The sequence below is a fragment of the Lagopus leucura genome, unplaced genomic scaffold (genome assembly GCF_019238085.1).
Source record: "Lagopus leucura isolate 7727_CA_CO unplaced genomic scaffold, USGS_WTPT01 Super-Scaffold_100019, whole genome shotgun sequence".
In the NCBI taxonomy this organism is placed as follows: domain Eukaryota; kingdom Metazoa; phylum Chordata; class Aves; order Galliformes; family Phasianidae; genus Lagopus; species Lagopus leucura.
This window is the reverse complement of record NW_024962273.1, coordinates 7,928,956-8,001,044: the sequence shown is the minus strand read 5'-3', so window position 1 is coordinate 8,001,044 and position 72,089 is coordinate 7,928,956. Positions and strand designations below refer to the sequence as shown.

The window sequence follows — 72,089 nt, the reverse complement described above, 5'->3', positions numbered from 1 at the left end:
GCTGCCTGTCTGCTCCCAGTGAAAAAGCACCCTCAGGAGAATTTTATCCCTCCCACTTCTGCAGCAAAATCACCTGAGCAACCTCAGACAAATGAAAATCAACTTTAGGCCCTTCTCAGAAAGGCTCTAGTAGCTCAGGTGAGAAAACTGTACACAGGTGGCCTGAATTCCAGTGGACTCAGGTGGATTGAGTATTTGTGTACAAAACACAGGTGCTCTGGAGAGTACAGAAATACAGAGCACTCCAATCATCTTAGCTGCTTAGAGAAGATTTCATTGTGTTACCTCACTCTTTGATGCCCTCAAAAACTAGGCTACAAGTAAAATTTTAACAAGAGCTCCCCATGTAATTTTTCAAAAGTAAACAGAGTTCTGAGCATCCATGTGTGGAGGGATGTTACATTTAGGCATGTACGCAAATACTTGCTGGATTCGGGCCTTCTAAAATTGGGCAAACGGTTTTAGAAGTTGTGAGTGAAGCACAAACCTGTTAGTGATAGGATCATCTCTCAAATAAACTCTGTCCAAGTCTTTTTCATATAGTACAAAGCAGGAGGTCACGTTCAGATTTTTAAGATAATTTTAATCTTTAGGATGGTCATCTTGACGGGATATCTAAGCTAGTGAAATAAGTTCATGGCCTTGGTCTATGATTTCATTTCAGTCTGGGAAACGATGACCATATGTATCTTAAGGCTATTGTTTTGTGGCCTTAGCAATGCAGCACAACAAAAACACAGGACAAGTTTTGTTTCAGAACAGTTTGCTGCTTGTTTATCTGAATCTCCACAACTTGTATTTCTTTCTCCCCTAGAAATATTGCAAACTTGCTTAGGGATGGGATAGTTTAAGGTCTGGTAATGGGATTTTTAGCCTTTCACATGCAGCTCATTTATCTGAACACCAGGAGGTCTCCAGGTCTGTGAGTTGTTACCCATTGACTCTTATCTAGTGGCCTCTGATAAACAAATGAGCAGCTTGCACACAGTTGACAGTTCTCTGTACCTAAAAGTTATCTGCCAAAAGGGGACAGTAACAGAAGGAAAAATGTAACTAAGCATTGGTAGAGACAAAATTTCTTTATGAGCACAAAAAAGTTTTTTCCCCTGACATTCCTACGTTATTCTGGTAAGGAGATATGAAGGCACCAACACCATCCGGCCCATCTCTTCTGGGGAGAAATATATTTTACTGACCCTGAACCGAGTCAGATTTCTGCTGGGCTTGCTCAGTAGAGCTAGCAACAGATTTGGGAGAATATAGGAATTCTCATCTTGAAGAAAAATTCCAGTGTTACAAATTAAAAAGTAAGAAATATCAATAAAATCCAATATTGTGTTTAAGCAGCACCTTTTTTTTTTTTTAAATAATTCTGAACATTAAAAAAAAAAAACCATAAACTATATACACACACAAATAGCTGAAAATCATCTTAGTGTGTGTGTGTGTGGAGGGGTGGAGGGGGGGGGGAAGGGGGAATTAGGAGGAGCAATAAAACCACAGGAATACAAAAGATAGAAAACAGCTCAGGCAAGATATTCCCTTTTGCTTAAATTACTCTCTCCCCCCAGCTGAAAAAGTTCTGAGAAGCTCTACCAGGTCCCTGAAAAGTGAAATACTAACAAATTTAAAACTGAGAGAAGACTACAAGAGCCAAACCAGCTCATATTTTAACTACAAATTTTACCTTTTTCTTCTCCCCATTTTCAGCATCCTACCAAAGAAAAATAAATACATAAATAGAATGCAGAAACACAATTTATCCCCTATGTAGAGTCTACTATCTCCAGTATTTATCAGACCAAGTATTAAACCCTATCCTAATAAATAAATACATCTGTTACACTTAAACTGCAGCTGAAAACAATCCTCCTGTTAGCAGCTTGTTAAAGAGTTGACTCCACACCTGCTCCTCTGAAGTAACAGAGTTGGGCTCACAGAATTGCTGAAGAGCAGAAGCATTCAAAAATGATGTAAAAATCCTCACTTCTTCTTGATTCCCTCATTTCTGTTGTAAAAAGCAGCATGCAAATACGTACAAAAGATAAACTCAGATACTAAGATTCATAATGCGAAAGTATATGTAGGAATTACAGCCTCACCAGAGAGGTTGCTTTTATGGTGTCTTATCCTTTCCCTCATTTATCTGTTCCCACTAAGCCTAATTGTTCCACAGGTGTGAATTAGATCATCTCTAGTGATCTCACTGATTAACATACTGAAGTTACCTGTTATCACCTTTAGCTGAGGTTTGATGTTTTTGTTTCAGATCTCAGAAAGTTCTTGTATGACACAAAACATGTCCCCTTTCTCCCACAGATCTATAAGCAAGATTACAAAAACACATCTGTAGGACACCGTGTATTAATGCCAATGAAAACAAAAATGGCAAATTATATTTTATATGTTCAATCATTTTTCATGGAACCATAGTATCATAAAATCATTAAGGTTAGAACAGACCACTAAGTTTACCGAGTCCAACAACCCACCCCCACCATGCCCACTAACCATGTCCCTCAGGGCCATATCCACCCTTTTCTTGAACACCTCCATGGATGGTGACTCCACCACCTCCCTGGGCAGCTTGTGCCACTGCCTCACCATTCTTCCTGAGAAGAAAAGTTTCCTAATATCCAACCTGAGCCTCCCCTGCTGCAACTTGAGGCCATTCCTTCTCATCCTACGGCTGTTACCTGGGATTAGCAGAAATCAGATGCAAGCCCAATTGGTAATTGCATCTACAAACTTGTCTGAGTGGGTGGTATTGGTACACAGACCAAAAAATGATGCCTCTTGTAAGTATAACAACTTTTAATAAGATTTACTGGGTATCACATTGCCATGTCTGAAGAATGTTGCACTGTGCTACTTATTTGATGTATACAGACAATTTTCTTTGGGATTCACTAGAACTTGTAGAATCACCACATGTGGTTCTATCACAAGTGAATGCACTAGCTAGGAGGGAATTCTGGGTGTCACCCAGTCCAACCCTTTTTATCTGTATAACTGCAGCATGTGTGCATGCAGATGTTGCAGGTTCATGGATGATGCACGACGTGCAAATCCAGTCCTTACAGTGTTAAAATAAATAAAGACAATTGCAATTAAAAATATATATATTTTCTAGCCACAGAAATTTTCTCATTCCTGAAAGCACAGGCTAAAGGCATGTTTGAAATGAGGTTGTCCCTAGAAACACCTGACAGTTTAAGATTCACATATTGTTCTACTCTACATGCCCAAATGTGTGTGCTTTGGAAACTTCTGTTTATTTGTTTAGGTTAAACCAACTCTTAGAGCATTCAGCCAAACTGAAATAATCTCAATTTTAATTTAAAAAACATATTCAGGTTGAGACATGACATTAGTTCCACAGGTTGGAAATGATATTTTGAGCCAATCCAATAAAGTTTTCTTGTGTAATGATAAGAAAACTATCTGTCTGATATCTGGCTCATACACAGGGCATTTCACATCTCAGAGGTAAAGGCCTCGGACCAATGATGTGCAGGAGCTGAGGCATCTCTCCTGTAAATCAGGCAATTAATTTCCTTCTAACAAGCCTTGGGCAAAGCTCCGTAAATCATCCACTGATGCTGTCTGACACAGCTAGGGATTGGAACAGAGAATGCAGATCCAGAGGCACCAAGGACTGCCTGCATGGCAGCATACAGGTGCAGGGTAGTGACCTTGCCAGCAGTGCTGGTCTCTCCTGGCACCCTTTCATGCTCTGCATTTTAAGAACAGCCCACCAGATGAGCAATATGTATTTAGTACTGCATTTAGTATTAAATGTCTGTTAGGCCAAAGCATGATTCCAGATATGCTGTGGCAGAGGGCCAACTTCACCCTGAAAGCAGCAAAAAAACAAAAAATCCCCCAGCATCCATGAACAGCCACAGACGAAACTGCCAAAGTGTGCAGAGCCTCTTTTAAGGAGAAACTGCCCTTGCTACAGATCATCACTTTAGGTTGAAACTGGATGTTTTCATCTGCCCTGAACAGCCCTCTGCCGAAATCACAGTGCCACTGTGGTCAGAGAGGAGCACCCGAATGGGAGTACTGCAGCACATCTAGTGTCTGCAGCAATCAGATCACAGTTCTGTGGGCCTAAGGTGAGAGAAAAGCCAATTTAACAGTATTTCAGTGATGAAACATCTGAGCAAGTCATGCTCTGGGTGGGGAAAGCATGTGGGTGGGGATGAGAAAGAAAAGGTCTTTGTTAGTGATCACGCCAGGGCTCCAGATCAAAACATTCTTCAGCCTTGGAGGGGAATCACCATCCAAACCTAGATGAAACCTGAATCTCATCTCTGCTCCTCTCAGCGAGTGAGCTAAATCAAATTCCCATGCACGAGACAGAAACACAAATCCGAATCATATAGCTTGGCCCCATCTCTGATTTGTTATATTATCAGTGATAAGATTTCCAAGAAAAAGTGAAGGGGCATCACAAATCTGTCACCCCAAACATAAAATATGCTGGACCAAATTCTTACATTTACATTTCACTCTCGAAGCCTACAGAGAAATGTTGATTTAAGCAGTAGGGGATCTGTGTCTATGTCTCCATGTAGATACAGTGTTCTCTCAGTACCAAAGCCAGAAATAGGCTTAGGGTTACTGAGGCAGAGGAAGCTATCGAGCTCAAGAGAAAGTGGAAGAAGCTTGAATCCCGGTGTTTTTACCGGGACTGGTTTCATACTAACAAATCTTTTGCATTGATGCTTTTTCATACAAACGGGTGGCCAGGCGGGACGCACAAGTGAGCTTGCATGTGTGCAAAGGAGAGGAGCAGAGATGAATGTGTGCAGCTTTACACTAAAATTAAACCAGGCCTTTCTGTAAAACAGATGTTACGGTTCCCTTTAAAAAAAAAAAAAAAATTAAATTATCAGCAAACAGAAATGTTCAGGAGAAGGAATTTGGAGCTGAGATTTTGGCATTAGTAATTCCCTATACTTAATCCATAAAAGTTTTCTTTCATGTTTACAGAAGGGGGTTAAAAAAAGAAGCAAGGCTGTTACTAAAGGATTTTAAGATACAGTGGAGATGTGAAAGGCACAGAAGATTTTCATTTCCTGTGTTATAGGGTGCAAATAATATCAGTATGAAAAACCTGGCAGGAAGATTTAAGATAGCAGTTTTTACATTGATAAGTATTTGTTCATTTCCTGACAACAAAAAATATAAATCTCTTCAGAAATTAAATACCCTGGCTTGTTGAAGCACTTTTGTGACGTTCTGTGGTAGACTGGCTTCCTTTCATTGGAAATCCACAGCTAGAATAATAATCACAGCATCAGTTATTATACTTGTATCAGTTCTGTGCGGCAAGAGGCTAATACAGTGTATGGCCGAATTCTCCTACTTTTGTGTCACTTATTTTCTCTGTGGGCCAGATTTGCATTTTAATGGAAGTAGTTTATAGACTTCTTTGCTGCCTTCATAGTGCCACAAGTGGCATCATTAAGTGAGTTAAGCCGGATTAATGCTGATAGTAAAGTCAGATAATACAATAACAGAGGCCTTCATTTCCATTTGGATTAGGTGAAGAGAGCAGGCCTGTCTGGTGCAGGGTGATAATTTGTAAGCGCGATATGTTGTACTTGAGAGGATAAGATTAAATTTAGTGGGTTTAACTGTCATCCCAGTAAGTCAATTACTTCATCTTTTCAGGCTTTGAATTTCTTTTATAAATAAAATAAATGGAATATTGAGCTGCTCCACAGCCATTTCGAGCTTCCATGAAGAAGAATTACACATGCTGGGCCAAAAGAAAAAAAAAAAAAACAACAACAAAAAAAAAAACAACAGAGAGAGAGGGGAAAGGGTTTCTGATTCGGCTCCATAAACAAAATACAAGCTGCTTTCAAGTGCCAGCATGGCAACAGCTCAGGAATACTGTCCATCTCTCATATCACAAGCATGACAGATTCCACTGTGACTTTAGTTTATCCATAATAGGAAATATTTATGTTGTGCCTGGCCTCTTCTATTTCTATCAGGAGATCATAGAAGGAATACACTAAAATACTGATCCCTGCTATCATTTAAAGTCTTACGTTTTTCCTCTGTTTGCTATCGCTTCTGTATTTAATGCTTATACCTTGCTGCTGAGAGAGTCACAAATGAAAATAAATAAAGGAGATCTGTTTGATTTGGATCCATATCAGGTCAAACCTGGTTTAATTCTCCCGACTTCTCTCCCCGCCTCCCCCCTATTTGGACACCAAATCCCTGCAATGCCATTTCTCGGGCACGAAGAGCTTTGACAACAAGCTTTCTGTAAATTAGATTGAGATAGATAAAGCACCAACATCTTCATTTCTAGGCACAGACCCAGAATGAAGACAGGTAATGTCAACAAGGGAGTGTTTATCCTTAGCAGGAGATCATTTCAGGAGTGCCACAACTCAAGATCTTTTCATAAAATCATTTATAAGTACTTAGCTCTCTCCTGTGACTCCTGCTGTGGGGCATTATCACAAACAGGGAGAAAGAAACCTCTGCTATTCTCTCTAAAGCTCTTGTTAAAGCTCCACACTAAGACTGAGCCTTGCAAGGTGCTAGCACTTGCCCACTGATGCTGATAAAGAGCTGGCACTAATCTCCTGGGAGGCAGGAGGGACATAGCTAAAGGCTAAGGCAGGTGCTCTGCGTTCCCACAAGGATGCTTGGTAGCATGTACTATTAGCTAATTGAGCCACAGCCTGTCATTAAAGGACACTTCATAGAAGACGCTCAGCTGTCTGCAGGACTAGATCCAGATGAACACAAATGCCTCAAAAAGGCAGAGCACTTGAAGAGACAAGCCAGAGTGATGGGCAGATTTAGACAGATCTGCCTTGGTTGTGTCACTACATGGTGAAAGACAGCCTTCTGGGTCATTGTGGAAAGGACAACTATGTGTTTTGACACTTATTCTGAGCCAAGGAAGAAAACATTTTCCACACAAATTAGCTGACACAAATCATAAATGACTATTTGCAATGAGCACTTTTAATATGTTTCTCTTCTTTATGCAGATATATATCGCCCATAGCTCCCCAAGAATAAGGGGAATCACATAATTCCAAATATGTAAGGCAAAGAGCTGGCTCCTTTTTGATGCAAAGCTATAGGAAATAAAATGGGATGGATCAAAGCACAGAATCTGTGTCTTAGATTGAAGGTACTGTTTAACATACAAAGGTTCCTCTGTAGGTAAGAGATCTTTAGCAAAGAAAGCTGTGTTCTGAAGAGAGTTAAGTAATTTTGATTTCATAATTTCACGCCACAGTTTGATGGTCAATTTGACTTACAGGTATCTTAAAATCAACTTACCTCTTTTAAATCGTTCTTAATAGCTGACATTTACATCTTCCCATCTCTCGTTTTTGGATTATTTCCATAATTACTTACATAAAGATACTAAATTACTAACATTCATAGGTTTCATTTACTGATATAGGGACTCCATAAATAAAATCCCAACCCTGAGTGTTCTTACAAAGATCAGTCTTCCATTTTTTCTCAAATTAGCAATGTCACGCAAGCTTTGTGAAGCTGTAATTACAGCCTCAGTAGAGCAAAAAAGCCCAAGCAGCCAACCAGCCTTGTTCCACCCAAAAATGAGTCTTCCCTGATCTTTAACACTGGGCAGCTCTTCCTTTTTGCACATCTGAGTGCTGTGTTTGTCTTTCAAATTCTGCCTTTTCTTGGACCCAGCAATGCCACGGGTTTTTTGCTCAAAGAACAGCGTGGCAGGATTTGACCAGCTCAACTCTAATCTGCCCTGATTTGTCACACAGCGTTGCCAATTGAGTCCCTTAGATGGTATGGAAAATTGGTGCTGCTTCTCTCCAGAAAGCTTGTTCACACACTAGCACAGTGTATGGACAGTCCTGTATGCTGCAAACAAAGAGCACAAAAGCTGTTTTGTTGCTGGTTTGCCACAACCAGCTGGGCTGCCAGGCCCTAACTGCTAGGTTAGTTCTTGCTATTTTGTGGAAATTAGACAGAATGTCAAAACTGGATACCTTGATGCCTCCCTTTGTCATGCTATCTGAGCATCTCACTAATGCTGTGGGTAGTTTCAGAGCAAACGTGTGAGGTGAGGCAGTGTTAACATCCATTCTATAGGAATTGAGCCACTGAAAGAGACAAGGGCAGATACTCAAGATGACTCAAAATGCAGAGAAGTTAGTAATAAGTTAATAAGCCATCTCTGCTAACTTTTTTTCCCCTTTGTCTTCTCAGGACTCAACTGACTTGGCTGTAGATATCCCAGGAGACTCCTACTTTATGTCTGTTTTTATCTGAATGTTTTTACGCCTGTATGTTTCTAAGGGATCTCAGTGAGCAGTTGCCCTCATTCCCAGTGAAGCAGACACAGACACGTGGATTAGGCTAAGTTAGACCTGTGAAGAGGTATTTCTGCACAGATCAACAAGCCAAAAACCCTTGGAATATTTGGTGATCAGCTCAGCCCAAAACTTGGTTAAGCTTCAGCTTATTCAAAAAGGAGAAACGTGGAAACTCACACAGCAGCTCCAAGAGGCTGGCACTGTCAGGGTGTCCTCAATGAACTCTGAAAGAAAATTTGATGTGATTGCACCAGTGCACACGAGATCCATACAATCAGCTGCTACACCCACCTTCACATGGGTTCTATGGAGGTTACACTTCTCTGAAGCTGAGCCGCGTACGTGAAAGTACCTGAGTTTTCTGCCTGTAAATACCACATGGGGCTGGCTGCGTTACTACCCAGACAGAACATAAAGATGTACAAAGTTCTCCAAGTGCCACTAATGACTACTGCTGGACAAAGAACAGCTTCTCATTTACTGGCATCAGGAGCAGAAACGTGCATTTGCCGTCCATCAAAGGTCTTAGAACACATGTGTGTTTTAAAGGGAGACAAGAAGCACAGGCAGAGACGGATCCAAACAAGCTGCAGCATTATCTCAATTTGTTTTCAAGTAACTCTATATGGGTAAATGTTGAACTGTGTGAGAGCGAAGGCCCTATACCAGACAAGCTTTACCCAGAACCAGGCCTCCCCTCACCATGTTTCTGTCTGCAAAGAGCTTTGCTAAATTTGCAGCAGACAGCTCTGACCAACAGGCAGTTGTTCAATTATGTCTTAAGCCTCCTTGACACATGATAAAGAAACATGTATATTAAAATGCCATGTAAAAACCAGGCTTCTCAGGGACTGTAAACTGAGATCTGTGCCAGCAAGTTTCAAAATGAGGATTTTGACCCATGAGATCATGTTATCCCATTCACAACACAGAGCAGAAGGAAAGTTTGGGGATTCAAATCCTTTTGAATGTGATACTGTAGCTGTGAGAAGAGCCAGGGATTTATAGATTTGTAGAGCAGTCGATACACACATGTATTTACTAAAGCATCAGATCTTGTACAGTTCTCCACCACAGAGCGGTCTGTTGGTATCACTCAGTTAGTAAAATGCAGCATAAAATCCACATTAGCCATCCTGGAGCAGATAACTTCACACTAACAGAAGCTCCCAGACATCAGGTACTTCCAAACTGCAATCATCTTTGCTCCAAGGCTGAAGAGAAGCAGGAATGGCTGAAAGGGAAAAGTCACTGTTTGAGTACGGAGGTGAGCCCAGCTGTGATGTGTCTCCTCTGAAGCTGCTAGTGATCAAGGAAATATTCAGTAAATATTTGCTTTAATATGCAGTATGTACAAGTTTATGAGAAAGAAGACAAATTCTTTCAAAGAAAGAGGAACAAATATGCATGAGCTGGGTAATCCAGTCTGATTTACATGTCCAGAAGGTGGACAGGAGGGTCACCCAGAGGTGTGGACAGCTACATTAGTTCTGCAGTCAAGGAACTCAGTATCAAAACTGCATCTAAGCAAAACCTGCCTGGCAGAAGGAAAAATGCTCAGTACGGTGCAGCTGCACACTGAGAGCTAATGAAGCATTCCAGGGATGAAAAAGAAAGCAGCAGGCCCAGGTCAATAAAGATGGGCTGAACACTAGAAATGAAATTAGTGTAAGAATACAATGAGAGGAAGAGATATTATACAATAATCCATTTGTGCAGATTTGGATGCAGAAAGTAAGTAATATTATGATGTTCCAAGAGCGTGTGGTCATTCCCCCAGTGACTGCATTATAATACATATGTACAATGTTAGTTTTAATGATGAACATGCTGTCTTATCCTTTGTGTTTTCTGGTTTTTGATGATTTTTCTGACTCAGCTTTGCCTGAGGAATTTTTAAGCCCTCTATTGTATTTCCATGCACATGGAAGAAAGTCCTCATGTAGCTCATGACACTTCCACATGCCTCACTGCATATAATAGATACTCTTTCAGAAGCTGCTGTTACTTTAAGGATTGACTTGTCATATGTAAAATTATATCTGTCAGGTTGCTTAGATTTAGAGAGACCTCTTGGACTGGAAATGCAACTTACATGTAAGTTTAGAAGATTTTATCACACGGTCTACGTGCCTGGTGTCCATTTAACCAATTCTCACATTTTTCTAATCCATTTTTTTAATCCGTTTTCTTTCTTCATAAAGAAAGTTAAGGTAATTTACTCCCAATGTTTATTATATATGAAGTTGTTGAAATAATGAGGGCAATAAAATTGAATTTAGCATTGTCTTTATTGGTACGAAGGTTAAATTCATAAGTTCAGTTTGTTTTAATAGGTTTATTGTACAGTCTTAGGCATATGCTATTACGCAGCGATGGATATGCTTTGAATATTTTTGTAATTGTGGGTAGTATAAAAGTCATTTTCTGTTAGATTGCACAAATCCATTACATTAGTAGAAAGATACATTATTGTAACAGGATTAATGTGCAACACATAAACATGATCAGTAATATTCTTCGTGATAAATTATCTCATTTTAATCACTTGGAATGTAGAGAGATTTCAGGATAGTTCCATCTTTGATTTGCATAATTGTATTACAGACAGACAAATTGCATTATATTCTTCATTAACAATAGATGGCTTGTATAACTATTGTATTTTTGAAGGCACTGCTCTTATGTTCATCCTGTAATTTGTCATTTTATGACACCAGTATTTAGCTTAGTTTGGAGAGAATAGAAACTAAAAGATAATTTGATTTTAGCAGAGTACAAATAATATCTCTGCATTCAGCTGTAATGTGGTAAGCTATTGTTTGTTTTAACAAATTATAATCCAACAGCCAAAGTTAGTTAAAAAAAAAATCTTATTATTTGTGGCCAATCCCACGTTCATGGCTTTTCACAGCAAAGCTTCAGTGCATGTAAAGTAAACTCAACATGAAAACACAACATAAAATTAAATTAGATCCATCAGAATGTTTTCTATTTCTGCTTGGGCTCTCCCTCACCTGTTCATATTTTACTTCCTTATGTATGCACACACACCAACACATGCTCTGTTCTAGCTTTTGCCGCGTTCTTTAGGGATCTCTAATTCCATAGGGTAAATAAAAACTGAATTATATCATAAAATGTATTATTCTTTTCTTTTTTTTCCAATTGCAAACCCTTTTCTTTCAGGATAATGTATCTCTGCTACGAAAAACTAAGAGATATTTTAAGATAAAACAAATTATTTTTCATATTTCTCTAACTAAGCCTTCTTCAATCATTTCTGACTGCTAGGAATACCAGTAAATTAAAAGTTAGTAGCTTGAGACAGGCTTGTACTCCTACCAAATCAAAAACAGTTTTTTATTTTAGAAAATCTAATTGTGGCACTCTATTACGGCACCTTGAGTGTTCTGATTCTTTAAAAAGAAATTGGGCTTAGAAAGAAATTAGTATGGCTAAATCACAGATACTTTCGTTTGATAATGAAACACAAAACTGAAGTTCCTGATATACATGCAAATCAGAATTTGGGCCTAACTCATTGAAGCTTGTTGTTTCAAATGGAATTTCAAAAATCTCAGCCAACGTTCTTATAATTTGATCCTAAATGTAGGCTGTTAGCTTAGGGCTCGATCCCACAAATGTTTTTGTGCATTTTTATTACACCTGATGAGCAGTTCTATCAGTGCTGCTATAACAAGTCAGAAACAAAATCCTATAATGTCAATGGGAGTATGGCTGCCTAGTCCAGGGAAGTCCATGCTCTTCTCCCTCCTACAGACATCCGTGGCAGATCTGGCCTCCTCAAAAATGTTTTGTGTTGTTTTCACTACAAGACATCATACAAATGAACTTCACAGAGATGGGAAAAAGAGAAAGGCTTTGGGCTAAATCTACATTTTTCTTCAAGCAGTTAAAATACACTGTTACAAAACTTCTCAGGCTTACGACACATTTTACATTATGGTTCTTTTTGTCAAAAATGAGGAAAAAAACCCTCAAAATCTACATCTTACTTTTAAAAAATCTTCTGAAGAAGAAATACACAAAATTACTGCATTCACATCAATTTGTCGAAACTGAGAAAAAGAGAACTGAATAAAACCTCTAAACTTGACTTGGCTATGCTCTTTAAGATAATTCCTTTACCTTTTCTGAAAATAACTCTCAGAGAAGTTGTATTTGCCCACCTCAATGCTGCAAGTGTTATGAGATATTTTTGCAAAAGGATGAAGGTTAATATTTTTCTATTTGTCTTCTTGAAATGTCTTTGAATTTCTCCACCGTGTCTCGGCAAAACCTTAGTGCTCCAATAAGGGAGGATAAATATTACCCACACCACCACGTGACCTCCACGGCTGACTGCATGCTGAGAATTAAAGTTAATGAACTCTGCATATGCAAGGACAGTTTCTGAAATAGACTGGTGAAAAGATCTCACATCCTATTGCTGACGAATGAGATAACATACGAAATTCAAAATCTGCTTGCGGATAATTCCCAAACACAAAACAGAATTACATTTGCAAGCAATTTACGACCAACCATTTGCCAAGCAGTGTGTACATTTACATCAGCTCTGTCCAAAGTCATTTTCAAAAATGTTTCAGCACGGATATCCACAGCTGACCTCCCAGCCCACACGGCATCGTACACAGCTGATGTGTCAGCCTGAGAGGTTTTTATACACCCTGGGTCAAACAGAGATGTATGGGGTTTTCTTTCAGTTCCAGTATTTTTTGTTTTGTAAATGTACCTCATTGCAAGGCATTGAGGTTTAACTTCTGAACAACTCCAGGAAAGGTATTTTTTGCTGCTTATGCTAAGTAACCTGAAGTCTCACAAAATAATAACATGAAAAATAATCTTCTGTTGTTATTTGCCATCTCAGTAGCTACTCTGATCAAATACACACAGGCCACACTTCCTCAGAAGCACCATACACTGTTTGGGGAATTGGAAAACAGTCCTATCCTTCGCCACACAGCAGTTGCATGTGCCATGACTCACTGCCAGGTGTGCTCTTCCAGGTGCTCTCTGCCCTCCAGATGAGAAGCTAGGCCCTCTCCATGTGGTTTCAGCCACCCTAAGCAGTCAATGTGACCATCTCACATCAGATAAATAGGACTAGGAAGGCTCAACTGCTGGCCATGACTGACTCACTCTCTGACACCAGACAGGTATTTTCTGCTTTTCACTCTCTATGTGTGCTTTTTATTTCCATTAAGATATTCCACAGCAGGTTTGACTGCCTGTGTTGTTTAATTATGGACATTCAGAAAATAAATAGGGAGCAATATTTAGAATGTGTGTTCATTCTTCTCCTGTTTGTTTGCTTTCCACCACCTAACTCTTGCAAAGGCAACTGAGGAAATTCCATCAATTTTCCCTCAACATTAAAGCATCAGTATTTTTTATTGGAAGTTTTCCTTACCCACTAGGAGGATAATTGTAAACATCAACAGAAATAAAACTCACCATATGTGAAAATACATCAAACACAGAAACAAATAAACAACCTCAAACCTACTGCTTGTTTTTCTACTATTTTCCCTTAAAATCATTCTTTTCTCCCCTGTTCCTCTTTCAGGGATGCCTCGGAACAGAAGAATGGGATGCATGTGCTGTATTGTCTGCATGGAAAATAAACATAACCTCCTTCAGGAATTAATAAGATTAAGTTACACTTCAATTGAAATCAGTGTACATAAACTAATGAAAATTTCCTGCGGATGTTGGTGAAGAAAACCACTCACTGTGCTGGTGAACTGATGCAAACAGATATTTTATATAGGAAGATGAAGAATTAATGGAACTCATCTATAGTCAGTGATGGAACAGGGGTAAATTAAGTACTCCCCATGAGTCTATATATGAGTCCGTGAGTATGCCCTTGTGTTTTGTATTTTAGACATCAGGTAAGGATTTTTTTCCATCATGAAAAACATCTCTTTCAGCCAATCGCATAAGTGTTTGCTTTAAGGCAAGAAAATACTGAAATACTTCTCTGAAGTTTGGCTTCAGAAAGCCACCAACATTGCTGCTATTGTCTTGTACATACCTCACTGCAGAAGAACATCATGCTTCCATAAAATGTGTAGTCATAAGAAATTATCCCCTGTCCTTGGCTGTCTTACTAACGATTGTTATTCCTTCCTTTCAGATTTGTGGAGGTTGAAACAGGGCAATGTGGTATCTTCTAGGATCTCCAGATTCCCTCATTTCAGGCTCCTTATCAGCCAAAGCTTATCATGATATTTACTTAATGTTCTTACTAGAAAGTTACTTTCAGTTCACAAATTGGCCTTAAATACTGACAGCAAAGATGCTATAAGGCCACATTTTAGAAGTCTTTCTTGAAGGGTAGACTTTACCTTGAAAATCTTTTCCCCCCAACACACAGAGATATCCCAGAGTGGTACTGGGCACCACTTTTGTAAGACAGATGGGAGAAATGAGGATTCTTCCTCCTCAATCTTCCATGCACTCTTTTTTCTTTCTCTTGCTGCATGATTTTAAATACAGCTCTTTGGATGCAGCAATAACCAAATCTTATCTGTCTTAAGTTAAATATTTTTTCTGATTAGCTTTATTCTTTCAGAATCCAAAAGACTTTTCATACACCCAAACAAGCTAGAGGAAGGAGGGGGCATCTGGGTTGTGCGCAGAGTATCAAATGTATTAATGTGTTTTTTAGTGCACTTTTAAATATCAAATAAAGCAGCTTCCAAAATTTCCCTAGGGTTGCTCTTTCCATATTTATTAAAGCTCACTCTTAAAAAGCACTTGCCAGCATCTGCATGTATCTACTTTTATTCTATTTCCCCCAGTTATGATCTAGATAGAACCACTAGCTACTAATTTATTTTGATGGTTAAAGTTAACCTAATAATATTTGATCAAACAGACATAACACACTTAAGATTCCCAAGAGCGAGATTACGTTTGGCAATTTACTATTCATGGTAGCTGCACGAGCTGCTGGAACTCAATGCTTTTAAAATTTTTCTTGTGATGTGCAACTGTTACAAATAGTAACAGTTACAAATTGTATATACTAGATAAGCATTTTAGAGATATAAAAACACATAATTGCCTTCCTGTCCCCTGCCCCAGAATTCCCTCGAAAGTGCCTAGTCATTTTAGACAAATGGAACAACGTGTCTTAAAGGCTTAAGTGCATTTACAATTCAGCCCCAAATAGATAACCTTTTAAAGCTGTGGGAACACAACTTCAGTTGTCCCCTTCAAAAGTTGTGTTTTCCACATAGATCAAAATAAAAGAAAACCTCTGAGGTGTTTAGGTAGCAGCATCCTATGGGGAATAAACATGCCCAGTGGGACAACAGATATTTTTTAGATCTCCTATTAGAACTAATAATTAGCTCCAGATCAAACACATAGGCTAGTCCGGGATCTGAAAGTGGGCTTCCTCAAAAATGCCAAATGCTCCCAGGATTTGTGTCTGCTTTATAACTCTCAAAAATAGACAGTCCATAGACTTATAAGCAATGGGTTTATTTCAAATAACAGTAAATGGCCTTCTAAGGTCAATATATTAGTTTTCCTCTAGATACACAGTTTCAATAGCAAGCGATGCATGAAGTCTGTTAAGCCTTTTGAATTGTCTATCAGTTCTGGGAATTATAGATTTTAACCCATATAGATACTTGGCTCAACCGCAAAATGAAAAATCATTAAGAAAAAAAGCACTGTATATTACTGCTCCAATATGCATTTGTGATTTAGAATTGGCATTTCAATATACAAAGAAAATTTCTAGAATCATCCAAATAAATGCAAATGGTTCTGTAAATATTTTAAATTGCAGAACAAAAAAGCTCATTAGAATTTACTACTCATCCAAGTGTGCATGTTTTTTTCTATTACATATCCAGTGCACTTTGTACTTTTACAGTTGATTGAATCAAAACATGAGAAGATCCGAAAACATTTCTGTAGTTTTCTTTAAGTTGTATTACTACTGTAAGATGTTCCCTGATGGTGCACAAGCCGTGTTCTGTAAATAAATGTGTGTTTCATTTTCAATTGGAATTTCATTAATCAAGCCATAGTAAATAGTGGAGTATTTAAAACACATTTCTCTAAGAAGCAGGTAAAACACACCAGCAAACTACGGATACGGTCCTGCTGCATGATGGAGCAACACTGATTGAAACCAGCTGATGACATGGCCATCTGCCTTTGCATTTCATGATGGTTTAGGTTTGAACTTCCCCTCTTAGAGGTTCTAATAGTGACTCCGACAAAGCAATGAACATTCAGATGATGGAAAAACAGCAGCAAAAGTGGAAGTAACAGCTTCCTGTAAAATGATGGGTTGTACATAAAGTTTTCATTTAAGGCGTAGATTGCTAGAATGCCATCACACAGAGACCTTCCTGATCCCCTGGTGGCCATGAGCATCTATGGCCACCTAACATTCAGCCATATGCTGTGCTGGAGCAAGACTGCAGTTCCCACTTGCCTAAGGATCAAATCATCTGTGCCAGTTTTTCCACTGCAGAAAGGGAGTAGCATAATTCATGCTACTGGGAGGCTGTGAAGCTGGGTTACTCTCTAAGCATTAAGCAGAAGAAATAGCTCAGACAGAAGTTCTGCCAGAGGCCAAGCCCCAGCTGGACCCTCTTTGGTATAAGCACTCTCAGGGACTTTCAGCCTGGGAGAATGTTCAGTGGAAGATCCTCACACCAAGAAAGGACAGTTACACTAATCCACAGGTCACAGTTACTATAACATGTTTTGAATGTTTGCAAATTTATGACACAAATTAACAACATAAAAAGCAACTAGTGCATGATATCAGCTATATAGTTTGGTCCCTAATATACAACGCTGAAAGCAGAGAGAGGGAAGGAACAAAAGGCGGTAAAATTACTTCCCAGAGATTCTCTAAGGATTTCAGGCAGAACAATAAAAAACTAAATTAACTTATTCGTTTTTATCACCTGATGAGCATAATTAGCAAACAGTGCATAATGACAGCAAATAATGGCTCTCTTTTCTCCTATTAAGATAGCTTAATGACTGTATTTTCCCAGTCTTAAAGCTGTACTGCATTTACCAGTGGTACTCACCTGCAAAATGTTTTGTCTGTCAATACTGAAGTTAACAAAATGCTTAACTACAGCACATAATGATCCTAGCACAAAACAGCCTTTGATCTGAGCACAGAGGCTTTCACAGATCACACTGTGCTGAAAACTCTGTGACAGCGACTCACGAAAGAAATGTGATATAACAAAATTTAATAATTCACTTCATCTTCCCTGCTTGATGACTAATAAGAAACCTTCATCTAAGATGTTCTCCTTCTTTTATGAGTTTCACTATGCATGTATGAATCCCAGAACAACCATCTAGAGAAACTCGATGGTAGAACTGCATTTTAATATAAGCACTTTAATATACAGCTTCAGGATCCAGGTACCCTTTGGTAACATTGAACTATCCCTTTGGGTTTCAAGGTTGTGAATAAGGTTATCAAGCTGGCTTGCTCTATACTCACACTGAGAGACTTTGCAATTAAACCTGGGAAAGTGGCTTTGCTGAATTTGCTAGTCTAGAAATCAGCTTTCTGCTAAAGGAACAAGACGCAAAATGTCTTGTCCGATGACAGACTTTCATGCTGTATCTTGATTACACTGGCAGCTAAACCAAATTCAGACAAAACAAATTTAAGCTAATTTGGATGGAGTATAAAATATAACTCTCCTCAGGGCACAGTCTTGCAAGACCCCCGGAGACCAAACTCCCATTGATTTCCCTTGATTTAGAAGGCACAAATGATTCGCATGACCAGATCCAGAATGGATAAAGATGGAGAACAGCAGTGATCCTGATATCATCCCAAAGGCCCCTCTGACCCTCACGGTATGGCCATCCTTTAATTCATCTGTCACATCTGTATCTAACAGAACTATTTGCTTTCAAGCGTCTTCCCACTTCACCCTATTTTACCCACACTTTTCCAGGCATGGCCTAAATGTCAACTTCTGTCCCTCTCACGTCTGTATTCATTCAATATCTGTTCTCACACGAAGAGATCAGAAGTGCCTCTTAGTTATCTTTTTTTACAGCATCTTGCAGAATAGGACAATGGTCTGTAAGCAGTCCTCCATGGTAATTAAAGAAAAAAAAAAAAAAAAAGAGAGAGATAAACACACAGAAAAGAATAAAAATAATTTTCCTTCTCAAAGCTTCTCAAACTTTTGACTATGTGGGAAATAAAAACAGTATTAGATCTGACTCAGCCCTCCTCTAGCTGATTCATTTGGAAGATTTATCAATTACTTTAACAATGTATCTAACAATACATTTGCTTTCCTCTTCATTTCATTCCCTGTTAATAGACATTAAGCAAACCTCTGCAGTTTTACAGAAAGACAGCATGTGACATTTTATCATCACCTAGATAATTAGAGTGCCAGACTTTCTGAGGCTTCTAAATTTTGTGTTGTTCCATACAGTTTTATTAGCTAGATGTACATCAAGATGGTGGATATATGGCTTTTGTGGTGGAAGGAGCTTTTTCTGGACAGTATGAGAGGGAGAATGGTATGACAGCAACCATGTCTATTTTGTCAATTTTTGAAAAAATTTTGGGCTTTTTGTTATTACTTTAGTTTGATTTGGAGGATGAACTACCATTGCCTCTTCCTGTGGTTCGCATAGGTCCACCATTCATGATTCATTCTGTAATTAATTTAACTATTTTGGAAGGATCTAGGATTAAGACAGTAACAAAGGAATTTGGAAGTATAGTTGTAGGAAGCGTGTATATGTCTACTTTAAAGTAGAGGTCACTACATTAAAGAAATACATATTTTTTCTTACTGCCTCTCTTCTTTCATGCTGGTGAAGTTCTCTTATCAGGCATCAGTGAGGTCTATCACAAAGCAGGACCCTGAATGCTAGACCCAAGTATCAAAATAATATTTACCTTACATAAGTGTAACAACCATTATGGTTTTTCTGTGTTTCTAGAGAAGATAGACATTGAATTTTATTACATCCAGTTGACTGTATACTCTCACAATGAATATGTGACCTTGATGATCTTAACTGTTTTGAACAAGAGCCCAGTAAAGAAGCTTACTTAACAGCAGGGGGCGAATCAGTAAAGAACGTCAAAAGATCCCAGTCCTTCAGTAGCTGGATTTTATGCCAACAAATAATCTGACAAGTAAAGCAAACTTGTCAAAACTAAGCTTATACAGCTTGAAGTACCTATCAGACAGTCATCCTTTTTTCCATCTTTGTCACGGCTATTTTGAAATAGACTTCTGTACTGGGAAAAAGATTCATCACTTCCAGACAAAGGTTTCCCGGGCAAACAGAAGAACAATATGCATGGAATATTAGTACCTACTTCTGAAGTGCAATCGTGTATCTTAGGCACAAAGGAGAGCCTGGAACAATGAACAGGAATCTCATATATGTAAATATATACTTGCAAATAAACAAACAAATGCCTACGGATACTATAAATGTTATATGATATGCTGGCACTTGTTCAAAACTTAGAGGCATTGGCATTATTTTAATCATTTTTCCATTGAAATAAAGAAACTGCATGTATAATTAAACAGTTGCATTGTATTGCAGAAATTACCATGTAATGACATAGTTAGAAATTCTTGGTTTTTCATGGTAATATCAAATATAATTACCATGTAATCTGCAGAAAGCAAACATGGCTATAATTATTCTGTAATCCGATTTAATTACAGGGTAACAGATTTGTTATTTCTTCACCATAAAATACATGTGCAAAGGAAATAAACTGGTAAAGAAAAGATATTTTTTCTTTTGAAGAAGCTTTCATTATTTATAAAAAAAAAAAAAAAAAAAAAAAAAAAGGTTGACTTGCACTTCTGTTGAAGGGCAAATTGAACGAAGCATTGGACATCCCACAGGCCAAACCCTGCAGTGCATTATCTGGAGTCACTCTTCTGATGTAGATCAGAAGAGATACATTCTTTACTTTATTCTTTTCTTTTTATCTGCTAAAGCTGTTTCACTTCCATTAAAGTTGAAACTATACATATGTATAATTCTATAGAATGTTTCTGAGTTAAATTCCTAGTGAAAGGGAGTCTCGTAAGTATTCCCCAAACATACATTGTGCGTATTTTGGATGTCTTCACTTCCTTGTGTCACCTGCTTCAGGGCAGGGACCAGCAAAGGATGAGCTGACCATGTCTGTTCCATCCTTTGCCACAACAATGAGCACATCCTGACACTGACTGCAGCTGAAATTGTTCCTTCCATTTTTGCAAAGTTCCCATTTCCCACTATTCAGACACAACATTGGTTTTCCCCATGCTAAGACAGAATTGAACCAGCTACCTCTTCCCCCCAGAAATCCCAACTTATTTGAGACATTTATTCCTAGAAAGAAAAGAAACAGTAAGAAGAAACCTACAGTAGGGGTATTTTGTGACCCCTTGAGATTGGATCTTTCAGCCAACAATGTTCCACCTTTCTATATTGTGCATAAAGGACAGACATAAAGTCAAGATAAAGTCACAATAAGCTGAACTGTGATCCTCATGTTGTTTTCTGCGCTTTTTCTGTGCTTTCTGTTTAACTTGAACAATGCCAGAGTTAGTAAGTTCCTTGTTCCCCACCAGAAACTGAACTCAGAGATTGGTGCTAACCCCATGGTCAGAACACTCTGTTGATCATAGGTGTAGCCCAACGTCCTTTTCTCCACCACCTGTTCCTGTACTGCACTACAGTCTGATTCTATACAACAAACTGCAAGGCAGGACTAGAATTGTTACATCAGAAGGGCACAGAAGAAAGCAGATCTGCTTCAACCTACTTCCATTTATCATGCAAGCAAAAACACTGATAGAGTTCAGTGGCCATCTGAATTATAAATTACTGTACAGCAAATAATAACTTTGCCCTACTGTGCCTTGTCTTCTCTGATCTCCTTTTTTTTTTGTAACCTCGAACCACTCTAATCCTCAGTGTTCAGTTGGTAATCCTTTTAAGAACAAGATGAAAATTGGTGTAGTAAAGCAATGTTTGAGGGCAGGCAAACAATTATACTTCTGCCCTTAGCAGGTGCTGTTTCTATTTCTAGAAATTGTTTAAAGGTCTTCAAAGTATGAATAGATGGAAAGTACTCTTTCTGCTCTGTTTCCTCATGCACAGTACCTTCTTAACGAACAATACATTTCACATTAAAGGAGTCCTGGGGGTCAGGTTTTCACTTAGAAAATTTGGGCACTCGTCATTAGATATTAAATAAAAGCTCAAGACATTTCCTCTATTTTGATGCAAATATGATTTTGAATGTGCATAGTGTTCATTTTCAGAGCATGAAACATACACACCAGTTGAATGAATTGGGACAATAGACTTCTGTCTCCTAGAATATAAGTGTGAATTTCTGGGGAGGGGGATAGGAAGAGGCAAATTTCAAGGGTCACACACTCCTGTAATACTTTCTTCCTATCTGCCTCCCAAGCCAGGTTTAGAAGATTAAAAGGAGGAAAGGCTATTACACAGCAGTAGTTCTAAAAAGAGAATACTTAGAGCAACATGCCCACAGAGAAGCAGTTTTGACAGTCTGCCAGATGCACAGAGGCTTCTGACCCACGTTTTGAATTTATGAATATTTGTCTTTGGGTAAAGTACATCAGCCTGGTTGTGTGGGGCTGCTTTTTTTTTTTTTTTTTTTTTTTTTTTTTTCCCTTGGTCACACTGTTGTAAAACTTTCAATGGGGAAATTACGCGGGTGTAGGACTGGTGGCAAGATCCATTCCTGCTTTGAGACTACAGTTCCTCTGGGGAACAGCTCAGCAGGGTGGAGAGAGAGTCTCTGCTTCCTGCATGTCGACTTTTGCCTTTTCTTCTGAAGGGAAAAGGACTTTTTCCTTTTCTTCTGAAGGGAATGAAGCACATGCAATCATGTTGTGTTGGAATGTTCCCTCCTCCTTCACCTTTTCATTTTGCAAATGATTTTAGACGCTACCGGCAATTTCAGCCAAATGTGACAGAGGGGTGGGTATTAAATCTCTTTAAATTTCCTGAAATATAGTAGCTAAGAAAGGTGAGAGACAGCATTAGCGATCCCATGGATACGAAGACTGCAACTTGAACATAATTTCTATTAGGCATATGTGTGAGAGACATTATGAATACTAGGTCTAGAAAATAGACAGCTTTCACATCATTGAGTATAAGGGTAGTGCACAGGTCCATGGACGAGCAAGTCCCACCTGTGCCACAGCTTCTTGATACCTGCTGCAGCTCAGGTTACTGTCTCACACAAGAGTCTGTGGAAAGAGCCCTGGAGTTGCATACAAACAGATGCATTGAAACTCCTATAAAAAAACACCACGAGTTCACTAAAGTGACAAAATCAAGCTCTGTAAACACTGGGAATGACAACGGATATAGAAGATGCATATACACAGGCTGTAAAACTACCAGCACACAGTGGCTCCATTCTGATTCAACTTGATACAGCCCCTATCCACACAGTCAAGACTTCTTTATTTTCCACTAAATTTCACTGCTGTACTCTCTAGAGTAACTAGTAGTTTCACAAACTTGCAGCCCATTGCACTTCATAGTGCTCTGCAGAACTGGTATTATCCCCATTTCAGAGAACAGAGGCAGGGAGCAGCCAGCAACAGGACTGTCTAAAAGTGCTCACTAATCCCTGATATCTGCAATCAGTTTGGTGTGTTGTTTTTTTTTCTTGTGTTCTCTATCTAAGCCATTGTTATAACACTGCAATCAAAGCTTAAGTTGATACCTATTACAGCTGTAAGAACTTGAGGTCTCTCCATATTTGGCCACAGCTGACCTGCTTTGGGCACCCAAAAAATGAGAATCTCACTACAGCTGTGATGAGACTAAGGCTCTCCCCAGATGTACAGTGCAGACAGTATGAAACAGCAGCAGGGATGAAGTCTAGCTTCCTTAGCTTCAAAACACAGCTTCTCCTACTGTTGCCCCATTGCTCCTTTCATACGTATGCCTTCCAGCAGTAAAAAAAAAAAAATGGGGTGAGGAACTGCACAGACAAGAACTGCATTGATTGAACAGTACTAACTCCCAGGGTGCTAGCTGCCTTGAACACTGAATAAGGCAGAATTATGGTGAAGTGTGGTTAAATCTTCCAAATAAGAAATACTTGAAGACAGATTCAGATCAGTACAGTGGTTCTTACTGTATGTATGCGTTTCTTAAGGATGCTAAATCTTGTTTGCTTTGCCAGTGAAAATTGATATTCTGGTTTAAAATGAAATAATGATGTTTTAATTCTGTGCAACAAACCCCCAAAATCTTGTGATGACAGAAACACTTAGTGCTCTGCTCACTTAGTTATTTGAATTAGTGAGCTGTGGAAGAAGCACATTCTACTTTATAGTATATGCTCATGTGCTTAAAGACATCATAATGCATACTGCCCTCCTAGTACCATATAAGCAGAACATGCTGAATGTTTGACATTTCAATAGTAACATTCTTTAATAAAACAAAAACAAAAAAATGCAACAAACAACTTTCTGGATGGAGTTCAGAATTAGGAAATTATCTCCTCCTTAATCTTTCTCTCCACTTACATCATGCAAAACCACACTGATTCCACCCCAGGTCAGCAAAAGGATTCAGACAATAGATATTTTACTGTCTTTCTTGAACTGTTGACAGCTGGACACATTAAAAAAAAAAAAAAAAAAAAACTAAAGACATTGAACACAGACTAGTTGGCCAAGACATCAACAAAAAATGTCTCAGCACATCAAACACTGATCTCTGAAGAAAAACTAAGATATGAAAGATTTGGTGCTCATTTCTTTACTTATATTGAATACAACCTTACTGTGAATACAGTTGAAGGAAGAACGTTAAGGATGCCTTTACAATTCACTGAACTTGGTGCTCAGCATGTGCTAATGGCCTTTGATGAATGAATTTCTAAGAAGAAATACTACCTTCAAATCATGGCTTGAAGCATGACTCAATCAGAGTGAAAATCTTTTTCTAAACTTCTTGCTTTCTAATGTTATCGTTTCTCTCAAACAAAAACAAAGAACACATCACCAAAGCACCTGAGCAAGCACAACTCCTGTGAGTCTCAGTGAGAGGAGCTGCAGATGCCCAGTACTGCTCACAGAGATGAGAATAGTTGGTACCAACACTGTGGTATGTCAAGTGCCTGTGATGAGGCTTAAATGCAGATAATTGTTTTCAACATCCTTTGATTACAGTTCCAACATTTGTGATAAGGCCAAGCCCATACTTAGAGATGCTTTTCTGGGATCTCCATTATGTACTTTGGTTTTACCAGTACAGTCAGAGATTCTGCCAGTAGTTTACACTGATTGTAAACTGCACATATCAAAGCCCCTAACCAACATGTTGAAGGTCTGTGCATCTGTAGCACCTGATCCCACCTTGCACACCCCTGCCTTTCACTGCCATCTTCTTCCTCATGACAGCATTAGCAACCATACATCCGGCTGTGACTGACAAACTAACTCTGGTGGGGGTTAAGGCTTCTTTTGAATTGGATCCACTCACGGATCTGGCCAGCTGCACAGCTGTCCCATCAATGCTGAAGCAGAGGAGAGAGGATACACAGCAGGGCCCTGGGCTTTCTTTGGCTTAAAGTGTTTTATCAAACACACTCTTTGAGTGGTATGGGGAGTGGTATCCAGCATAAAGATTGCTGGTACAAGATCATCTGAAGTGACAGCTTTAGCAAAACAGAAAAAAGTCTATCCAGCTTTGGTGTTTTGATCCAGTACTACAGTACCAAACACAAATTTATTATATTATTGAACTATGGGCTCAGTCTGTACACCAAAGTACTTTCAGTTTGAAAAGGCAAGTAAAAAAAAAAACAAAACAAAACAAAACCAAAAAAAAAAAAAAAAAAAAAAAAAAAAACAGAAGAAAGGATGCATTATCCACCCATTTTCACTGGAAGGTGTAAGGTCAAGTGACCTGCCCAGACTGCACGTCAAGTCTACAGCTGAGCAGGGAATTTAATCTGGATTTTCCAAATCTTACTTTGATGTCTTAACCATAAAACCACCCTTGCTCACTCACGCAGTCTTTTCATTCCAGAGACAGCAAACTATAAGGCAGGATTTTTCAAAAAAGCCTTATCCTTTTGATGTACCACAAAACATGTTTGAAGATCTGACCTTTCTGCAAACGTTTAAAAGAAAAGTGAAAAATCAACTTCCATATGCCATGCATTTGGAAAAACAACATAGAACAGTTGCTTTATTACTTAGGCAAAAGTCTGCAGAAGCTCAAAACTTGGAAAGCCATCGGGCAAAGACACTGGCAAAACAGGAAATATTCTGCTGTCTTCTATCCTAATTGTAAAATATGGTTAAAAAGGAGATTCACTCTTCAATTCCCACACAAATTTATCTACTGAACACATTTTATTAGCCTTTTACTGCTACAAAGTATTTTCTCAGTGGGTGCTTAAAGTGTGAGAAGAGCAACTCTAAATAAAAAAGTGAAGGTTCTGAAGGCATGAACGTTGTCTGAATTTAACTGCCCCGTATGTAACTGTTACAGAAGAGCTAGGTTTTTCTGGGCGTCAAAGTACTGGCATTGCTCTTCTTAAATTGAGGAAAATTGAGCATAATTTTGATGTAAAATTTTTGTCTCTGATACTATTATCTATTGGCAAAACTACCACATTTTAAAAAATAAGGCTATTCCAGTGGATCTATTCAATCTAATCTTCATAATCATGGTATCTCCAAGGTAGAAAATTAATTGGATGAAGTTAAATATCCCCTTTTCATGTCAACAAAATTGGTTTTTCTGGGGATTAAAGGATTAACGTGGTGTTAAGTCCCTAAAGAGGTTAAAACACTTTATTTTTCATTACAAAACACAAAGATTGGACAGTTATTTTGTTCTTATGTCACTGGTTGTCATTTCATTGAAATAACAAAAGTAGGAAGGGAAAACTTTAATGATTCTTAAGTAATCTGAAGAAGTGTTTTGAAATTAGTCTCATCATAACCATCTATTAAATTGTCCTTAAATAAGGAGCACATACATTATTTTTACATGTGAAGAACAAGAAATATTGCAGAGCAGAGTTGTGGTTCTGCATAGATTTGTTAGCATTTCAGATAATTCCACAAGTATTACCAATTTAATCTTTCAGTTATCTTTCTTAAAGCTATAGAATAAATAAAATGGTTCATTACCTCTGTGTTCAGAAGAAAATCTTGCTGAGGAGAAGGTTCTTTATCTAGAAGAACTAATCCTCACAAAACGCTTCCCTCAACACTCTAGAGCTGATCTAAAGCCCATTAAGGTCACTGAGTCTTTCTAGTACCTTCGATGAGCAATGGACTAAGTCCTAAGACCTGTGACATGTCAACATCATTAAAATACACATTTTTAGAACTCCGTTACAGAAGCAAAAGTTTTGCATTAATAAGATCTTTGAATGATACCCTTTATTAAATTTTAATAAAGTAGTGCTTATAGTAGCAACTGCTGCTAAGTCCTTTTACCACTCTTACCTCTGGACAAATCAATGTCAATAGCTCACAGTTCAACAGCACTGAGTGGAATCAGTGTACGGATTTCCTGGTGGAATCTGAAGACAGAACCCTACAGCTTGTTAAAAGCCAAGGGCATGAATGAATACATGATTTTAAAACAACTCAAGCCAGATTTCCCACCACAATGGTATCTCAGAGCCATCTGTAGTATTCATTGCGATAGGCATTTCCACAAAATGGCAAGTTCCCATATTCCAAGTGTTTCTATTTCATGAAAACATTCATCATCTGCAAAAAAACTGATCCCTTCACTAACTTGACCCCTAGAACAAAGTTCAAAGTAGCTGTTTCCACCAGTTTAAGAGCTATTATGAGACGTTTCCAATTTGGCAGCCACTTCTCAAAAACTTCACTGGCACGAATGAAGTGTCACTTGTGACACCAGCTAGCAGCATCTGGAGGAATTGCCTTTGATTACCTGCCAGTTAGCCAGGAATCAACACTTTATTTGTGTGTAGCACTGTGAGAAAGTGCATGCATGTAGGCATGCCTGCTGAAACACAACACACAGCTAACTCCAGTCTCACTGATTTTCAACTGGAGAAGGTCCTCGGACACTGAGGAATGTCCACATGGGAAAAGTATAAAGAACAATTCAGTTGATTTTTGTTATCTGCTGCACTGAGGCCTTGGCTCAATATTACTCTGCTAACAAGTTACAGTGCTGGAATCCTTGGCACCAGCAGGCCATTCTTGGAGGAAAAATGCCTTATAGAAGTACTGCAGCTTCTGTGAATTCAGCCCAACTTTTAATCTGTATCACATAAGGTAGAAACATTGAAGTTCATAATGCTTTACTGCATGCAGCTCAGATCCAGCCAACATGCAAGCCTACACCAAAATAGAGCAAGAGACAGTTGCAGAAAGGGTGTTTAAAGGGTACCTAGGAAGAACCATGTATCACTATGAAATAAATCATCTCCTTTCAAACCAAGTGCAGAGATACTCAGCTGCTTGCACAGAGATGCTTGGTCACTAAATGAAGGTCTTTCGGTTTTACTTCCATCATTGATTTGGATATAAAAGCAAACGCCTTGCCTACACTTTCCTCCCAGATTTTGCTGCTGGCTGTGAAAGTATCCATGTCCCATATCTTCAGATGGTGCCACCCTAATAACAGCAACAAATTCTTTTAATTCCCACTCCTCAAACTCTTTAACCTCACTGTGCAATTCAGCTAGCCTCATCTTGCCTTCTCCCACACAACGGCTTTAACTTAGTCTTCAGCTTGAAAAAGGAAGGCCAATATACAAATAAATAAGAAATGAAAAAAAAAGAAGCAGTCTGAAAATATCACAAAAAAGCCAATCTTGAAGCATTTCCAGGCTGAAGCAAAGCAGGAAATTCTAAAAACATTATAATAGAGATTATCTTCTTGATATATCCTGCCAAATTTTGACTGTCCAGTAGAAAGGACTAAGCTGACAAACTCTGAATTCTTATCCACTTAATGCAAGCTTTGACCCATATTAGTTATACCCATTTTTAGTCAAAATTCTGTTTCACAAGCCCCTTAGGGCTTTTTCCAGTCTCACTGCTTTGATGTCTGTGTAAGAAAGATTTATAATCAGAGCCTCCAGACTATCTCACATGCTTCAATTTTCAGCTCTGAAAAGAAGCATCTTTTCTTTTCATAATTCTCACCTCATTTATTATATTAATTAGGCAATCTTCTGTGCTACTACCAAGTCCACTACAGAGGAGAAACTTTTCCACATCCTTCCCAGCAATAAACGCTCTCTTTATGGCTTTGTTTCACGAGGCAGAGCTAAAGGAAAGGGATGAAGCAGGATGAAGCTCCATGGAAACTTCCCCTTTGCTGTCCATTGTAGTCAGCTTGAGTGAAAGCTGCATCCCTGGCATGAACTACCCCATTGCTGCAGTTAGATTACAGTGTGCTGTATCACCTGGCATGATGTCAAAACAGATGTTGATTAGCAGAGGCACATGGCATTCATTTTGAACAAAGCAATTTCAATATTCACTTCATTTAAAGAAACATAATGGTTTTGGAGGTGAGGAAAGAGTGAAAATAAACTGATACGTATTGAATGTGATGGAACTACACATTCTTTGTCTCTTTGTTGTGCTCAGCAGGTGGTAATCAATGACCTGATAAGATTAGTGAGACCTTTAACATTTCAGAAAGGAGTGTAGGAGCCATGAAAAAGTCTTATAATTGACCAGTATTGCACTAAGCTCACCCAGAGCCAGAGAATACTGCGCTCATTTTTTGTTTATCTCATCTCTGACAGTAGATATCAAACTTGTAATGCATTTTCTGAAAATAATAAAGTATCAAAGCAATACTACTACAAACCTTTTCTTTATGGCTAATGATGGATACCCTTATTAAATCAAACACACTCTGGACTTGCCATAGAGAAAAAAATAGAAATCCAGAATGTTGTCACTTAGTTTCAAAGAAGTCATGCTGGATTCATTTCGTAGTGCTGATTTCACAGCAGAGAAGAGATACTCACAAAACTGCCAAAAGAATTTGAGGGTAGGTATATGTCCTGGTATGTGTAATGACAGCATTATTCTACATTGGTGATGATTGCTGTAGCTTTCTTAAATTAACCCAGGCATGAGGTGGATTATTATGCTCTTTTTTTCCCCAAAAGTGATTAAGTGACTATTTAGAGCCCTAGACAACCTTTTCACTTCATTTGGTTTCTGTGTCCTAGAAGTAGATACATAGGAAACACTCATACAGTACTAATTTTCCTTGCAAAAATTGTCCTCACGGCTCCAGAAATAATACACGAGTATGAAGCAGGTAGATTTACTGAGTGGGAAAACAGCAAAAGAATTGTATGGACAACTTCTCCAGCTGCTTTGTATGATTTCAGACTAGAATTTGAATGCTGAACATGATTTTAGATTTCATTCAGAATTCAAAGCTACAAATTTCTAAATCTGAAAGGTTTCAGAACCAAAATGGAGGAATCTCACAAAACTAGTGACTAGCACTCATCTGTGAGATCTGAGTTCACTGCTTTTCTATCTAGTGCCAAAATGAGTTGCAAGCACAAAATACATCAACTCCTGTCAGCTGAATCTATGAAAAGTCTTGCTTTAGTACATCAGAGATTTTGTATCTTGTTGTTTTTTGTTTGTTTGCTTGTGGTTTTTTTATTGTTTTGGTTTTCTTAATAAACTTTTCAAATAAACTTTGTATGAAATTGCAAAAGTAAAGCTACAGAACCTCAAAGTTTCACTGATCCTAATTAGATGACACTGATTGATATGCAGTGCTGATCAATGGGTTCAGCAGCTGACATGATAGTGAAGCCTCCACCTTCACCAACCATACCCATGTGCAGAAGGAACATCTAACTTCTAGGGCAGCTGTCTCCATTTCAATAGTTTCAGATTATCTTCAAATATACGTTAGAAAAAGCTGGATTTCATAACATTTTCTTCCTGTACGAATGTGTCCAAAATTAATTATCACCTGGAAATGGGAATAAAGTCTGACCTACTCAAGTTCTATTTTTATAATTGATATCTAGCGTATTTCTTTTTGTATTATTTGTAAATGTGGGGTTACCCACTTCTTTCATGTGTACAGGGCAAAGCCAGTGAGCTTCAAGAACTACAGAGGAAAGCAAATAATTAGCAATGATAAGAAACAAATTTTGTTTGTCTGACTGCAAAGTATGGAGCAAACTAGAGGTGGACACAGCTTTATTCTGACTAGACTTATGGTCTATAAGTTTAATTTGGGGCAATGTTCAGGGAAGGAAGAGAAGAATGTACCTTTTCTCTTTAATTTATGCAGAATCAGCTTCCAGCCACCTGGAGTTAAGACTGTGGATATGGTTACACCTCTGGTATGTGACAGGATATTTGGGGAAAAGGGAGTATATTCAAAACCCTGAAATGGGACAAAAAATGAAGACAGACGGGAAGATCAGCACTGAATTATTAAGTGATATGAATGCAAAAAACAACACATTTGGGAAACTTAGGAAAAAAACAAGATGTGGGCTCTGTGAGGTATTAAATTGCATTATTGGCATTTTCCCAGCAAATAGCCCAGAAAAAAAAAACTCACATGGTTTGCCAGAACTCTGGGATGATTCTCTACATGAAAGAGAAGACCTCTCACACGAGAATAGGCTGATCCCTCCAGAAATAGGCCTTTTGATTTATTTTTCCCTTCTCACATAGACACAGTTAAACCATTTTGGTCATTGGTCACATATATGCAATGCCTGTTGAAAAGTGGAGATATACACAAATGAAAGTGGGTCCCAAATGAACATTTTCAATACAAAGGAGGTAAATCATCTTAAATCTAGGAGTCTTCTTCAATTTGAACCACCTATTAGTGAATGGCTTCACAAATTCATGCAGAATACCATGCTTACAACCAAGAAGGAATGAGTCATAGGGCACTTGGAGCTGCCTTTAAGGGTAGCTAATCCAAGTTAGTCAAATGTCATCAGTTTAGAGGACAAAGGAGAAATTATCACCTCTGCCTTGCTCAAGTCCACTCTCAGCAATGGCTCTGCTATGCACAGCTCAAAAGTGACAAGAACAGCAACAGTGACAAGAATGGAACCATTTTAATTGATTTCAAAAGTCCTTGAATATGGGTCATAACTTGCAGCTGAATTTTCGATAGTAAAATCTTTAGGGCAGGAACATCAAGGTTTTATTAATCTGGCAGTCACTTAAGTCTCCACCCCCCTTTCACTTAGAGCACTGCAGGAATGATTAGCATGAGGATCTCAGCACTGCAGTACTCTGCCTTTGAATGTTAGTACCTTCCGGCTGTGGCTCAGTTGTTCATTTAGAAGTTCACCAGCAAAACTTGGCCACATGAATAGAACCCAAGTACCGAGGTCACACCTGCCAGCAAAAAGCCCAAGGAACTATGGAAGGAAAAGGATTTTCAACACTTGCGACACAGAGGCCAATAAAACCAGTCAGATCTTCAATGATCTTGTCTGGGCCCTGCTAAGAGGAAGGGGAGACCTGCAAAAAGAGAAACAGATTCTAGTGGAAAATGAACTTTAAAAGTTCAGAGGTTCCTCTCCCAGCTTCCTTGGAGTCTGCAGCCACAGCACAGGGATGAACTGTTCCCCTACCAGGTAACCCAGACGCAGCAGCAAGCTAAGTGCTTTGCATGCAAAGAGTACACTCAAGCAAAGAGTACAGGAGGCTTTTATAATCACAGCACTGACATGCACATATTTAGAAGGCTATAAAAGATTCCTGATTTCTCAGCCAAAAGTGATCAAGAGCTGAGTTCAAGCCTCAGATATTCTGGATGAGTTTCCTTTCAGCTGAGGAATCATGTGAGCAGAAGATGTAACAGAAGCCCTTCCACGCCAGCATGCAGAACTCAGCAACAGCACTAATCTTGCGTGCACAACCATTGCTCAGACAAGCATGCTTTTCATTAGAAGTTGAACTGTGAGACTCTGAACTAGCAGACAAGATGGTGACTGTCAAACCCACAGCAATCTCTGCAGCTTTGCACTGAGATCTAGGCACTGCTTTGCCAACGCAGCTCTCGACATCATCTCAAGAGCAGAAAAAGAGGAGCATCTCGCTGAGCTGAAACACTTTGCAAATGTCATACAAAGCATAAAACTTCATAGTTTGTATTATTGCATTTTAATGGTAAAATAATACTCAGCTTGTTTTAATATGTTACTTTAGTACTTTGAATTTAAGAAATAACATATAAACACGGTAACTTCAGATAAAAAGAGCTTTGATATTCATTCACAGATTTAAAGCTGTGTTTTGCTGGCCAAGGAGAAATTGTTATTCCAGACAAGCCATAATAAATTTCTATTTCGTAGTTTCTAAAATATTCTCTTGGAATTTATGGCATCACTGGAACGTATTCCTTACATTTTTAAACACATGACTTTATTATTTTGCCAGTAATTTTATGTATTGCACTAAATCACTGTGTTATGAACGTTCACATTCTTTTTAGCCTTTGTCTTTTGTAGATCAAATTAATCACAACTTATAAAAATGCACTATCAAGTATATGTACTTTAACTTCGTTGAGCATTTCAAACTGGGTATACTAAAAACCCTTAATAAAGTCAATATTTTGAATTGATATTATTTTGATTCATTTATCAGTGCCATAAATTATAGTTTGTAGAATCTGATTTAAGCCACTCTGTAGCTTCAGTGACAACCACAAATCATGTGCACGCATACAGATTTCCTTACATCTCCCCAGCAAACAAATCTGTTTCCTTTCTGTCTACTCAGCCTTCTCAGTTCTCAGTCCTCCTGCACTCTCAGCCTTTGTTCTCCATTAAAACAACACGCTCAGCTACTTAGCAGAGAGCATTAAGTGACGAAGCCTGTGTACTCCTTTGGTGCTGTCCTAGAATTATCTTTTCATACAAGATGTAACGTTCCCTTTTTCACCTTCTGAAGCCATAAAATGCCAACCCTCTGCAGCTGAAGGGAGGCAGAGATTTATTAGCCTGTCTAAACCAGACTTTGAAAAGTGCAGAGGAAATTTCTGCTCAGCAGATGCCCCGCAGAAGGCATTTGCAACACTTAAAATTAACTTAATGTTCCTTTTCAAGAGACTGAGCATCCCATAAAACTTGGGTCTCTTTTGTCCAGTTGCAGCCAGTTCCTCTCCAGCATTTTCTGCTTTCTCCAAAACAGTCCATTTTAGATCTTTCTCAACTTCACATAGACACACTCTGAGGAAGTTCACATTCCCTGCAATCCTATGACCTCTTCTATCTTTCCAAGGGGCTGCTGGCTTGTCAGCACGACAAAGCTGCTTCTATCCCAAAAAACTCTTATGGTCCAAATTTAATTCGACTGAACTACAAAACCCAAAAGGAAGGATTTGTGTAGGGTACGGCGAGAGATTTGCAACAAGGACAACACAGCAGAAGCTGGTGTGGTACAAGTGATGCCGAGAGATCACTTGATGAAATAAAGCAATTCAAAGAATTCTCCTGGCAAGCAAAAACACATTTCACCAACAAACATTTCAGTGAGCTGGTTTTAAATCAAAGCCAAATAAAATACCAAGAAATTTACAGTTAGGTGACTTCTTTGTCAGATCATTCAGAAAACAACATCAGAACGGTAGTTGCAGAATGAGCCTTTTCTAGCAAGTTTATCACACATGATTGTGGAAAACCTGCCAGGCTTAGAGTTTATTATCAAGGCAGCACTGGAAACCTCTGTACAAATAACACGTTGGATGCATTGCTAAGCTAAGTCAGGTCCTAAGTAGCCCCAAGCAGTTTCCTCAGCGTGGCAGGGCTCAGCGTGAGCGTGACACCTGGTAGCAATAGCACTTGCAGCATCAGAACCAGAGAGCAGGCGAGCGTTGTAAGCTTTTGTTAAACCTGACAGTTTAACCTACTGCTGAAAAAGGAATTTATGGACCTCGAGTTTTGATTTAAGTCGCTGATTTATCACTTTCATTCTGTACCAAACTTTGCCCAGTGAAAGACTTTGCATTATAACAATTCTACTTCTCCTAGCAGAATTTCTTGGTAGAGGTTCCTTATGTGAAGAGTAATTGGTCTCTTCTTTCAACATCCATTTTCTACCAGTGCCTTGTGGGCACACAGGGCACGTCCAGTGCAATTGGGTAGCATTTTTCAGACAAATATCTTTGTCAGGAGATGTCATGCTGGGACAACAAGTAGAAATATCTGAAAATTCAGGTCAAATTCATCAAATAATTTGAAATAGCAAAATGGAATGAAGAAAGCATGCCTGGACATTTTACTGAAATATTTTGAGTGAAACATTTCAACTACTCATATCAAATCATTGGTACATCTCATGAAAAAAGCTACTTTTTAAAGGAATAGTTAAAGAAATTCTAACAGTAAAAAATGCAAAAAAAAAAATTGCTTATATTGTTACAGCAGTTGACCTCAAATAATTATTTTAGTCAATCACATTAAAGACTTTTTTTTTTTAATTGCAGGAAGTCACTGTGGATTAACCTGAATTTTCCTCATCCCCTTAACCTTTTGATTTTTGATTTTGCAGGAGGCGGGGATACAAAGAGCTTATTTGCCCAGCTTTACCCATGGACTGCAGCACATGGAAAGAATTTCATTTAAAAAAATGACTAAAAAGCACACAGCATTAAGATTTACACTAAAATTTGTCCTCATGTAAGTAGTTCCACATATTTCGGCTACCCACAGTATCTTTAAAAAATTATTCCATTGTGAGACTGTACATAAATGATGTGCAATACTTAGAATGAAGTGCAGGAAATGTCAAGGACATTCATTTTAGCACTGCTTCCTAGGACGCCCCAGGAAGAGACACGAGTGAAATTCTGAGAGCAGATAGATGCATGAAAAATGGACCTACTGTCCCTCCCTGTGCAAATCTCCTGAAGTGCTGGATCCTGTCTACATTACAACTGCCTCTAACTACACAGCAGTAAGTAAAAAAAAGACAACGATTGAGAACAACATTTATTGGAGTTAGAGCTGTTTTTTCCATAGTGTAGCAAGACTCTATCTTAAGTTGTTTCTTATTACTCTGTTCCTAAAGAAGTGACCTCCCTGCCTATAACAACACATAGCTGTTAACACATTTGGATAACATGGCTGCATTCATCTCCATGCATTACCCAGAAAAAACAATTTCTTCTAGAAGTTCGTGAAAGCACACACAAAAAGGGAGGGGGGAACAAACTACAGACACTGCTAGGAAAAAAAATCGAATGCAAAATACTGTGCAAAGGCATCAGCGTTTTAAGCCTTTGAAAAAATCCAGGCCCCACTGAAGAAATTAATCTTTTAGAACTCCATATAGCATCTTTCAGCTATATTGTTTATGATTTACCATGGCATCAGCAACACATCTAAACACAAGGGGAATTTTACCCTCTTCACAACATCACACACTGACTTCTTACATTCTTGAAACAAAGCTTAAATAATACATTATCTTTCATTCTCTCTCTGCACAGGAACTTCTCTGCCAATATAGTTGTTGTCCAGCATGTAATCCAAAAGTTGTGCATTCTCCTCTACCATCATCCAGTTTACCCTTTATTGAAACTTGTTACATCACTGTAATTCCCATAAACCACATGACCAATCTTCAGACTCAGCTCAGCAAAGAGAGAATAGGTATGTCTGGCAAAAGAATGAAAACTAAACAGAGAAAAATAAACTTTATCCAAGCCCTTGACAATGATTTGTCAAGCTTAGCTGAGCCTTGCACTTACCCAGTGATAGGAAGCAACTAGACATGTACTTATACTAAATCCAGCCTTATTCTTCTCTTGGGTTATACAATATATTATACCTTGAAAACAGCACTTACATAAGTGAAGTTACAGTGGACTCACATTTCACATGTAGAGAAACAGCTGCTATTTTAATTTAAAAAATCTAAATTAAATCATAACTTAAAAGCTATGTTTCATCATCCATAGAACATGCCAAATCATATGCCTGAAATATAAAACTGATGCTGAAATTCTGGTAATATTTAACATATTCTTTATGAAGAAAACATTCTTCTTGAGCTTGGAAACTGACTGAACAATAGCAGCCTTAGGACCTCCAAAGCCGAAGGCACACAAAGGTTATGAGAATGTGTCCGCTCAAAACTACAAATCAAAGAGTAACAACAATACCATATGTTACAGAACATAAAGTATCCTTCACAAACACTATAAAATCCCCACATATCTCTGCCTCCAGAGTTCCACTGCCCAGTGGATGGTTGTGTTTCATTACACTATCACCATATAAGAACATTTTTACTCCATTTTTAAAGGCATGTCAAAAACCTAGTAGTACCACTGAGTGACCCTTGGAGGGTTAAGACTAAGTAGTAATGACAGAAGACTGTCCTTGGCCTAATGCTGTTTAAAAATGCAGAAGCTGATTTCATGGAAATGGCTCCAGGTGGCTTTAAACTGCAGCCAAAAGTGGTCCTTACTCATGTTGTTTGTTTCATTTAAATTATAGTCTATATATAAATTACATAGACTCCCATAAAACCTATTTCTTTTTGGAGTAATTCACACAGATGTATCAAAGATCCTTGTGGTCTAAGTTGTGGCAACTAATAAAGAAAGGGGCACATCCACTCTGGCACTAAGACTCTGCATCAAAGCAGGAGAGAGAATTAGTTGCCTCCCATGTTAAACTGCACATACTCAGGGATTTGTGTCATAGAGATGCACTCACCAGCTCAATGGGTTCACAGATGGAGGGACTTGGTGCAATAGCAGCTTCTTTCACAGCCAATTACAAAAGGGGAAGTACCACCAATTCCATTATCAAAATCTTCCTTTTATTCCTTGGAAGAGAAAGTAAAGTAGTGTGAGAGCAATGCTTTCCATGTATCTACATGCCACTGAAGTGTTACAGCTAGCAATGCTTTCATCCATTAAGGGCACTGAAAACTTGGTCAGAGAATGAGAATTAGTCCTCTGAGAACAAGATCTTTTAGGAAACCTAAATTAAAAGCAGTAGATGTGGAGATATATCTACAGTCCATTCAAAACCCCTCTAAAATCAATGAATTATGCTTTACAGCAGCCCCCTGAGAAAGCACAATGAGACAAAGAAGTTCAAGCTTCAGCCTGAATGTTTGCACCTGGGGCCTGGGTTAAAGCCTGCATGTAGCCTCACCATGCACATAACCCTTTGCAGAAGCACTCTCTTTTGAGAAAGATTAATATGAAAGTATCCTAAGGGTCACAAACATAAATATCAAGCATATTTTTATCAACAGATCCCCAAAATTTTAAGAGGTACCTGGAATACTCTCAAATGGCTCTTTAAATAGAAGATAATGAGTAATAAAACTGACAGACTCTCTTTCCTATGTTGATTTAAGAGTCATTTTCCTTATTCCATTAAAATTTCTTTTTCAGACTCTCAGCAGCAACAGTCTTGCCTGGTAAAACTTATTCACAGTCTAAATGTGGTTTACACGGAAGCTTAATTAGACTCTTTCAGTATGGTTGTGGAAACAGACATTCTCTGATCTGCCATACAAATGCTCCCATCTCATATTAACTCGTGAGTTGTTCAGTATATTTTGTCTAATCAAAAGGAAAATTACACAAATCTAAGATGGAAGGGTTCAGCCAAGCCCACCACTCCTCATACTCAGAACACAAGCACCAAACAACAACCCCTACATCACACAAATGGGCTTACCTGTATGCAGATCTGAGGAGACACAGTGAGAAAGAATCTTTTCAGGCTAGACCTCAAATCCCCATATTTTTGACAGATTGCTGTGGCCATCTGCTGCCTTTCCACAACAGGTGGAATATGCTTTATCAGATCTTCCATTGCCAAGACAACTATCATTTTACTCATTTATAAGATTTATGCCCCAGTCGTCCTCATTCTTTCACGCGGAGGACTTGTCTATGTGGAAACTTAGTGCACAGTGAGCCAAGATGCTGACCTTCTGACTTTCAGCAGACAAGCTTGTCTGCTCTAAAGCTCTGACTGCCCACTTTGAGGGCCTTGCATCGTTACTTTCTCATGAGGCGCTCTGAAAAAATTCATGGTTGGAATTCAGTGCAGAGAAGTTATGTACAATTCACAGCCTCTTTAAGAAAATTCACTTTCTAAGAAATTCACTTTCTCTAAGGAAAAAAATAAAAATCAGGGTGTAAGATCCCACCACCTTCTTTTCTCAGAGATGAGGGAACCAGGAGATGTTGAGGCCCTGCCAGGGTGGCCTCAAAATGGCAGCTAGGCTAAGGCCCTCAGCCAGGTGCATGGTGCCAATGCCAGGCTGGGCATGGCAGGGCTGTGGTGTAGCTGCAAACCAGCATCTTCTGGCCTCACTGAGGAGAAGTAAGATATGTGGTGAATGTAGAGCTTCTGCTCCAAGCTGGGCTAAGGTAAAGTGCCACAGCCAGAGCTGGGTCAGGAAGCTCCAAGGGATCCATCACACTGGTGGCAGCTCAGCTCTCCATCGTGCCACTGTCAGACAAAGCCTGGGGAAGAATCTACTTGTGCTTGCAGTCAAAAAGCAGATAGTTAGAAAAAAGAAAAAAAAAAAAATCTCATCCTTCACTCCAGCTAATTGCATAAAGAAAAGCACAGACCAAGGCAGGCAGATTTATCATCAAAAGCATCCACATCCATTTAGCTTCCAGTAAGAGGTAATTCTCTGCGGTGACTGGAGGTATTGCACTATCACATTTATGGCAGTGCCATGTGTGGAGAACAGAGGATGCTGCTATGCCAGCTGCTGTATGTTATCATTATTTGTACTAGCATCATGCCAGGAGCCAGGTGCTGCACAACATAAAACAAAAAGTAATTCTCTCTTGCAGACAGTTTACAGAATAATAGCAAAGGTGACCACTCCTGACCTGGACAGCTTAGTCTAGATCAGGACAAAAGAGAGCATGTATCAGATACCATGCTTAAATAAAAGTTTTCTTCCCCATGGAAAGAATCTGTGACTAACCGGAGTCAAGATTGCAGCACTTGGAGACAGTCTGAAGGAACACCCGCACTTTTGTCTGAATAAATTCTTCATCTACAAACACACACAAAGCACCACCCAGCTCACACACTTAAAACATTACAAATTTATCCTAATAGCCCTGTAAATTGTTTCTTCTGCTCACAGTGATAGAAGAATCCATCCCCAAGCCTACACCTAGGTTTTGGTTAGCACTCACAAGCTTTGTGAGGCATCAGCACTGTCGGATGGAAGCCCACAAAAATGGGCTGAATAATCTTTTAAAGGCCAGTTTTGTTATGTCACACATACAGGTCTTTATTCTTATAAAATTTAGGGGACTTTCAACATGATTAGCAACAGAGTAGGAGATAGGAACTTGATTTCATCCTCTTATTCATAGAGCATTTCTGCTTTCTTCACAACTGGAATTCAACTTCAAAGCCTCCATCATAATGTCATCAAAATTTCAGGTTTTACTTGTAAAAAAAGACATTCTTTCTGTTCTGTTGAAAGAATCTTTAATACTTGCTCAGCCAGAATGAATGTCTTCATAACACAGGTCTATCAAAGCTAAGTTACAGAAAAGAAAAAACTCACTTTTTTTTTGAATCTCAAAGAATATGCCAAAGATTTCCATCAAAAGAAAACTAAAATTCCTATAGAAATATGCATATAACTTCAAAATCCATTCCAAACTTTCAGAATGTCTCACTTTGTAGGCAGTAGGAAATCTGAATAAAACCCACCAGAAATCCTTGCAAAGTACTTTATAGAAATCTGATCGGTATGCTTCTTATTTGACTTGACTAAAATCAAAAGTGAAGTTTGAGAAATTTGGATTTAGGAAAACATGCCTAGGAAGATCTATTCAAAGCCCATTTCAAATGCTCCTAGGTTTTGCTATATAGTCCCTGCCCTGGCACTCCCTTCATCTTGGTGCTCATTGTTATGTATCTTAGCTCCACACACAGGGCCCAAACGAATGAACTGCAGTTTTGCCATTGTCCCTATAGGCTGATGGATCACAGTCCTAGTATTTTACCTGCATAATCCTTCCTCCCAGAGGGATGCCCCTAATTCTAATTAAATGAGTACCTTTAAGTCCCTGATCTATGCAAAACCCTTTTTAAAATGTGCACTGATAAAAGCATCAGGAACATATGTGCATACCACAATCCTATATGAAAAATACAAGAATTTACTTATCCAGTCACAGGCTTATGAATATTTCTTGCATGTGTGAGTCTTACACTTTTAGTATAGAAATAATAAGCTACTTGAAAATGAATTGTTGAAGACCCTTCTGCTTCCAATACTGGTATTAAGATGAAGGCAAGCTCTGTACAAAACCAAAATATTTGGTAGGAAGGGTAGAGAAGATCAAGTGTAAGATGACACAGAGAAAATCTCAGGCTGGTTGCAGCACCTGAATTTGATTATGATCTAAGCAGCCAAAAAAATGAATACAAGGATAGTATTCAAAAGACCTCACCAAGATAAGTATGATAACTTGTCATAGTGTTACAACAGTTGACATATGTCCATACTAAGCATCCTTGCAAGGCAGCTTCAGTGGTCTTCAACTAAGATAGCAGTCAAGTGCCTCCAAAAGGTGGGCTGGAGCTAGCTTTGAGAAAAAACTCCAAAACCTTTGGACAGTCCAGCTCACATGGCAACCTCATCTGCTTCTCCTCTCTGAATGAGATGCTTCAGAAGCCCTGCTTCAAGAAAAAAAAAAAAAAGCAAGCTACCTGTATTTAGCCTTTTAAAAATATGTTTTATAAGTCCTAGAGCTAGATCTTGACAAGTTTACACCTGGGATCTTACTCAACAAGAAGTTCCACATAAAGTGCTGTTCTTAACAAATAGTACTGACAAGTAAATGGCTGTGAATGAAATCTATGAAGCATCACCTATTTTCTAACAGATTCCATAATTTCCACTGCAAATAATTTCAACTTAATTCTGTTCTTTTTCTGCCTGCCAAGTGTTGGGGGTTTGCTGAAGCCCCCTCTGCAAGCCGAATCAGAGACCTAACCTCTGGAGAGCCTCCCAAATCAACAAAATGTCCCCTCCTCATTCTTACTCTGCTAGAGTTTGTTTTGCATGGAATTTATTTGCCCGTTTTGCATGAGTCGTTTGGCTGTAATCTCGGCAGCATGTAGCCTTGCCAGATTTCGGAAAGATGAGCAAACTTCTGAATCTGATAGCGACTTCAGCAGAATACCAAAAAGGGGCTTCTTTGTTCTCCATAAACAGACTATTTACTTTGATCTGGTAAAATGAATTAATGAAAGGAAATGACACCTTCCAATTTGGTGTGTGCAAGAGAAAGAGCAGTAGGCTTAATTTTGTTTTCTTCTTCCTTTTTACAAAGATGGAGTAGGCTAAGTGGTATCCTTTCCAAAGTACAGTGCTGATAGAAATAGACAGATTTTCTCTGGTAAAAAGTCTCCTCAGAACACCGCAAGGTCCATGTATATGCAAACAGTTCAGAGTTATTACAAATCTAAAATAGGAAGCTATTCACTTGATCTTTTGGTTCAATCCTATTAGGACCCCCCTGGAGCTCTAAATGGATACCAGCCTGTCACAGGCCTGTTGCTGTGACGACCCAGTCTTTATAGAACAAGAAAAAGAAATGATAGTGATTGGCAGACCTTCCTTGCCCTAGTATGTAACACAAAAGGAGACAAAATGAAGAGGAAGTCAGACTCTTATTATAGGTTTGATGCTTCTTAACCTTACAGCACCTTACACCTGGTAAGTGTCACCCTGCAAACTTAAACTCTCAGAAGAGTAATATAACATTTCAGTCTCAGATGTGAAAAGCCAAGTCAGGCATTAATTTATCTGTCCTGTTGTTTTGGTTGATTGAAATGCAAACAGCATTCCTAGCAAAAGCGCATCTGCAAAAGAAAGAAATAAGCAGAGGATCAAATCCTGCTGGCCATGCTCTTACCAATGGGTTTATGGGTGTAAAGGCAGTGGGTGAAGCTGGATTTAGCTCACGGTGTAAATGAACAAGGGACTAGCGCGGCAAGGACTAAAGGAGGGAACTGTCTACAGCTCCTATTTGCTCTGCATAAAAAAGGAATGAATTTGATAAATTCTGCCACATGGTGCCATACTGCTATCCATATCCTGCTAGCCGTAATCCTGTTTCTAGTTGCTTTAGCTTCCCTTGGTATCTGTGACAGACTTTCAACATCGGTTACAAGAAAGTACAAAATATACTTTCCTTCACTTCTTTTTTTTGGGGCGGGGAGGGGGGTAGGGAGGAGGCAGCTAAACAAGAAAAAAAAAAAGATCAGAAGAACAGGTATAAAATAGAAAGCTTCCCATTAGGTTACCACCATGAAAATCCAGATAAAGTCACTGCGATGTTCAGAATATTGTACGTTCAATTGTTGCTATCAAGAACTGTCACATAAAATGATTGTCTAGGAGTGACAGACATTCACCTGTATTTACAGTGCCTGAGCTATGAATCTGTATTTCATGCATGTTTGTGCCAAACTTAATTATAACTTTTTTTTTTCTATCACTCATTAATCTTGAAGAAATCTCAGGAGCCAAATAGCTTTCTCATGGCGATGCAAAGAAAGCAAATCAAAAACTTTCCTATTTTCATTCTTTTCTGAAGTTGCCTTTAAAGAAACGAAGTTTTTACTCAAACTTTCAAGCAGCAATTCTGACACTTTTAGTACAACTTGGTATTTAAGAGTGTCACTAAATAAATGTTTGCTTGAGCAGGGAGATAAAATCCAATAAACTGTGACCCTTAACGATGGTATATAAGTTTTGTGTCAGCACGCTCAAAAAATGACAGTCTGTAAAGATAACAAGGGAATGTTAAATTAGCAAGAACAGAAAATCCGGCTATATTCTGAAATGACTTTTTTAATATCTAACTCACAGTTCAGAATGTTAATTTTCTTGAATAAGCAAAGCTGAACTTTTTATGGTCTGTAGGAAAGCGCTTGCGCTTAAAATAACATTCAAATAATGGCACAGATGCCAGCTGATAGAAGCCAGTGGGGTTACAATGATTTTTAACCAACCAGTTTCTGATCCAACATCCTAAAAGCTTTCAGATTCAAAATCTAGAATGTGCTACTGAGTGTTTTGTATTATATTTAAATATTTACATTTACAGCTCTCCAACATTATTCCTTCATAACCACTCACTTCCAAAGGGATTTCCATCTCCAACAGAAAAGACAAAAGCGTGAATCTTTCACTGTTGAGGTAGGGTTTAAAAAGAAAATTACCCATCCTTTCTCAGAATTTTAAAAAGCAAGAAAGTTAGCACACAGGCAATCTTATAATTTCTTTCAACATTTTCAACTTAATTTCACAGATGCTTTAAAAAAAGATAACGTTGAACTGAGATACGCTTACTGTAGTATATATATATATATATATGTATGTATATATATATATATATATATATATATATATATATACACATATTGCTTGATGAAGGCTGATTGTACCTGACAATGCAAGCTCTTAAAGCTGGAACATATGTAAAATTTGCATAAAAATATATTTGTTATCCAGGAGAGGAGAAAAATTAAAGGGGTCAAAAAATAAACTGTAAGATGATTTATTTCACTTTTAGCTGAAATTTCCTCCTTTCATAATAGGCATTGCTAATCATTGCCAATTGAGAAGCTGGAAAAAATGCCTCTTTTACAAACCCTTCTTCTTACTTAAAAGAAAAAAAAAAAAAAAGAATGACAAGCAAAAACAGAACTATAATGCAAGCAACAATAAGCTGGAGCTTTTTATTTCTGGCATAAGCAGAAATTGTGCCCAGGGTTTTTCTTACATTAATACAAGTTTCCATATGGCAGCTTGGTAAACGTGCACAGAGATTTTAAACATGAAAACTTCAGTTAACCTGAAATGAACGCACTCGTGTCAGTAAAGTTACAGCAATTCAGCAAAAAGCCCATGCTTTATACAGTTTTGTACCACCATCAAATTAGCTGTTTTGTTAAATTACCACCAAAGACCACATAATGAGTTCACAAACTATTACTAATTTACTGTAAGGAGAAACAGGAGGGATTTGATAGTTCCATTTTAACTAACAGATAACTGAGAACACACTTTTATGACAAAGCTTTTAATTTCTCATGTGGAAACAATGGCTTATGAATATCTATTTATCCTACAGATTGATTTATTTTTAGTATTAGTGCACGCAAGTTTGAAAAAGAAAAACAAATCAACTGTACACAAGGAAAAAAAGCAGCAAGAAGAAAAAATCTGATCATAATTTCTTTTTCCTGCACTCTGCAAAGCAAGAACTGTTTGCTCTGTAAGTATAACACTTTCAAAGTCATTTGGCAGTACCTTTTAATTACCATTATTGCAGCAAGATAATAGCATTTAGCAGTATGAAGTTTCTCTGCATTTTCCTCTTTCCACAGTTAATGCTGTCAGCCTCAGAGATATGCACCAAAATACTAGAGGTATAGGGGCATGCTGAGAGGGTTAAACCATCAGTGTTTTTCCTGGGTAGTACAAGCTGGAGAGCAGTCCCTGGAAAAAAATGAAATTTGTCTCCTGTCTGTGGGATGAGCAGGGGCTTTGCACCACCTCCTGGTGCGGGAGGGAAACGCCAGAGAGCAAGGCTCTCACTCCCTCACCCTTTTACTCATCTGTTCTTGTTTTGTTTGGGTTCACTTGGGTTCTCAGTTCTTGTTTTATGTCCACCCCCTTTCACCACCAATTTTTTAACCCCTCTTTAAAACCTCGTGCTCCAACAGCACCAGAAGCACTCCCCCTGTCCTACCGTCCCCAGTCCTATAAAGCATATGGATGGACCAAAGGATTTTTGCACATTTCCCACAGGAACCTCTCTGTGGACAAAGCCACACCTGTTCCTGCTGTAAGCCAGATTCCTCTCTGGAAGGCAAGGGAACCACAGATAGATGGCAGTACTGGGCTGCCACTGTGAGGCCATGGGTACTGAGAGCCCCCGAGGTGCCAGATCCAGGTGGGATCATAGGTGCTGGTCCTTTGTCCCCAGCCCTGTCTCCTTGGTCAAGACATCACCAAGTGTTAATCACCTTGAGCTTTTCTCCTGAGTCTCAGGGACAGACTGGTCTGAAGGCCTACAAGAGATGGACTACTCCTGCCTCATGTTTTGTTTGTGTCCTGGGTGGCTCTACAGGGTTTCTGCCACAGAAAATGAATTAAACATAAAAGAAAAAAAAAAAAAAAAAGTAAAATCCCTGAGCTTCAGAACTGAATACTTCTCCTGTGCACTCACAAAGCCACTGTGTGATTGAGACTTGGCCCTGTAAGCCTCATTACAGCTTAGAGCAAAACAAAAGAGCTAATAAGGGGGTTTCCATCATCTGTTTGGCTTCACGCTCCCAGCTTTAAAACAAAACAAGACACTACCACCATAATACCAGAAAAATAAATGCTTTTCTTTCTTAGGTTCATAAAACACTCATTACACATAATTAATCATAATGACACACTGCATTCAGGCTTCTAGCTAGGTTCTGGCTGGAACTGTAACGAATTGGCTCCTCATAGCTTCCAGTACTTTACCCAGAATGTTCTTTAGGATGCAAAATTGATTATCCAAAATAGAAATCTCCTCATTTCCTTTGTTTTGGTTGCTGCTGAAAAACCTATTAGTTTTTTAAACCTCTGCATTTTCCACTTCCCTTAAAGAGATGGCTATTTAAATCCATTTAGTTAGTGGGTTTACACTGCAGTGAAGTTAACCTAGCAGCTACAGAGTCATTAAAAGCTTGGCTAATGACTGACCAAAAGTTGACTCAATCCTCACTAAAGACTTTGGGCTGAGATCATCAAGAAATTATATATATGTCTTAATACTATCTACTCACTAAAGACCCCAGGATTTAATATGCAATATTGATTTTAATATCAATTTTTTGCCAATTTCTCATTGGCAAAACAGCAGTTGATACTATTTATAAATATGATACTTAAAATTTAAGTCAAAAAACCATAAGACCTTGCATTATAAATTTCAAAGGTGTATAGGACCATAAGTACATCTTTGATTCTAAAAATAAGCGTGGAAGGAGAAAGCAAATGACAGTGTATATCCATCACCCCAGCAGACTGTGACATTTAAACCGGGAGTACAAATTCTGCAAGAGAGATTTTGTTCATCCTCACATCACTTGCACTGAACTCTGATAACGGGAGGTTGGCACTTGATCCAAAGTCTATTTGGTCAGCGGTTTTACACTCTGCTCATTTCAGCCTACAGGTCGAATTAGATCAACCCCCTGGAGAGACGGTGTCTGCTAGCTTCCTCAATTCCATGTGTGGTATCAGGGCTATAACAGAAAAACACCCACGGGCTCTTGGGAGAAAATGTTGCCTCCTTCAGACTCCACTTTAAGCAAGGATATCTAAACCAGCTCAAACAGACAACAGCCCCTTGCATGCTGAACACAAGCACCTTCTTACTTGACAAACCTGATTATGAAGGATGCTTGATGTCGCAGGAGTAATCACTACTGACTGCTCCTCAACAGGGCATTTATACCATATCAGCAGGACACTTCCTTCTCACACACCTCACAAAATGGGTTTGCTTAGACAAAAATGGCAAACCTGCAGAAACCTTCTCAAGTCAGAGCGAATGGCATTGTTATTTGCTCACGGAGATGGTCCTCAGAGTTTAATAATAATACTTGTAAGTTACTGTTGCAAGCTAGTACAAAACTGCATAAAGGATTATGGATTTGCTGTAGAAATCTAAAGCAAACTTAGAAAAAAAATGGAAGAAGAACTTTCAATAAAATTCTATGGGCCACAGTGTGCTTGTTTTCTGCTGAGCTTTGTCTAGTTGTAAGTCTGTCAGTTTATGGCTCTCTAACACATCCCCATGGGCTGTTCTAGCTTTCACCAGATGGCAGTGGTGCCTCAGGGACTATCCATCAGATAAGGTTAGCAGCAGGGTCTCCTCCCCTCCCCAGAAATGCCTCCCCAAAGGTAGGACTTCAGGGATTCTGCATTGCACCTTCATTATCCTGTTCAAGAGTCTCCCATTTTCAGAGGCATCCACATCCAGAACAGCAGAGGAATCTCTAAACCCATAGGGTTCCCTGAACAAGATTCTCTTTGTTGTTCAGCAACACAAAGAAGCGGTCCTGGAAGTTTCTGTGGTTATATCTACAGATTTCTATAAAATTCCAGAGATTTCTTCTGTCATTTAACTCAAAAGGACTTTTCTTATAAATACAATTACCAGGAATCAAGGCTTATGGATTTGGTCTTGCCACAAGCTCTGTTTGGGCTGTTATCTAACTTTTCCATTTTTTTTCCATCTGCATAATGAGCACAGCAATGCTCCTTTGACTGATGTATCACAGGCTTTAATTCAATTGTCATCTGCAGGCTGCTGAGGTTGATGGCTACCATAGAAGCATCTATCTGAGCATTTGTACAGAACATGCATTCTTGGAGTGAGGGAGATATTTTTGTTCATGACTGGGGGAACAGAATGGAGTTTCCAGCAATGGATTTCCAACCACCATTTCTCTCAGCTTTTCCACCACCTTTACACTCCATGCTAATTCATAAACTCACATTCATTCATTTATAATAAATAGTGTATTATCCCTCCTATATAGCAATCAGTGCCTTTTTTTTTTCCCCCAATTCCACTCTCATTTTCTTCCACTAACAGACTTGGGAGCAGTTTTCCATCAGTAAATTCTCACTCTGTCACTGAAATATATATTTTTAATTATTTATTAGAAAAAAAAAAAAAAAAAGACGTATTAAATTTATCCTGCTAGAAGAAATATACCAATTCTGAAACTATATTAAGAAAACCTCTTGTTGACTGGAAATCTCTGAACAAGCACACATTCTGCATCTGTGCCTCTTCTGAGCAAGTATAGCGGTACAATCTCTAAGTCAGTTTTCAGGTTTGATTCTCTCCTCCCCAGATTTATGCTGGCTCCATTGACTAAAACAGTATTTCAGTTTCTTATTGAAACTCTTTAACACTGCATAGAGCCTCTGGTACAGACTGCCGACAGCTTTCTCCAGGCACCAATGGTTTCTGCAGAAAAGTCAGTAAGAAAAGCTCATGCTTAATATGCTGAATAGCCAACACTATATATCAAGGCTTTGCACTCTGAGCATCTCTGTATGTCCCAATAATCCTAAAGTGCTTTGTGCCTCATCAGACAGTAAGTTTTATGCGTATTTCACCAAAATCAACAAGACAGACATCTATATGAGAGTTTTGTACCATTTGAGATCTGGATCTTGATACTACACTGACCTAATCTCTTCTGAAACAAACAAACAAACGAACAAAGGTAATAAAAAGTAAGCCCCTCTGTTAATGGTCTGAAGTTGTATCATCTGAAATAATGCAATTCTCCCTCCAGTTTTTCTGTAAAAATCCTTTTCTTGTGCTGCAGGGAATACATTTATAAGGGAAAGGTGGAGATATCACACCAGGCAGTAAATGAGAAAACAACTTTGTCCTGCTCCAGGTAGCACACAGGATGATGACAATCAAATACTTAAAGAATTATTTTCAGCAGTCAGGAGCAATAGCGCACAAGGCAATGACCTCTGCTAGCAGTGATGGGACCAGGGGTCCATAATAAATCACACATTTCCCTACTTTATGTCATCAACCAGCTTACCCAGGGACTTGGAGCTGCTGAGGGCCAGATGATCAACTCCAGAACAAAACCCACATTTAAGACTCAGCATCCACACAGAAGTCTTGTGCAAACAGCTTGGAGTACAGGTGGTGTATAGAACTGTTAATCTGGTGAAAGGCAGTTATTCTATACATGGGAGCAGGGGATACACACATGTGACTGCATACACATCCCCAGCACATGTGTAGTCTCCTACAATAGAGCCTTGTTTCTCCTACAGTATTACCAAAGGCTGAAAGATTTGCCTGCTGAGATAAAGCTATTGTAGTGTTAAGAAAAATGTTGGCACTTACTGCTTTTTTAAATGGCCAAACAACTGCCTCTGGTATGTGAGCTGAGACCTGGTACCAACTCAGCCTTCATGAGACATGAGAAAAGTATATTCACTTCTGTAATATGAAATGTGTTCTGAGACACAGAACTCAATTCTGTTATACAGAAGCACAGTGCAAAAGGAAAGGCTGCCCAGTACACATTTTGTTTATGCACTGAATTTATATTCTTGCAATGCAGAATTTTGAGCCACAGCCTCATTCTCCCCTAGCCACAATCCTGCAGCTGTGCAGAAACACATGCCATACTGCACAAACAGGGAAGAGACACATTTTTAATAAGTTGTTCTGACATTTCTACACTATGGCATTTATATTTATTACAGCAAACCATCACAGTGCACATTGCAAATCAATAAAGTGAATGTGAAGCTGTTCATAGCACTCAAAGCCTTGTCCATTACTGTAATATCCAGTTGTTTACAGTGCAGTAGTGAGGCACTTGTAGGCCTCACTCAAATATGGCTTTCATTCTCCAATATGATCGAATGCCAACATGCTGTACAATGGCTCCTTTGTGGATCAGGTATATCCCAATTTTAGCCTTGGATAGCACTGCAGAAGTCAAGAGGGTTGTAGTTCACTCACATCATCAGGTAAAGATAAATTAAGTCAAAACCTCAGACCCAAGCTGTTTCCAGAATTAGCAGACTTTTGGCTCAGGTCCCTTTCTCCTCCTTAAACTCTTCTTCCTGATAGAAAGGGATCACAAGGAGAAAGGGGGTGTGTAGACAGAAAAAAATACGTCATCTCAGGCATGCATTCATTGGCAGCTTCCACAAGAGAGGTCTTGAGCTCAGCTCAGAAAGCTATTCCACAGTTTTTTTGGCTGTCTGTGCAAATGTCTGTAACTTATTTCCTAACATTTCAGTCTGATCCTGCATGGAACAGACTGCAGAGACAGCCTGCTCTTGCCACATCCCTCCAGTATCCCTGGTATGGGTTATTGAGTGGTCAACTAGCAAGTGCCCTGGAGAGCTTTGCTTCAATTGAGAAGTTAGTTATTAGTATTATTATTCCTACTTCTCACAATAGAAACATTAACCCTTGTGGGAAAGCACTTTAAGCAGAGTGCTTGCATTCCAGCTCTTCAAGAAGGAAGCTTTTGTTCTTCTCCCAGAAAGAAGAGAAACAGTCTGCCATAAGTTTCAGGTTAGAAGAGCTGCAGGTGTGGGAGGAGTCTGGCACTGAATGGGAAACTCAGGACACAGAGATTTCAATAAAAAGCTATGAGCAGCACAGGCTAGTTTAAGACAGAGCTGTCTGACCTTATCTCCGACCATCTTCGATAAACACATTGAAAGTAAAACTGAAACTTTCAGTGGATAAAATAAATAATTAGAAGTTAAGTATTCCTAGTTCCCCATACCTCCTATACAATTTGTCCCCAGTGCTCTAACTCCCTAAAATGTTCACCTATACTTTTCACTTTAAATGTCACATTTGAGGGCAGAGAAAAAAGAACAATCTTCTCTTTTCTCTCTTTCCCAACTATGGATTTCCCTTTTTTCCACACCCTTAGTTCATTTCTGTCACACCCACCTCCTCTACTGGCCCTTAATTGATAGAACATCACTCATTACCTCCCTGCAGCAGCAAACAGCTTTATTACACTGCTACTGCTACTCCTAACCCCAGCCCCAACTACCTGTTCTGCAGCAACTCAGCCATGGTGCAGAGCCAATTCAGAGCAAACAGCTCAAGCAGGACACACCAGTCCATGCTCACAGATGTAGCTAATGAAGCCAGATTGATCTGTTCAGAGTGGCTCCACCTGGACCAGCACTGCAAGGTTGACTGGCACATTGAGTGAACAGCATTTATATTTTATTAAATACAAGAGGCTGTGCAGCAACTTCAGTTGCATAATATTGTATGCATTGCTATCACCAAGGGAGAAGAGCATGAAGAAGAGATGCAGCAGCAAGGAATGGCATGGCTGTGCCTGTGTCAGCACCTGGCCTGAAACCATACGCCTCTTTCAGAAGTCAGTGGGTAGTCAAGGCTGCCTTTCTAAATTGTTACATGATACTGATTAGGAATTCCTGCTTTGCCTGAAGTTACTCAGATGTCAGAAGCAGCCCTGCTGCTTTAGAGCCTTACTATGCTGTTTTTCAAATCCACGTTCCTCTGGTGTGTACAAATAAACTCCCCTGCTCCTGCTCCAAAAATATTTAACAGCAGCAGCTCCAGGGATCGTTCACATTACTGAAATGTAATTAGACCTACAGGAAGTGTAGAAACATTTACTAGCTTATTATATTAGCATAAGGAATAATTACACTACCTTCATTTTTTTTTAACATAGCTGTAGAAGTACACTTTTTGCTCTGTCAGCACATGGAGAGGCTGAGAGTTTTGGTAAGCCCACAGGTACATGTTTATTTTACTCATGGGAAGAGCAAATATCCAAGGTTCCTAAGAACTCTGGAAAAGGGACAAATGCACTACAGCAATTTAACAAAGTGCTTATTCTAATCTGTATAAATATATGCACCACGTGTATCTTTTATAATTGTTATGTGTTGTGCTATTTCGGCAATAGCCAGGACTGAAGGCTTTGTCAGCTATGCTTCAATGGACTCATAAAAGCACCTCTATTTAAAGAAAGAGGATTTCATAGTAATGGACAAAATTGTAAGTGCTGTCAATGGCTACATTTCATCTCATTGATTTACACTGTGTAGGATGATTGCTTTGATTTGAATCACATATGCTGGAGATGTACTGCATTCAGTGCAAAACAGCCAGATTTCACAAAACAAATGAGCCAGCAAAATCCACTAATTCTCATGTGATGACTGTGAGTGGAAAAACTCATGGGGCTATGCTGAGACATGGCTTGCAGTGCAAGGATGGAGGCTGAGTCTCCAAATAACATTTTAAAACTGTCCAAAATGCACCCACAGCATTACCAGGTGGTGAATCCTAATGCAGAACTCAGTCAAATGAGGCCTCAGAGAACCTCCAGCTACTGTTATACTGCTAGGCATAGGATACCTGGGACTTCCACATGGAATTGGCCCCAGCATCAAAACCTGCTGATGTTTGCTGCTGCCCCAGTTGGGTTGCTTATAGTCTGGCAGATTTGCGTCACTTTCCTTTTTTCCTTCCCCCTGCAAACCCTCTGTTCAAAGGTAAATGTCTCTGGGACATTTAATATCTTGGGGTTGGACTCTGTGTGCAATGAGCCCTGCTTGTCTTGTACCTTACCCAGACTTTGTTATAGTCTTCATGAGTGATGATCAGAGGTAAAACACCCTGACCAATCTGTGTTCTGCCTCAGCTGTACTATTACAGTAAATCAGAAGGAAGAGGTTGGGATTTGGCTTCCAGTGCACACCAAAGAACAAGTGCAGAGAGATCTTGGTTGCCTCCGGACTTGTTTCACATAAGTCTCAAGAAGTTACACTTTTATTCCTCTGAAGAATACTAAGTATAGTCTGGACACAACCAGTACTGAATTTTCCTTTTTTCTCTCTCAAATGGGGATTGAGTCTATGTGATCTTACAGTATAAACACATGCACCTTTCCCCCTGAACAATCAGAAAGATCAATGCAGCAAAACAACAAAAAGGCTGGTGTGACAGAAAGGTGTTACAAAAGCAAGGTGCTCACCCACCTCTGAAGATCCAGGCTCAGATGGAAAACTCCACCAGTCAGGGATTTCCAACCAGAGAACCTTCCTTAGAGTCAGGCAGCCCTTAAATGGGGTCTAAGAGAGGTGCAGCCAGGCTCCACCCCTTCTGGTCACAGAGCTGGATTGCCTTCACCTGTGCTCCCAGGGTTGACCGGGTCCTTTCCCCAGGTGCTCAATCAGTGGTTCAGGCTATAACTCAACAGTTACCATATACCCCTCCATACATCCAACCAAGCACAGAGTAAGGCTTTGTGATCATTTCTAATGGCTTAAAATTTCAGCTTAAAGATGGGCATTATTCAAAGTGTGCAATGCACAACAAACTTTCCACAAACCCAATGCACTGTAATAATGGGACAGACTATATTTCCAACACTTCTGAGATATTTACCATAAGAGAAACATGAAAAGATTGGGTTGGATTTAAAAATACAGGGTGTAAGCCTGTGAGATGAGAGGTAACTCAGAGCACAGAGCAGGACAAAGGAGCTGTAGCAAGGTCAGAGGAAGGTAAAAACTCTGTGCAGCACGGTGGGGAACCATGCAGGGCTGGAGTCCCAGAGGCAATGCAGATGCACCAGTGCACATGTTAATAAGCTTCATCTCAGTAAAAACGATTACCAGGGGCACAGCCTCCTGCTACACCAATTATTCTGCTTTGAGAGCTAGCTTAGTTTCTTCAAGGTGCTCCATTACGAGCATCCTGCTCTGCTCCCATTCCCTGCACAGATGCTTCACTAGCACATGGATCTGCCTTCCAATGGGACACAGCTATCTCGTTTCAGCATCCCAAAAATCTTTGTCCTCAACCCCTAAGGGTACAGGAGGGGAAAAGCATGACTTCTGAAGCCAAAGAAATAAAGTTTTAATCATAATTATAAGGTTACTGCATTACACTGCAAGAGGAATGGGGGAACTTTCCAGTGTCTTTTTCTTAAGTGTTATTTTAACTGAATTAACTTCAGTTGAGGTTTCTGTGACTTATAAGCTTTCTATGACTTGCTTGGGGGATAATTACATCTGTTTGGAGTATCTCATGCTGCAGTGATTGATAGATATATCAGCCTTGACTTAATCTTAACGCAGGGGATTTTGCAGAGCTCAAGAACCATTTCCCACTGAACTTACATTTCAACCATTTGAAGCCACTACTGGACCTTCTCTCCTTACACAAAGGTCCAGATGCAAAATTAAGTCTGAAATCAGATTTTGGCACTTAAATTTAGATCTTTGTGAAAATCAGTCATTTTGCAAAGCCTCTGAAGTCCGCTTTGAGGGCATGGACCGGACAGCAAGGAACTTGGCGCAGCTTGTTTGGAGATGTCCCTGGAGATGCCAGGTGAGGGTCAGGTGACGTTAAGTAAAGGTTCTGCCCCATAGGGCGGTGGGCACAGAGCTGCTGGAGTTGAAGGAATGATTGTACAGCACTCTCAGACATAGGGTTTGATTTTTGGTGCTGTGTGGAGCCAGGAGCTGGACTTGATGGTCAGTGATGTCCCACACAGGTTCCCACACGAACCTGTGCATGAGCATGCTGGGGAGCCACACCTTGTGAAACTTCCATGAATTGGTGTGGACAGTATGGAAACAGAGGGAAGGGTCAGTTTTCTTCTGGCTGCTTAACACAGACAAAGCCGAGTGCTGTGCTGTGCTGTGTGCCATTGGCCTCACACGAAGCCAAGGTCAGTGGGAGGGAGAGGCAGAGGAAAATGTGCATTAGGGGAAAAGAGACCACAGGCACGCCTGCTGGGAGCCAGCGTGTGGCCCAGGGATGGGGCATGTGTGAGACAGAGAGGGTGAGCAGATGAGGGACCTGCCAGCAGCAAGTGTGAAGATGAACACCCAGTAGTGACAATGATGTTGTGGCCAATCAATGATGCTTGATGCATGGGGGACGGGATAGATGTCATTATTCTACAAAACTATATACAGGCAAAAACAAAGCCATCTTTTTTAAATAAAAATGAAAAAGAAGTGACAGGGGAAAAGCAAAATATTTGTGAAATGATTTAAACAAAGAAGTAAATCCAAGGAATATATATATATTTTTCCCCACCAATATGATGTACTGTATAGTTTACAAGAGAAGAAAGAAAAAAATCAATCCACGGCAATATCTGATGTGCTTCTGTATAATAAACTGCTCTGCAATTATATGAGCAAGGTGGTGGTGGTGACGGGAGGTATGGGATTTTGTGTCTCCAAATGTGCTGGGTTTGTATCATCCTGTCACCAATTGTTCAATATTGTGATACCGGACAATCTCCAGTGTTTTTCCCAGTAGGTCAGTGAACTTATTTTCTTATCAAGCCTTAAGGCAGGTGCAGACATGAGGAAGGCATTTGCCTTTGTTTTTCTCCTTCAGCCCTGCCCAGCAGCTCCTTAGTATGCAGAGCCAGTGATTCAGCCACACAACTTTCCTCCTCCCCGTATTTTCTTTGCGAGGATTGTGGCGGAAAGCACAATGGGGAGAAGTTTCATCTCCCCTGTATGATGCGAACGAGAGCAATGTCTAATGCCTGCTGTAGAAGGTGGCATTTTAATTATCGCAGCGCGCTCCAGCAGGCACAGGTACGCATCTGCCTACGTCCGTGCACACACCCAGCACCAAGGAGCTCTTCCTCCTCCTCCTCTGATCTCTTCCTCGCCTTTATGCAACCCGGGGAACGTGGGCTGATTGGAAAGGTCTCTTTCCTTGATAACAACAATTCAATGCGCCTTGACATTTTAATAGCCTGCCGTCCTAGTGAACACAATCGAGCTGAGCAGTGAAGCAAAAATCATTAGGTAAGCAAGATAATCTAAACGAAAAATCAGCCTCAACCGGCTTCCCACATCTGGGGTACAGCTGGGCAGCGGCTGCCCTTTCCCGCTTCCAAGCAGCAATCCTCTCCTGGGAAGGCCGATGAGGGAAAGACGAGCGTCTGCGGATTTATGGCGGGGGGACCCGGCCCGCCTGCCCCCCCGCCCCTCCCCTCCCACCGCCCTCTCCATCGCGGGGAGATGCTGACTCCACAAGCCGCCCGCTTTATGAATATGACCCTCAAAGGGAAGCAGCCCTCTCGCAAAGCCCAGAACTATGTTATCATCGTTATTAAGGAGCTTAAAAAGGAGCCGGGAAGAGGAGACACCGGTGGAATTGCAGCCTGATTGTGATTGATGTGTTCCTATTAGCTCCTCACTGTTATCTCTCTGGATGGCAAGAACAGCCAGTGGCTTGTAACACAACAGATTACCTGAGTTCTCAGCCCTAGACGGATGTTTAAATAAAATATAGTCCCTTTTAGCGAGAAGCTCATTTTCTCTCTGAGGCTCCCAGACTATTTCATGTCAGCTCTGATTCGCTGTGACTCTCCTCAGTAAACATGTCTTATCATTAATAATTCTTTACAAGCACAATTTCATGGAGGCTTCTGTCTGCCCACATAGCAGAGGAGGGGGTGTGCATGCGCACAGCCTCGTCGTGAGGTGGTTTGGGAAGCAAGGTGCTTCTCCTCAGAATTTCACCTGCCTTGCCAAAAATGATTGATGACCCCAAGCAGACTGGGTGTCCAGCTATACCCAACAAATGACTTTGGCCCCTAACAACAGGCCTTGGCCAGATAGAAATCAATATTTCACCATTAAAATCTATCAAAGAAGAGTTAAGGCACCATCTGTCCCTGCCGCCTTTCCATGGTGTGTGAACATTAAATCCGACACTTGTAGTACATGAGTAATCAATATATAGTAGTTCACAGATCATTTGTGGTCCCCTTTTAGCAGTGATGGATGCTTGGAATAGTTGTGATTCATTTTGTCACACCATTAAACAAGATTCTGTCCAGTTCCTTCCTGATTTCATTTAGAGGATCATTCTTCACAGTTCATAAGAGAGAAACGGTTTTACCAATCTGCTTCTATTTCAATAAGTCACTTTATAGAGATTTTGTGTCCTGCAGACTGTAAAAATTCTGGAGAGATAGTACAAACATACCTCTAAAACTATTCACTGCATGACATATGCATAAAGTGTGAAAAACTGAATGTAAATATGTTTACCTCTTTATCTACAAATATTGGTTTTAACCCTCCCTGTACTGGAGGGGGCTCAAGGCAGAAGCACATGCAAATGCAGCAGTGCCTAGGACAGGTGTAGGCAGTTTTGGAAACAGGCTGTAATTAAAAACAGGAATAAAACCACTGCAAGCTCACTGATAGATTTTCACTCCTGAAATTGAAATGGAGAAGCCTTGGTAAAATAAACACCTTTCTTAATTGCTTTAGCTGATGTTCACCCTCTGAATTGTTCATTTTATATACAGACAATAAATGTGTAATTGCCGAACACATTTTTAATGATTACACAGAAATGTTCCCCCCTTTTTTTTTTTTAACTTTTCTTTTAATTGCCATTATTATGCAGTCTTTTTTCTTTTGGTGGGAAGGATAAGAATTTCATATTAAAGTTCCTTAGCTAATTAACCTCATAAAGGATCTGCTCCTTCAATGCCCACTTCATTCATTCAGATGATGGTGTAGTTGGGCTTCACAAAGGGGCTTCTTAGAATTGCTGTTAAGTATTACCTGTGAAAATGCTATGTGGCAAAAAGAGCAGATGGAAATTAGCACCATTTGTGTGTCCAAAGAAGGGCAATGAAGCTGTGAAGGGTATGGAGAACAAGTCCTACAGGGAGAGGCTGAGGGAATGGGATTGCTCAGCCTCAGCTCACAGGTAACAGTGATAGGATGAGAGGTGATGGCCTCAAGTTCTACCAGGGGAGGTTCAGGTTGGAAATTAGGAACAATTTCTTCTCAAAAAGAGTGGTGATGCAGTGGCACAGGCTGCCCAGGGAGGTGGTGGAGTCACTGTCCTGGGAGATGCTCAAGAAACGTGGAGATGTGGCACTGAGGGATGTGGTCAGTGGGCAGTACTGGTGGACAGCTGGACTGTATGACCTTTGTGGTCTTTTCCAGCCCTAATGATTCTATGATCCTATAATCATCTCTACTCTTCAAACACTATGCAATGTGCCCCTGTTTAGCTGAGCCTCTGTAAGAATTGATTTTTTGCTAATAAACTGCATAGCCATGATTCCCTTATTATAAATCTTTTCCTAAGCACAAAAATGGGCAAAGGGAGGGGGAAGAGGTTGTAGGGTAACAAGACTAATCAGGATTTCACCATCAAAGCAAATACATCCAATTAACAGCTATTAAAGAAGAATGTTATGGCACTGTGCACAGTGAAGGCCATTACATCCAGTGGAATTAATCTTAATTATTTGTACCTGTGTACATACATGCAAAGGAAAGCAACTCACATTAATCTACATTAAACTTAATACACAGTTGGTGTATTATCTTCTGAGTCAAAATTGAGTGCTGGTTTCTGCATATGTATCAGTGATGCTATCTCCAGTAATTACAGTACAGCACAGCTAAAGACACAATTTTCTCCATACAGCACCACTTGGTCGTTAAAATCTTTCCTGTGATTTTTAAGAAGCCAAAGAATAGAACGGTGTAGGCAAATATTATCCTCTCAGAAGTCTTTCTAATAAAAAAGCCCAGAAGAAGCCGTACAGATTTATTATCCAGCTTAAAGGGAAACTGAACAAATATAAATCTGCGGCTTTCTGAGGTTTAAATAACGGCAATTACTACCCCCAAAATATTGCATTTCATGCACTGTGGACAACGTTGTTAAAACCACCCACAGTATTTTGGACTGCAAGGATTTTTTTCCATGTTTTTACTGAAGTTGACAGTAAATTATGTTGGTTGTTTGTTCACTTGGTTTGCATTATTCGATAGGGCTTGTCGTGGAGCCATGTGCTGCAGTAAGAATAATGAATGGTGCACTTTTTTCTTTAAATCCCTGCCTAATGAATATAGACATAGGCAAACAGCTGCTTAGGATTCCAGAATATAACTAACTGCAGCACAGGGCTGCAGCTGGTCATCCCTTCCCGCACATTGTTCAAGGGCATTTTCCTCATCTAGAAACACATTCTGAGTCCTAAGGAGCAAAGGGAGAAATTAATTTCTATTGTGTCTAGCAAAAGCACTCTGATGTGATGGCGATCGCTTGCATAACTGCTAAAGAATCTTATAAATGTTTGCACCTTACAGTGGGTTTTATCCCAATAATGCTATGCAAACTCCTGAAGTCCCGTGGGTTTCATGCAGTGTCTCAAGTGATCTCTGGAGATGTTACTTCAGTAAACATAGGTCTGTGCTTTGTCCCATGCAAAAGCTGAACCACTGCATTTTGGTTGCATTTTAACATAGGTTAATTCACCTTGACTACCTTACAAGGTTTTAAAATCTCATGGAGACATTACACAATACATTTCCCCTAGCAAGTCCTTTCTTCATCAGCGTTTGTAGCTGTGTAGAAACATACACTGAAGTACAGTGGCACACTTCGGTTGTTATTACAGAGCATTTTTAGTTAATATTTGTCATTACAAAAGCATACTGGAAAAAAAACAGTAGATTAATGAAGATTTAAAGAAAAGGCTTGAAAATCTATATCTCATGCAGTGAAACTATTTCTATAGAACCATAGAATCATTTCAGTTGGAAGAGGCCATTGAAGGCCATCTGGTCCAACCCTCCTTCAATGAGCAGGGATACCTTCAACTCCATCAAGGTGCTCAGAGCCCCATCCAGTCTGATTTTGAGTGTCTTCAGGAACTGGGCATTCACCATGTGTTTTTACCACATATTTTTACTTCTTCAGCAAAATTTACCATTTCCAAGTTTTTTGGAGATTTTCTATTTTGCCCTGTGTTTCTTCAGTATTGTTGCATGTTTAGCAGTGTATGAACCTATTTTGGCTGCAGTGATTTCTTCTGCCTCAGCTCTTCTGGGGCTCACTGCAAGGGAAGCTGCAGTAGGCATATAGCTCCCCACTTTTTGCATAGAACAGCATTTCAGCAAGGAATTAATTTGAAGTGATCAGCTCTTGCACTGTCAGGGAATAGGCAGAGAAGTAGTATCCATGCATTTGTTTGAATTCAAAATGCTAAAACCTGAAGTGCCAATTCTCTTACATAACAAATCCAAGGATTTTCCCCCAGCCCGCCTTGCTTCCATTTCTTTGCCCAGTAACCGTAAACCCAGAGATCCTCTTTCATTATTTTTTTCCACTTGGAAAGTGTGACTCAGTGCAAACACAACAAACTAAGATGAAAGGTAATGGCCTTAAGTTGCTCCAAAGTAGGGGAGTTCAGGTTGGGTATTAGGAAAAACTTATCTGAGAGAGTGGTAATGCATTGGAATGGGCTGCCCAGGGAGGTGATGGAATCTTTGGAGGTCCATGGAGGTGTTCAAGAACCATGGAGATATGGCACTGAGGGATATGGTCAGTCAGCATGGTGGGGGTTGGTAGGGGTTGGACTGGATGATATTGGAGGCCTTTTCCAAGCTTAGTGATTCTATGATTCCATGAAACTAGGAAGACCCTCAGCCCCAGGCAGCAAGGAGTCTAAATGAGCAGTTCCCACAGAGGTGAGAAGTATGGAAGATGGATGGGCAGAAAAGGAGACAAACTCAGATGAAAAACATGGGAGAGCCACCTTCCAAAGCCCTGTGAGCTCTGAATGACCTCAGGAACTCATGTGGGGAGAACGTCAGCAGGGAGATCACTCTGCTATACGAAAGATGAGAGCTCTGTGCTTGTAGATTACTGTGGGTGCTGGTGAGTGTAAGCCATGGAGACAAGTGGTCCACGTTTCAGCACAAACACTACTGTGGGCTACAGTTCTGAGACACTAAGTACAACACACACTTCCATTCATGCAAAGGGCTGTTAGCAAGCCTCAAACCATCAGGCAAGCAGGTAGGGCTAGAGAAGGGATTTGTATACAAAGCTGTGTCTTTGGGAGTAAAGGAAAAAGTAAACCGCAAGTGGATGTTTCTGAAAATATCTCAATCCTGAAAGATTAGCTTCAGCAGAAGTGTCACTGCAGAAACCATCTGCATTCTGAAGAGGTTGCCTAGCGAGATTTTTTTCCTCATTATTATTTTCTACTTAGGCTGCTCAGAAAAGATCTCTCTGGAGAAATAACAGCAGGATCTTAAAAATAGTTCCAAACCCACAATTAAAAATTCAGCACAGATACTGTCTAAGCCATTGCCCCTGTGCCATTCTGATGCTGTTGCTGTAACCATGCTGAGATTCTCTGCTGGGCTTGTTTGCAATTCTAAGCACCTGCCCCAGTGCTTCCAGAATTAGATGCCAAAGGGTATAGTGGTGCTTGGGGAGATGCTAAAGGGCTCGGAGGAGCTGTGAGGGCACAGGGCTGCTGACCTGCATCTCCCTAGTGCAATAAGCAGGAGAAGAGTGGGTGGGAAGTGGAAGAAAGAAATCCAGAAGTGTTACCCTGAGAAAACTCAACAACAAAATGAAGCGAATTAATCATTCCTGCCATGTGTGGAACAAACTGCTCAGAGAGCTGTGGGTGCCCCATCCCTGAAGGTGCTCAAGGCCGGATTGGATGGGGCCCTGGGCAGCCTGAGCTGGTGGGTGGCAACCAGCCCACGGCATGGGATGGGACTGGGTGGGCTTTGAGGTCCCTTCCAACCTAAGCCATTCTGTGAATATATACCCTATTCTTTCACATTTTCACCTCTGGAAACTGGATGTCCTTTGTCCAAATTTGTTCTATCCCTATCCAATATTCCTCTCCCTGCTCATCTCCTTTCCCTCTGCAGTCACTCGTCCTGCTCCCTGCCTGAGATCCCCATCTTTGATCAGAGGAACTAAAGATGAGATGAAGAGCATCTTCATCATGAAAACAGAAGAGGAAACCAGGAAGCCAGCTAGCAAACTGTGTAGTTTGTTGCTCTGCTCATGTAGACTATTGCTCCATCTCTACAGTTCACATATTAAGCTTCTTTCTACTTGAATTCTATGCCTGGACAACAGCCAGCAGTAGAAGCCCTGAGGGCAGAAGTACTGTTATTCTGCTTCTGCAATGTCATGTCCAACCAAACCAAACATTGGGCTGATCTCCCATCAATTTGCTCATACAAAGCAGGATGCAACTCTCCTCTGTGTCACGAATGTTCATATTGTGAGAGTCGTGTCCGCTCAGTTTTATTTTGGTTCAGGATGCAAACCATCCGGATTTTTACTGATCTATGGACAAATGGGATATGTAAGCAGCTTTAGAATCACAGAGGTAAAAGCATGTGGGTGGTGGGTGACAGTTTTTGGCATATAAATACTGGGAAAGTCTTCTTAATTTCCTCCCTAGCTTGCTGATAGAAACTTTGGAAGATAAAAAAAAGTGAGGCAAATGTTATTCTGATACATTTACTGAGGGTGAAGGTGACAAGTGGAAAGCCATGTTAAATTGGGAATGTCTGCATTTGTAGGAAGGTGAGTAAAATATTGACATTTTCATAATTCATCTTATTGCATAGAATGTAAATGGAAGTGGGTAAAACCTCGGCTGTGCTGAAGACAAAGCAATGCTATTCTCAAATCCTTAAGACCCCCAGCAGAAGCTATGATTTTAGGTGAGTAGGAAACACTGCAAGGATTTATTGTCTCCTAAGTTCTCCATCCCTAAATGCCCATAAGCACTTTCCAAATAATATCTCATTGTTTCTGTTGGTTTTCCCCAAGGGAGAGCTGGGGCAGTGCCATTGAACAGGTTCCTTGCTACAATCAATGCTTGGGGGTACAGTTTGTGCACACCCATGTTTTTTTCAGTGACACAGAAGGCAACAGCTAAGAACCTGTGCCTTGTACCTGCAGGTTTCATACCACTGAGGGCTTGGCATCCCCACAGGGATCTGCCTGGCTATGCAGAGTGTCCAGGCTTTGGCCAGTCTTTCATACATAGAATTATAGAATTATTTGAGTTGGAAGACACCCTTAAAGGCCATCCAACTCCCCTGCAATGAACAGGGAAACCTACATCTCAATCACAATGCTCAGAGCCTGGTGCAGCCTGATCTTGAAAGTCTCTTAGGACGGGCCTAGTGGTGCCAGTCCATGGGCACTTTCCCATCCAGAACCTGTTTCCTAGTATCCCCTGCTGTCTGCATAAAACCTTTTTGTGATCCCACAGAATAATTAAACTTCCACCCGTGCTGCTTATCCCACCAGTGCAACAATAGCAGCCACCATATGTGAGAACAATAGAAGAGCGGCGTCCGCTGCCGGCAGCCAAATGTAATTGGAACTTCTTGGTTCCTTCCAGTTATTTACAAGCACTGTATTTCATAAACAGACCACCTCTTCTGTGATGTTCTTTAGGAAAGTGGTATATTATATTGGCATAATGGTTCTCTTCAGAGAGAGCATTTTGTTTTAATAAAGTGTGTGCCACCATATTTAATCAATCAGATTGATTGACACCGGCAATAGCTGAGTCTCCCAGCAGATGCTGCTGCTCCCTCATTCTTATTCCAGCTTCATTTCTCAATCAAATCCATGTGTAAAGAAACATAACGTGCTGCCAACATAATGTAATAAAACTTCAACCGAAATGCACACCGCCACAACTGAAACAGATAAGTCAAAGTATGGGGAAAGTTAACTTTAGGAAAATCATTTTTGACATGAAAATATTAAAGTTTTACAGTTCAGATATGCATAGACTAACCTTAACATGACTATTTTCACATCTGAGCATTGAAAAATCCTAAGGAAGGAGACCTGCCTAAAGGTTACCTTGCTGTTATTTCACTTACTGTTCTTTAATCTTCAGAGCTGGAGCCATTTCAGCTGGATTAAAGCGCATGCTCACCCAGGTGAAATGAATTACAACTTTTATCTGAACAGCTCTACTGCCTCTGTTGAGGTGAGCACCAGCCAGCAGTGATGCATAGCTCTGTGTCAGAGGCTGAACTAGCAGGTTTGGAAGTTAATGATTCATACAAGCGTACCGGGTACCCTAATTGTTAGATGTCACACACAGGGTGAAACTGCTCTCAACTCTATTATAAAGTTCATTCCGAATAATCTGCACAACTCACCCTCTGCATGCAGTATCTGCAGCTCACAGAGCATTTTCCTGGGAACTTTGCCTTTACCATGCTCGTGGGAGATAGTTTTAGACCGCTGAAGTTGTGGCCCCTCATGAGATATAGATTTCTCATTATATACATATAGATTTCTATAGGTTGAGGTGAGACAGGGGTTGGCCTCTTCTCCCAGCCTCAAGTTGTACCAGGTGAGGTTCAGGTTGAATATTAGGAAGAATTTCTTCTCAGAAAGAGTGGTGATGCAGTGGCACAGCTGCCCAGGGAGATGGTGGAGTCACCATCCCTGGGGGTATTCCAGAACTGTGGAGGTGCAGCATGGTGGTACATGGTCAGTTGACGTTGTGGGGGGGGGGCTGATGGTTGTACTTGGTGATCTTAGAAGTCTTTTCCAACCTTAATGATTCTTTGATTCTAGATTTGTCCCTCAAACATTGTAAACAGTGATACCACAAACCCTCAAAACCAACCTTCAGTATGTCAGCAGTCCCCCAAGCCTGCAAGCGATGAAAGTTAAGTGTGTGGTTGTAAGCTAGGCTTTATGCTTCATGCATAATGTTTTCATGTGGAATTACTGAAGGAAATATGAAAAGAGCTCCAGGTCACTTTTCTACAGGCAATAAATGATTTCCCCTTCACTTACTATGTACTTCTCAGTGATGATATTATAGGAAACATATGCCATGAACTAACATGCCACAAATTTTCATACTTCTCTTAAAAAGGAGAGTAGAGGCTTTAATCTGCCTTCCTTTTTTCTTTTTTTTTTTTTTCCTCATCAAACACTGTGAAATGAAAGGGTTTCATTAAACGCAGTCATGCTGGACAGTGCTTATGGACAACCAACATGGGAGATGTAGCTATGGGAAGAGTGCAAGACTGTTGTTCATTTTTCTCTTTTCCTATATTAGTCAAGAATGACTTTCCAAAGAATTTCCTTCATATGTTTTGTAGTGAGTGCAGTCTATATGAATTAGTCACATGAATGGTAAGCTATAGTTATCTATTGTCTGGTATGGGGAGGGAAACAGTGACAGTAGAGGGCCCTTTAAACTCTCTTTAAAGCTGAGATAGAGAGATGCCAGGTAACTCCATGTTACAGCTGAAGCTGTACATATTTGGACTAAAAATAAACTGAAAAGTATTAATGATGAAAAAACCCCAAAACCCTGAGACTTTGGCTTTAGAAATGAACTGGATTCCATCGCATTTGACAGCAGACTAAATTGGGGTGGATAGGAATCGGTTGTTCTAGCGGGATTTAAATTACACACATTTATTTTAGGGAAATAAACTTGTTTAAAATTGCATTGTTAATATAACAAGCTATAATAAAACCTAGATTTATCTTGAAATGATTAAGGCTCAAAAAACGCACTGCATCAATGAGATAAAAGTGGTTTAAATCTCCCTTTTTTTTTTTTTTTTTTTTTCAACATAGGGTCTGAAGAAGCAGTTTGAACCTCCAGAACAGGTGAGGCTGTGCAGAGTTGTCACAAAACCCATGCATTGCCCACATAATGTTTTTGAATGTTTCAAAGTACTCAGAAGTTCGGTACATTGCAAGCCTCCCAGTGCTCTGGCATGAAGGCTTTGTTCCTATTCATCAGGCCCTGGTAGACATTTCTGCCAGGAAAAACAAAGAAAACTGCCCGTTTTGTGAACATGAAACCCTGACAGCATGTGATGTATTACATATTTGAGGAAAGGTAGAGGTAAATAGAGCCGGAGCAGAGATTTTTGGAATGGTACAGTGGAAACACTCCCTGAGGAAAAAGGAGGAGCTTTTCTGGCCCTGCTGCTGAAAGGAGTGCTGTACCTGCTGCAGGAGGGATTCCGTGGCATTTCAGCCCTGCTTCAAGCAGAACCTGGTGCTCAGAGTGGCTTCAGGAGAGAACTGGGAGCTAGATCATAGAGAGAGACAGCTCTATTAAAAAAACAGTGAGAAATAAACCATGGCAATGTGATTCTTAAGCTTAAAATATTTAGATGAAGTTTCAAGCAAATGTGTGTTCAGCCTTTTCCTGGCACATCCCTAGCAATGTCTTTCCAGGTAGTCACATTACGTGCTGTTCTGCATGGTACCAAAGGAAGGTAATTACATCTGGCTGAGTGCTGCCCTGTTCTGATTAGGGAGATAGCCACATGTTGGAAAATCGGGGCGTGTTATCTTCTCCTGAGGATGGTGGGGGAGATGGAGTAGATGACCTTCAAGAGTCCCTTCCAATTCAAACAACTCTGACTCTATGATTTTGCAACAAAGACCATAGAGCCTTTCCTCCCCGATACTGCATTTCCCCTCACAGAAGCCCTCCCAGCAAGGCACTGTTTGGCAATGTGTATGTGGGTGTGAATGCCTCTCACTCTCTCCTGCTCTTCTCTGCCGTTCTGGTGCTGAGTCTTGAACTTGGCAGCTGTTGGCTCCTTCACTGCAAAAGCCCATGCTCTCCTGCCCTGTGATTTGACTTGGGATGACAGAGAGGAAAACATGAACCATAAAGAGCAGGTGATGAGAGAAAAGGAAACGGTGCTGCAGCTGCCCCTCTCCCCATGGCCCACGCTTGCCCCAGCCCTCCCCAGCACACTGTGCTCCCGCTGCCTCTGCAGCACTCTTCCATGGGACCTTTGCCATCAGCTGTTTTTGGCCGACATCCAGTTTCCCTCAGGAATGCAACTGGAAGAAGGGAAATGGTAATTTTTAACACTTCATATTTCATCCAAGGAGGGATGAAATTTTGGCAGAGTGAAAACATGGCGGCTGAGCACCCTAGGCTGTCTGCTCACTGGCATTGCAGTCAAAATATGACAGTGTGAATGGGACATTTCGGTGAGGGGACATATTACAAAGGCTAGAAAAAGTGTTTACTGCACATCCTCTTCTACTACATGCTGGGGAAGTCTAAAAAACTTCAGGCATTAATTCTTTGAGAAGTTCTGAATGCTCGAACTGATGCAAATATCCTCAGACTTGGTGAGTGCTTCAGATCCTATTCAATATCTGTAGCTTGAATGCATATTTAATATTTTCGTTATGGCATGGATATTAAATGCCCTGTCCTGTTTGCTTTCCATGTTTTAGTGTCTAGAGGGGGGCTGTAAGAAAGAAGAGGACAGATTCTTTAGCAGAGTCTGTTATGGTAGGATAAGGGAAATGGTCTCAAACTAAAAAAGGGAAGATTTAGACTGGATATAAGAAATTTTTTTTTATGATAAGGGTGGTGAGGCAGTGGCATGTGTTGCCCAGGGAGGAGGTGGATGTCCTGTCCATGGAGACACCCGAGGTCAGGCTGGATGGGGCTCTGAGCACCTGATGGAGCTGTAGATGTCCCTGTTCATTACAGAGGGGTTGGACCAGGTGGCCTTTAAGGGTCCCTTCCAACTGAAATGATTGTATGATTCTGTGCGGAGAGGAGGAAACTCCAGGGTGTGTAGCCTAACTTGGGAACATCCCATCACGGAGAAACTCTCCAGGCTGAGATGCTGGTGTTAAATTAAATTGATTTTGTGTAGATGTACACTTTCCCCAACAGCTCAAGGAATAGCTGAGCACTACTTGGAAAGGGCAAGGATGAAGGTCAGGCAGGAGTATCCTCATTGTTGCCCATGAACAGATGAAAGCTGATTGATCAGCTTATACTGGAGTCTCTTGCTGGTTTGACTTTCTCTCATCCAGGCAATTCTCCTGCTGTTTTCCTTGTTTCATACAGTTGCTAAGGTCTATAATTTATATTGGCACATTAATTATGACTCACATATTCATAACAGCGGAAGCCTAACAGAACCATGATTTGGATGTAAATGATAGGTGATGCCATGACATAAAGAAATATAAATTTTCTCATTGACATTTAGAATGGTAAAATATTTTAGCCAATAATTTCTCTGTGAAGCATGAGAAATTCCTCCTTCACAAGAAGGGACCATCTCTAGAACAGCACAGCTGTGCTCCACAAAAGTGACCAGGCAGACTGGGACGTGATGAGAGCAAGGGGCTGATTTCCTCTCCAGCATCCTGACCATTGAACATCTCTAGGAGAATCCAAAGTAGAAAGATCAACCCTTAGAATGATAGATTTAGTAAGGTTGGGAAGACCTCAAAGAACATTTAGTCCAACCATCAACCCATTCCCACTATGCCCACTAACCACATCTCTCAGTGAGACATCTCCCCTTCACTTGAAAACCTACAGGGACAGTGATTCCATCACCTCCCTGTGCACCCTGTTCATCAGATCTTCATTTGCCCTCAACTAGCAGCTAAGGAATCCAGTTTAATTTTGTCTGTGAGAAAAGTGAGATAAATGGTGTGTACACATCTATCAGATAAAACATTTGGATCACTTACCTTCTCGGTCGTCACTGATCTTTAATCACTTATTATGTAATGTTACACCCAATACAGATTAGTCTGGGGGGGGGGGGGTGGAATCACAGCCATACAGCCTGCAGAAACAAGGCAGCAATTTGTCTGCAGGAGGAAGGTTGCTCTTTTCTGTGCACCCTTTTTACAGCATCATTTATCATGGCTGAGAACCGCCCTGAGGCAGCAGAACAATGTTCTGCCCGTGTCACACGAGGCCAGCTGCCTTCCTATGGTCTCCCATCCAAATAGCAGCCAAAACGAAGAATTTCCCAGGGCAAAGGCCTCTAAAGTGATGCCAGATCAATCAGCCCAAGTAGGCTTATAAGACTTTTAAAACTCCTGATCGCTGTTGGGAAAGTATGGTCTTTTTCAGGCTGCCTTTCTGACAGCGTCGTGTTCAGAGAACTATTGTACTTGCAGATTGAAGACAGATCTACTTGGTAGTAGCAAAAGAAGAAAGAAGAAAAAAAGAAGAAACAGAAAAAGAATCCCAAAGCCAAGCCCTACAAATTATCTCCTACCAAAGAAACTTTCCTGATCCTACAAAACCTAGCTACAATTTAGCATGTTTTCCCACACACAACATGAAAAAGCAGTAATATTTTATGTTGTGGTTATAGGACACTGTGGGCTGCAGCCATCTGCTGAGAGGGATATGTTCTGCTCCCTGAACATCGTGGCAATAATGAACACAGCATTTGAGTTTCTGAGTTACCATGAGCTCTGGTACAGTGTGGATGCCTATCAGCACCAAGAGCACATAAAGTATGGGAGAGCTGACTCGGGGCTGAGAGTGAATTTTGGCACGTCTCACATATCTTCTTTTTCAGAGCTACAGTTGGGTTCAATCTTCTATTATTACTGAGGATTTGGGTGGGGTTTTTTCAAAGTGTCGAGCCTTGGCCTAAATCTCCTCCTGCTGGGGACAATGAGCTTCCCATGTCCCCCATGGCACACATGGCAGAAGATGGAAACCAGCATGGTGTGCTTTGGGAAATCCCTCATGCACCACCCATCACAATGGGTCAAATCCTTCATCCTTCTGTGAAGTCTGAATGAGCAGCATTGCACAAGGATGGGGAGCTGAAGGCACTCTGCAACCACTCATCGTTACCTTTCCTCTCTCATGTAATGGCATCATTCCTTGGAAAGCTTCTGGGACCTCTAGAGTTGGTCATTTGGCCAATGTTCCTGAAGTTCCAGCCCATGGAATGGAGATGAGCAGGACACGATTCATACTTCTGCCCCTCATACACCTGGCACAGATCTTAACTTCTGAATTTGAGGGCTGTAAAGACTGGGAAAACTGAACTATTTATGATTTGATAATTTTTGTTCCACTTGATACAAATTTTGATGCAAGGTAGGATTTTTGAACATCAACTCTTTCCATTAATTAATGGAAGTAGCCACAAGCTACTTAAGATCTTTAAAAGGAGAATAGAAATTTATTGTTGGTTGGAAATAGCTGCCAAACCCGTACTTACCAAAGATAAATTGGATTTGGAAATAAGGCTGGAAGCCTATTTGTCACGTCAGCCATCCAGCAGCTTCTTGGTAAAACAATTCAGAGCCAGCTTGGTCATCCAGGCATTGAAGACAGCCTGTGTTGACAAGGTTCTCCCACGTTTTCCCATAGACTAACAGGGAGGACAAGAGTTATCATAAAATTGTTTGAACTGGAAAGGATCCTTGAAGGTCATCTAGTCCAGCCTCTCTGCAATGAACAGGGACACCTACAGCTCAATCAAGTGCTCAGAGCCCAGTTCAGCCTCACCTTGAGTGTCTCCAGGGATGAGACATCCACCATCTCTCAGGGCAACCTGTTCCAGCACCTCACTATCCTTATGGCAAAAAACTTCCTCCTTATATCCAATCTCAGTCTCCCCTTCTTAGTTTGAAACCCTTTCCCCTTATCCTATCACAACAGACCCTGCTAAAGAAACTGTCACTTTTTCACAGCCCCTCTTTAGATACTGAAAGGCTGCTCTCAGGTCTCCCCAGAACCTTCTCTTCTCTGGGCTGAACAGCCCCAGCTCTCAGCCTGTTCTCACAGGGAGGTGTTCCATGCCTGGGATCATTTCTGCGGCCCTCCTGTGGACACACTCCAAGAAGCTTGTCTCTCCTACAGATGAAAGCTTGCATTCCCACAGCTCCCTCACCCATAGGCTACCTCACAGGGAAGCTATGGAGAAGTACGAGCTCAACAGCCTTGAGCCTATTTTCACAGAACCCCAGATAGAGAACTAAGCCCATAATGGGCAAAGAGTAACAATCTGCTGTTAAAAGACACCTTTACATCATTGTTTCGTCTTTATCTCAGATGTTTCTGGTGTGGCTCATCAGTGTTTTTCACCAAGTATCAGGCTGTGTGTCTGTAGGCCAAAAGGAATAAATAGATTTTTTCTTCTGCATTAGGTAAACAAGCACAGTACATGGTCTCAGTTTGCTCTGGTTGAAGATCTGTCCCATTACCTTCTTTGCAAAGATAGCTGGGATCTACTTATCATCCTTGTATTGGAATGACTGCAGCAAAGACATAAAATGCTCGCTTTCTTCAGGCAGCCCTGTGAATATTGTGCTCATTTATAAGAGATATGTAAAGAAGACATCACCACTGGATATGTGTTCTCTGGTAGCAATCAATGCACAGCACGTGCTTTTGATGAGGTTAGATAACAAGCATCACATGGAGTGAGGAGTACCACGCACATACACCCTTCTGAATATGTCAGCAACAAAATGAGAATTACAAAGGTGAGCAGGAGCTGCCCACTGCAGGATGCCTCATCTAGTTCCAGATCTGCTGTGCAGTGCAAGCATAGCTCTGTAGCTCGATCCAAAAAAAAAAAAGAACACCACAAAAATACAGTGCTCTGAAGGATCAGCACAAGGATACATCTTTATTCACTTCTTATTGTTGAAAAAGGAGTTTCACGTATCAAAAATGGAGAATTCTTTCATGTTATTGTCAGCTCCATAGCCCACTTAAAGCAGTGTTATTAGCACTGACAGAAAGACAGGTGTTAACAGCTGGAGAGAAAACAAACGTAGGGAACTGTGGCAAAATCTGAGGAGAAGCAGATGTGTCTTTGATATTTATTTTAATAGAGCTTCTTAAACGTGTTTAATATCGATGTGGCTGCAGTCTCAGCCAGCGCTGCTCACCTCTGCCATTGCTTCTTTTCTTTCCGTCCTATCTTGCTGCCATAGAACAGCAGCTGCGAATCTCTCAGGAAATGCCAGTTTATTCCTTCCCCTCCCCCATATAAAATGGATAGAGTTTTTTAGCAGTGGGAGTTCGGTGTGATTAGTATGCTAATGTAGGAGAGAGAAAAGGAAATGGAGATGAGAGATATGGTCCTTCAGCGAAGAAAGGCAGCAACAACTGAAAGGAGGGTCGCTGCTAATCAATTAACCTACAATGGACCTAATGCCATAAGAAGCCATCGTGCATAAAGGGACAAAATTCTCTGTGACAGATGGCACTCGGGCGCGTGATATCACAGGGTTACTGCTTGAGAGCCAGCTCACCTCCCGTACCGGGTAAGCAATAAAGCAATAAAACTGCTTATTTATTTTAAAGAGAGAAGTTGAAATGCTTATTTACCAAATCAATCAAGGCTTACTAAGGCAGAACAGCCACAG

At 40.1% G+C, this 72,089-nt stretch overlaps 1 long non-coding RNA gene across 2 annotated transcripts; it reads right to left on the bottom strand.

Annotated features, from left to right (window-relative positions):
• Positions 1–28,840: 28,840 nt before the first annotated feature.
• LOC122183678 lies at positions 28,841–53,122 on the bottom strand. 2 transcript variants are annotated; one of them, XR_006180330.1, is made up of 5 exons: positions 53,075–53,122; positions 37,159–37,270; positions 31,023–31,182; positions 30,725–30,842; positions 28,841–28,866 (listed from the first exon to the last, which is right to left on the bottom strand). It is a non-coding gene; the product is annotated as an uncharacterized LOC122183678 (long non-coding RNA). The 2 variants fall into 2 exon arrangements; XR_006180331.1 differs by lacking the exon at positions 28,841–28,866 and adding an exon at positions 30,309–30,388.
• Positions 53,123–72,089: the final 18,967 nt, after the last annotated feature.